This window comes from Equus caballus, chromosome 3 (genome assembly GCF_041296265.1).
Source record: "Equus caballus isolate H_3958 breed thoroughbred chromosome 3, TB-T2T, whole genome shotgun sequence".
Lineage (NCBI taxonomy): Eukaryota > Metazoa > Chordata > Mammalia > Perissodactyla > Equidae > Equus > Equus caballus.
In genome coordinates, this window is record NC_091686.1 from 46,369,483 (window position 1) to 46,441,571 (window position 72,089).

Below are 72,089 nucleotides of genomic sequence, written 5' to 3' on the forward strand. Positions count from 1 at the left end.
AGTTACAGTATCCTGTCTACCCTGTTGGGGGAGGGGGCGGTGGGGAAGAACACTTCTTCACCCACAGGGTTTACATGAAGAGGGTTTTTTCCTATGTCTCCTGGCCTTTGACCTATCTCTTTCTTCTCCCCTCAGAATGGAGTGAGTTACATGATTGATGAGTTTGGGAGAAAAATGGGCGTGTGGAGCTGAGTCCTTTCATTGTTCTCCCTTGTTTTGGGAGCCAAGGCGACTCCAGCGAAGACTTCTGCTCTGCAGCTCCAGATTGGAAAATGTAGGGGGCGGCTCCCACACGGGGAGGCTTGTGGGGGCCCAGCTTAGCGGCATGATACTGCTTGCTTCTGAGGTTTGGTATTGGAAAACCCGCAGTCGACACATATCTAAGCTGCATTCTCTGATATGAGCTTTATCAATAATAAAGATAATATTTTGAATTCCTGCTGCCATTATTTGTTTCCTATTAACCACAACATATCCTTCCAGAGATACAGACACATGTAAATTCTCCCCTCCCCTTCCTTAAAAATAGGTGGTGGTATGCTAAATGCACTGCTCTGTATCTAGCAGATTGTTTGTTACGGGCACATAGAGAATATCCTCACTTTTCTTTATGGATGCATAGAATTCCCTTGTGTGGAAGGACCATAATTTATTTAATCAATCCTCTATTAATCGACGTTTAGGTTATTTCCAATCTTTTGCTATTACTAATATGCTATAATGAACGACCTTGTACATAGGTCATTTTGCAGACATAGGAATATTATCTAATTGACAAAATCCTACAATTAGAATTGCTGGGTCAAAATTTGGATGTATATCTCGATGCATTTCTGGTCTTTGAAGTTAGTCCATTGAGCAGTCTACCTGGTCCTACATCGTTACTGAACTGTGGCTTTATAATACATTTTAATATCCAGTGTGGTATTTAAAAAAAGATTTCCTACTATTTTTGCTGTTTGTATCTTAATTAAGATCATAGTAAATTTTTGCATTTACTTAAGGAGAGTTGACATCTTAATGAAGTTATTTCTTCCTGTGAAATATTTTTCAGTTATTCAAGACTCCTTTTTGTTCCTTAGTAGAGTTTTAAAGTTTAATTCATAGAGATTTTGAATATTTCTTAATTCCCAAATATTTGTTATTCTAAATCTTTTTAATATTTTTGCTTCTTATTTTGAAGAAAATCAAACAGAGAAAAGTTGCAAAAACAGTACAGAGCTCTCATATCCCCCTTACCCAGATTCACCAACTTTTAACACTTTGCCTATTTGCTTTGTTGTTCTCTTTCTTGATATAAATACGTTTTTTCTGAACCATTTGGCAGTACGTTGCTTTTATGATGCCCCTTTCCTGCTTAATCCTTCAGTGTATGTTTCTTACAAACAAAGACATTCTCTTATATAAAAGCAATTCAGTAATCAAACACAGGAAATTTAGCATTGATACACTACTCTTATTTAATCTGAAGTCCATATGCCAATTTGTCGCTTGTCCCAATAATGTTCTTTGTAGCAATATTTTCTTTCCTGGGGCAGGAACTAGTTCTGGATCACATATTGCATTGGCTGTCATGACTCTTGGCTTACTTTCGCGAACACTTCCTCAGTCTTTCAGGAGAACGACATTTTTGAAGAGATGAATTGTTTTATAGCTTGGGCTTATCTGGTGTTTTCTTATGGTTACATTCAGGATATGAACTTTTGGCTGGAAAACAACATAAATCCTATTGTGTTCTCAGGATATCTTATTCGCAGGCCCATTTATGTTCATTTGTTTCTTATTTTGGTGATATTAATTTTAATTGTTAATCCATTTGTTTCTTTGACTATATTTTCTAATTAGTTAATATATGTGTGTATATGTGTGTGTGCGTATATATATTTTATATATATATGTATATATAATTATCATTGCTTCTAGTATTAATTTTTTACTCAACTACCTGTTGGGAGAGATGGGTTTCTGCACATCTTGGGAGCAGAGGTGCTGTCTGCCTCTATCCGCACACTCTTTTCCAGTCGTCGTAGTGAACAGCCTTGCAAGACAGAGATGGTGCCTTCCTCCCCAGCCGAGGAAAAGTTCATTCACTGACCAATATTGTGGCCTTGAAAGTAGCCTGTCTTCTGTATTTGGCCTTCTAGACCATTTGCAGTCTGATAATAGTGCACCTTTTATCACAAAAGCCACTCAACAATGGGCTAATTTTCAAGAAATTCAAGGAACCTCTCATGTTCCCTACCATCCGCGGGCATCTGGTATTGTTGAGTGTTGGAAAGACTTTCTAAAAAACTTCGACTCAAAAAGACCTCTGACTCTCCCTCCTTCCCCTGCTCTGTCCATACACCTTAGGAAGGCAGTTTGGCCACTGAAGGCAGTTGTCCCTGGAAAGAGATCATCTCCTGTCAATGTCTTCCCCGGGTCATGATCGGGGTAGGGGTTACACAGACTTATTGGGATTCTATCCTGACCATTTCCAGGCATGATGCACCTTTCTTCCCCATAACAGCAACCCTGGGCCAGCCTGGTTGGTGCACTCTCCAAGTGCTAGCCCAGCCAAAAGCCAGGACAGAAGACATAAACTTAATCCTGGTTCAGGCACCAGGACTCTCATTTTGGATTGACAAGGTCCTAGATTATGGAATAATGACCACTTAGTTGAGCGCACTGTTCACAAGTCCCTGTGTGGGCCAAAGTGGAGGGCATATGAGTCTTTGTAAATTTGTGTGTGCGTGTGTGAGGAAGACTGGCCCTGAGCTAACATCTGTTGCCAATCGTCCTCCTGTTGCTTGAGGAAGAATCGCCCTGAGCTAACACCTGTGCCAGTCTTCCTCTCTTTTTTGTATGTGGGATGCCACCATAGCATGGCTTGATGAGCAGTGTGTAGGTCAGTGCCCAGGATCCAAACCTATGAACCCCAGGCTGCCTAAGCAAAGCACATGAACTTAACCACTATGCCACCGGGCCAGCCCCGGGTCTTTGTAAATTTTATTTTAAAATGCCCTTGTCCATTTTCCATCTGACCCTTCCAGACAAAATGTCTGAGTGCAAGTAGGGTATGATTGGGAAAAAGACAAATTACAGCTAATGGACTGGGACACAGATTTTGTAGCAATGCAAAAAACCTGGCATCTGGGAAGGGACATTAGATCCCAGTGGTATGGGGGAGGGAGGGGCATTAATGATCTTTTCTTTTGGAATCACCCCTGGAGCCTTCCTCATGAAAGACAGTGCTCAAAAATGCTCTGGGGGGTGGCCTGGTAGTGTAGTGGTTAATTTCACGCCCTCTGCTTCTATGGCCCAGAGTTCACAGGCTCAGATTGCAGGCATGGACCCAGCACCACTCGTCAAGCCATGCTGTGGCGGCATCCCACATAAAGTAGAGAAATATTGGCACAGATGTTAGCTCAGGGCCAATCTTCCTCAAAAAACAAACAACAACAATAAAATTTTTTTAAAAAATGCTCTGGTATGGCTCTCCCAAATTGTCACAAGTGCCTTGAGTTTAACTCACTGCTGGGTCTGCCATCCCCCACAAGGGATGAGGAGAACCAAGGGAGTGAGACATGCTAAAAGTAAAGTGAAAAATGTGTCAAGAAATATGGAAAGGACCAAGTGAGCAAATGCTGCTGCCAGTAGGAATCAGACGAGGACTTAGACTTGGTCACTGATATGGTGACATCAGGTCATTGGTCATCTTGTATCTTGCAGTTTCAGTGATAGAGACATGACAGTAAGAAAGCGATGATAAAGTAGAGATGATTGCTTTTTTAAGTTTTTATTTTTATCAGAGAGGATGTGGGGAAGAAATGAAGGCTAAATTCTCATCTTCCACAATGGGAAGTTAATAAAGGATGGATGCATAACTCCATAACTTTGGTTAGATTGAATATTATTAGATCGATATTACAAAGTAAATATTAGATTAATATTCAGCATTTACTTTATTAAGACTGTGTAAGCCCTGTGCATAGATGAATCAAATGGTCAACTATGATTCCTTTTCCTTTGCTGTGCAGAATGCAAGAAGAGTTGGGATCTAGCAGATAACTGGAGAATGTGGCCCTAGAATTAGTTTCCTAAAATCCTTTCCACTAATTCAACTCTAAATTCTCCACCATTGTCTAAATCTCTTTTTGGAACATTCATTAAGTGTTATATACTCCCTCACATTAATGACATTGGTTCATCTGTTAAAATCAGAAGGAAGGCAGAGTGTATGCATCTAGGTGAAGGTAATTTGGCAGATTTCTTGGAGGGATGTTGAGAAAGTTACTTTCTGATTATAGCTGTTTTCTCAGTGGAATGAAAAGCATGTTCATTAGTGGGAGTGAGACAGGGCAAGGGGCTGGAAATTTAAGAACAGAGAAGAAAGGGTGAAACGGCTGTAGAGGAAACTAGGAGAGTAAATAAACAAGGAAAATGAAATAGGATTTTCCATGCATGCTGGGAGCCCTCTTGAGATTTGTGATCATAAATTTAAAGTAACGCCCCTCAGCATGTTGGGTGGTTTCTTTCCAGCCCAAACTACTGGAAACCGCTCAGATTTGGAAACAGAGTAGGCAGAGCACTAGATCAGGGCTGTAACTTAGCCAGGCAAGGACAACAGAGGCAGAAGGGCTGGGAGTGGAGGTTTTATGCAAGAGAATGATGATGATGATGATGGCTCATGACATCAAAGCTGGATAAGGAAGGAAATGAGGACGTGAAGGGGTTGCTGGACAGTCAAAAGATAGTGTGGGGCCAGTCCCGTGGTTGAGTGGTCAAAGTTCTGTGTCTTCCTCTTTGGTGGCCTGGGTTCATGAGTTTGGATCCCAGGCATGGACCTACTCCACTCATCAGCCATGCTGTGGAGGCATCCCACATACAAAATAAAGGAAGATTGGCACAGATGTTAGCTCAGAGCTGATCTTCCTCAAGCAAAAAAAAAAGAGGAAGATTCGCAACAGATGTTAGCTCAGGGAAAATCTTCGTCACCAAAAAGAAAAAAGGAAAAGAGGTAGTGGGATGGATGGAATGGATATTCTGGGACAGGCAAAGAATTGTTATAGTAGTGTTAGTTGAGGGAGTGAAATGAAATTAAAGATTTGAAGATGATATAGTTGTTGGTAATGACAGTGTCTAGATATGACCCTGAGTGAGGTTAGGATGGAAAAAGTGGCAGGATCCTGCAGTCATTTGACTTATAGAGCAAAGGATAATGATGATAAGCAAAGAACACTTCGTTGGTGGCCCTAACGAGTAAAGTTAATGAGGAATTTCATTATGGCTTAGTTGGGAGATGTAAACCAACATGGCACCCTGCTGTGGAAGAGGTAGCTGAAGGGAAAGAAAAGAAATCCACCTAAACAAACACCACTCCAAGTAGCTGAAACTATTTTTAAAAATCTTTAAATATCCACTAATGGATAAATGGATAAATAGAATGTGCTACATCTATAAAATGGAATACCATTCAGCAATAAAAACAAATGAAGTGTTGATACATACTACAATATAGCTATGCCTTGAAAACACTATGCTAAATGAAAGAGGTCAGTCACAAAAGACCTCATGTCATAGGGCTGGGGGAGGGAGGATGAGGCAAAATGTGGAGTGACTGCTAATGGGTCCGGGATTTCTTTCTTTTTGCAGGGGAAGGTTCAGCCTAAGCTAACATCTGTCGCCATTCTTCCTCCTTTTCTTTTTTTCTTCCATTCCCCCACTCCAAACCCCAGTACATAGTTGTGTATAGCTGTAAGTTCTTCTGCTTCTTTTACACGAGCCACTGACACAGCATGGCTACTGACAGACAGGTGGTGTGGTTCAGCACCCTGGAACCCAACCCCGGCCACTGAAGCAGAGCACATAGAACTTCAACTCCTAGGCCAAGCAGGCTGCCTCACAGGGTTTCTTTGTAGGGCGATGGAAAAGTTTAGAATTCTAAACTCAGTAAATATACTAGAAACGGTTGAATTGTACCCTTTCAATAGATAAACAGTATGGTATGTGAATTATATCTCAATATGGTTATTATTTAAAAAAATGAAAAATAAATCTTCAAATAATCAGTAACTGAGTAAGACATTTGAGAACACTGAGGTTCAGAGAGATTCAGTGATTTGCTTAAAGGTGGCTGCTAGAGCCAAGATTTAAATGAGCTCGTGCGCTCTGGGACCAAAAACCTCACTTCACAGTATGCTGTATAGCGACATTGCCTATTTAATGTTTGTTCTACTTTCCCTACCTCTTTTCCCTTAGTATATCATGAATAAGTCCTTTCAAGGGGAGGAGGAGGACAAATTTGTGAGGTAGAGTGACTATCCTCAGCAGGAACACAATGACAAAGGTTGAGGGGCATTGGGAGGGGGCAATTCTCTCAGCTGGGACCTGTGTCTTCTCGTGCGTGACTGTGCAGGAACGTTCCGTGCATTGAGGTCCTTTGTATTCACTATATTGTGTTCTTTCCCTTATTAACTCAATAAAAAAGTTTTGGCTGTCTACAATATGCTGGCACTTTCTCTTGTAATTTAAGAGAAATTGTGAGTGCCTACCACCTCCTTCCTCTTAGAAATTCCAAGAGAACTCAGCCTGAACCTGTTGATAACTGTGCTTGAACCAGCAATTCACGGTCTTGAGCTCTGTGTATTATGACCAGTTCTCTAAACTTGAGTGGGATGAATCTTTCTAAGTATTCTTTTAAAAAGGCTTCCAGTAAAGAGACTATTTAAAACTGTCAAATGGTAATTTTTTCTTAATTTTGGGGGATAAGGATAGATTGGTTATTTTAGCATTTGCATCACTTCTTATGGAAATGCTGTGGCTTTAGCACCATTAGCGTTGTTACATATAGTGTAGCCTGCTTGTACGTGTGTATAAAAGGGACTCAATATACAGCAGTGTCTATCTATCTGTCTAATCTATCTGTCTATCTACTTATCTATCTATCATCTATATCTATTGTCGACGAAAATAATCCGTAACCAATCTATAAATGAAAATTTGGGTGAGTTTATTCTGAGCTAAAATGTGAGGATTATAACCCGGGAGAGTCTTTCCACAAAGGAACAGAGCACTCCAAAGAAGTGGGGGTATACAGGGTGGTTATATACCCTCAAAGAGGATGTTCACATATGATTGAAATGTCCCTTTTACAATAGTCATGAGGCTGCTCTGTCGGCACAGCGATTGATGGAAACAGCAGATAGGTCTGCTGTCTCGGTGAACGCAGCAGGGTGGCAGGTCTGTTGCCTCGAGCTGAGTGGTCACAGGTGAGCGCTGCAATCAGTTCCCAGCCTACGGAAAGATGCTTAATCTTTAAGGAGATGCCAACGTTGGGAGGGGGAGTTGCACCTTTATCTTAAGGCCATTTGTTCTTGCCATAGTAAATGTTTTAAAGCAGATATACAATGCGTGCTCAATAGCCACAATCAGGCCCTTTTGGGAAAAAACAAAGTCAGGCCGAATTAGGTTTATACCAAATGGCTTCCTCATATACTCCAATATATCCTATTGTGTGCCATTTTTATTTGTCACTATCTATCATTCTTTAAAGCTTATAAACGCTTCTACCTATTAACACGGTTAATAGGATGATAAAATCATACAACCGATGGTATCTTAGAAATGCACCAGATCAGTTCTTTTGTATCACAGTCAGGGAATCTGCGGCTCAGAGTTTGCTGTGAGCATCTGCCCTCTCGGGCATTTATTGTCCCCATTCACCTTTATTTTTAAAATTGCAGCAACATGGTATTATAAAGGTGTTTGTGATGAGTGCTTCCAGATTTTCTACCAAGAGAAGCTTAGGTGAGGAAACTGGATAGATGTGGCGGATTGATGTTACATTTTTGTGTGTGTGCATTATAAGATTTCGAGAAAACATCAGTTGTGAATATCAAACAAAGGGGTGGGACTAAAACTCCCCAAACAGCCTTCTTGCTGTCTCCATTAGAATTTACTTTGTCGTAAGTTGTGTTCATTAAGAGTTGTTCTTAGTCAATCTTACTGCCATCTCCCAGATTTATTTTATTGTGTTTTCCCATTACAAAAGTAATGTACATGTTCATTACAGGAAAATTAGATAAGCAAAAAGAAAATTATATAGAACTTTGATGATCCCACACCATTATAGGCATCCACTTCTACTTCTTGTTTCATACATTTTTAGTATATGTACATATATTTTTTACAAAAATGGGATTATATTGTAAATTGTTTTTTTAATTTAAATTTTGAGAATCTTTCCATGATAATAGGTATATACATATATATATTTTTTTTAGATTGGCACCTGAACTAACATCTGTTGCCAATCTTTCTTTTTCTTCTCCCCAAGCCAGCGAGTACATAGTTGTATATTCTAGTTGTGCTATGTGGGACACTGCCTCAGCGTGGCTTGATGAACTGTGCTGGGTCTGTGCCCAGGATCCGAACTGGTGAAACTCTGGGCCGCTGAAGTGGGGTGCGCAAACTTAACCACTTGGCCATGGGGCCAGCCTGATAATAGGTATATTTATTGCCTGCTGGGTTTTTTGTCTGTTTGATTTTGTATTAGGAAAATGCCCCCAAGGGAGCTCCAACCTTCACTGGACACTGTGTGAGCAGTATTCTCTATTCAGCAGATATTGATTAAGCACCTGCTGTGTGCTGTGCCTGGCCCGAGTTGGATACAATGCTGAACAGGACAGATGTAGTCCATAGACTCTAGTGGGGAACACAAACAATGCACAAGTAAACATAAAATAACAGTTGGTTAGGTGAGGATATACGAAGTCAGTAAGAAGGCAGCTGCAGTGGGGCGTCAGAAGGCACCGGCTTTACCATGAGTGGTCAGGAGAAGCCTCTGAGGAGGTGGCGCTACACAGACAGGAGGAGGACATGAGGTTCCCAGTCGTGTGACGAGCTTCAGGCAGAAGCACTGCATTGCCAAGGCCAAGTGGTGGAGAGAACTTCGTCCCTCAAGTTCGATCAGGGAAAAAGCACATGGACTGAAAGAGTGATTTGAGGGGCTCTCCTGTGTGTTCATTTTATGGATTTTGGCAAAATCATTTTGATTATGTCAACCTTGACAATAGAGAGTGGATGGCAGGGAAGTGTCCTCCCAGGGCTGAGACGGGACAGAAGCAGTGCTAGAACTGGGAACTCAGTCCAGGCCGTTCCCACTGCTGGTTAGAAACTCAACCTTGTTCAGATGGATTCTGCCATTTGAACCCCTCATCGTGAAATAGTGCAGAAAGAGTGGGTACGGCAGAGTCTGGCCTAGGTTTGAACCTCAGCTACATACTAGTGTAATCTCGGGCAAATTATTTATCTTTTTGAATCTCAGCTTTCTCATTTATAAAGTGACGATAATGCTTCCTGCCTCCTGGGGCCGTTGTGAAGATTCAAGAAGACAAGGTGGGTAAGCAGCTTGCCCAGTGCTGGCACAGAGCAGGCGCTCCAGAAATTCTCACCAAATCCATCACAGCATTTAGCTTGAGATTAAGTCTGTTTATGATCTATTAAATAGGCTTTATATGCATTTTGCTCCTGAGGTTATTGAGGTTATAGGAAGAAAGTTAACACTCTTACATGAATATGCTTGGAGATAGAGGGTATTTTTAATTTTCATGGTATTTTAAAGCTGAACAGTTGTATGTTTTAGAAGCCAAGACCCTCCCTCACAGAGAGCTCGCAAAGAGCTCCCGTCCACGTTTCTGCTTGGCTCAAAAGCACTCCTGCACTGCTTTTGCAGCTTCGGTCCTATCGAATGTTCCCTCCTGAATCTAGTCTCTTTTTTCTAAACAGTATACTTTTGAGTCAAGAAAAACCATGGTAATGCAGAGCACATCTGAAAGCACAGGAGAGCTTGCCAAAGGTGCTGAGCGCCCTCAGCGGCCGGACACTCTCACCCTCCGGGGTCTCGATCCCTGGTGGCCTCCGCCAGCACACGGAGCAGGAGAGCCCACGGGCAAGGTGTGCTGTGCCTCCAGGCTCACGTCGTCACCTCGTGAAAAGCATAGGTACTTTTCTTCTGGAAAGTGAGAGAGCATATATAGTACATTCATTTGTTGTTCATTCTTGTCCTTTTTTACATTTTAATCAGAGATTCAAGCTATGAATCTTCCCCCTTAAAAAAATCATCCTCCCCTTTAAAACAATTGATTTAGTTATAGGAAATATAGAATAATCCCTGTTCACAGGAAATAACTGTGGCTTGAACAAATAATGTAAACAAAGGAGATTCCCCTTTTCTGGTACTGGTACTTCAGTAAGAACACCTTGCACTCCTTTCCTCATTCACCCAAAGCCCCTCTGCTCTATTTTAGGGAGGGGGGGGACTACCATTTAAGGGACATTTGTTGCTCCCAGCCGACCAGAGTCACTAGCACCTACTTCTGCGCTTCTCTCCTCATATACAGACACACATGGAGAACACGAAGCATAGAGAACATCAACATTTTGAGAGATGAGGAGAGGAAGGAGAGCCTCGAGGAGAAGGGGATGGAAATGGGATGCAGGGGAGGAGACAGTGAGGTCTCAATATTTTTGAGAGTCAAAGAGAGAGGGTCTGGAGAAAGACAGCATGGTGGGAGAGGCAGTCCTGGCAAACAGGGAGAAAGTCCAGAGAGGGGAAGACAGCAGGAAAGGAGGAGAAATAAAACACAGGAAAGCGAGTTAGACATGCACTTGGTTTGATGTTGAGTAATGGACACGGCTTGCACCGGGCTGTCCCTTGTCTGAGGAGTCTCGTAGCTTCAACGCAGGTTATCTGCGGTGCTGAAATGAAATGCTGCCTGTGTGGTTAACCATTATTCATATTTCTCCAATTGCTCTAATCCTTAACTCTTTAAAGGTTTGATTCTGAGCAGCTCCCTACAGCAGAAATTATCTTCAAGATGCCTCATTAGGTCAGTACTATCTTGATCTTGTCCCTTGAGTTCAAAGTTTCTTGCTCCTTCAATACAAGATAGAGTTCAGATTCCTTAGCCTGGAATCTAAGGGCTTCCCAGATCCATCTCTGCTCATCGCCCATGTCACCCCAGCAGAAGTCAGCTGCTCCCACAAGGCCAGGCTGCTCTTTCTCCTGCGACTTTGGTGCTGTCCCCTCCTTTCTGGGATCTGCTTCTTCTCTACGTTCCTTCTTTGGGGTCTTGCCCAAAACTCACCTCTTTCATGTTCTCTGATCTTTCCAGCCTATGGCAATCTTTTTCTCCACTGAAATCTTACAACATCCATGGTTTGTACCATTAATTTGGCACTTACCCACATATGACATTGCCCTTTTTTTGCTAGTGCCAACTGAATTGTGGCTCCTTGAGGGCAAAGTCAGGTCTTAGCTGTCTTATAAGATAGTACTCAGCAAAGTATCCTGTCAGATGTCGAGAATCCAAAGGGGGACCTCGGGCACATCTGTAAATGATCTCAGCCTCAAATCGTTCATCCGTAAAATGGAAATAATGCTAGTTCCCTACTAGGGTGAGAGTTAAGGGAGATTATGAATACAAAAGAAATTTGCGCAGTACCAGCACAGAGAAATGGATTCTAAAATGCTAATTTTTCCAGTAATAATAGTTGTTAGTTATTAATTTAACAATAGATTAACATTTTATTTGCCATCATTATAATTATAATCCCTATTATTTGATCAATTCAGAAAAGAGAAAGTAATTTAAGAGCTTGTTTTTTCTTTTGAATTCCAGAATTTAACTTCTTTGTCCTTTCTTTAGATTTCATGTGCATTCTCTAGCTGGTCAATTGATGGTCATTTGGCAGGCTTTGACAAAGTCTATTTTGTATGCTGGAGATGCCTATACCAAATCACCTGTCAGAAATTTTAGCAAAAGTTGTGATCCAATTTATCTACTGTATTGATAAGCTCTTTTACTTCATCAAAGTGGAAAAATAACCTAATCCAGTTATTAGGTAACAGCCAGATTACCTAATAGATCACTGATAGGCTCCTGTAATTTGGGATATCTAAGGTAACTTCAGGTACAGCTCGATCAAGAGTCGAATGACGTTGTGGCTCTCTTTTTCTCTTTGCAGTTGGCCTCATCTCTTTCCTTTGCAGATGGGCTTCTCCATTCAGCCAGGGAAGACATCTCCTGCAGCTCCAATTTTACTGCTTCAGCCGAAGTCCTATGACCTCACTGCTGTAGCTTGGGCATTGTGGACTAATCACTATGCTCTCACTGGCCGCATCTGAGTCACATGCCCATTCTTGTTATTTTGTGGGCTGGGGACGGCTCCACCTGAACCACAAGGACCAAGAATGAGGAAGTGGTGATATCTCAAAGGAAAATCAGGATGCTTTTACCAGTTGAAGGCGGATTGGATACCCAACAGGCCTAAACTCCAGGTGTTCACACATCCACCTTGCTACCCAGGTAGCCATTTATATTTCTACTCAGTAGCAACTTCTCTTCACTGTTTGGAATATGGGAAGAGTCTTATTCAGAGTTCTTGGCCTAGCCAGGTTCTGGTTAGTGTTTGGCATTTTGTCAATGAAACCAGGTACAAAAAGACCTTTTCCTGAGTCTCTGTTTCCCACTCTGCCTCTTCACAGAGGCCGGGTGGGGAGGAGTCCAGGGATTATTATAGCCAGGGTGGAAGAGAAGATGACCCTGACGTGGGCTTTAGAAGCAAGAGCGTCTGAGCTCTGCTTTCCCCCACGCAGACTGCTGGGCCTGTCTCTTCCCATTGTTCTGAGAAAGCAAGAGTTCTATGGTTTCCATGGCAACCACCAGCTTGGGCCATTTAACCAGCAGTGACTTCATTTCCCAGGTCAGGGCTGGCTGGGTCCTTGTCTCATATTCTGTTACACAGCCGGGGCCATCGCCACAGCTCCGTCAGGGAGTTTCCGCCTCAGTTGAATGCTGGTCAGACTTTCCCACCATTGCCCACTCCACGAGCCTTCTCTGGCCTGGACCTCATACCATTTCTTCTTCCCAAAGACCACGATTGCCTGAGGTGAGGCTCTCTCCCCTCCTGTACCTGTGAATACAGGTCAGACATATTACAATCTCTTGATGTGCTGTGAGAGGGTCTTCATGCTGACACCCTGTGCATTCTCGTCATTACTTTCTTACATATCTTTTGTGTTCTGCTCCTCTTTCTAACTATAGTGTTTTCCTCAAGATTGGGAAATCAGGTAGCCTTCTTTCTCTCCCCAGTTAAAAAAACTCACCCTGAAGCGTTGCTTCTTCATATTTGGCAAAAAACACAAAAAGCATCACTTGTCGTAGGTCTTTATTACTTAAATCTGGCTTCTGATGTCGTGTTCCATTTGCCCATGGAAACGCAGGCTACTCCATGTAGCCGTAGAAATGGTGAGCACAGAGTAGATCTAATATTTTTGCTGTGTTAACAGCCAGTTCTGATACAAGTAATCATACTAATCCTGCAGTTTTCTAAATCAGTGGTCAAAGTCAACCCAGCTTCCACTAGTTGTTTTATTTTATTAGATATGTCTCTGTGTTTAACCTGAACTCCGCCTCGATGAAGAGAATGTTCTTTGCCCTTTCTTGCTTTACCTTCTGTAGGGACATGAATTGTATTGGCCCTACCTAAAGCAGGTGCCCAGCAATTGCTGATCAAGTTGATGGCAGCTCGGCTGTTCACATGGCGCCTTAGTTTCTCTATAAATAGCATATCTCTCTCACACACACACACGCACACATAGCACATATTTCTTTGGAAGAAAATGGTGAGGACAGTTCATAGTATGGCTTGAATCTTATTTTTCTTATTTTATTAATTTTAAGTGTACAACTCAGTAGATTTTAGTATATTCACAAAGTTGGCCACTATGGAATTTCAGAAAATTTCCATTACCCTCCAAAGAAACTTTGCAACCACTATCAGTCGTTCCCATTTCTCAGTCCCCTTACCCTCTGGAATCACTAATTTACTTTCTGTCTCTATGGCTTTGTCTATTCTGGACAGTTCATAGAAACGGAATCATACAATATGCAGCTTTTGTGTCTGGCTTCTTTCACTTAGCATAATGTTTTCAAGGTTTGTCCATGCATTAGCACGTATCAATACTTCAGTCCTTTTATAGCTGAATAATATTCCACTGTACGGATGTACTAGATTTTACTTATCCATTCATCAGTTGATAGATATTTGGATTGATTCAACTGTTCGGCTATTATGAATAATGCTGCCATGAATGTTCATGTACAAGTTTGTATGTGAACATATATTTTTAATTCTCTTGGGCATATACCTAGGAGTGGAATTGCCGGGTCATATGGTAGCTCTATGTTTAACTTTTTGAGGAATTGCCAATTTGTTTTCCAATATGCTGCATGATTTTCACTTCCAATCTATGAGGGTTCCAATTTCTTTGAATCCTTGCCAACACTTGTTATTATGTATCTTTTGATTATCATCATCCTAGTAGGCGTGAAGTGATATCTCATTGTGATTTTGATTTGCCTTTTCCTATAGATTAATGGCATTGAACATCTTTTCATGTGCTTATTGGCCATTTGCTTATCTTCTTTGGCTAAATGTCTATTCAAATATTTGCCCATTTTTAAATTGGGTTATTTGTTTTTTTTAACTTTGTTCATTGTGTCTTTTTAAAAATAAACTTTACTTTTTAGAACAGTTTTAGATCTCTAGAAAAATTGTGAAGACGGTTCAAAGAGTTTCTATATACACCATACCGAGTTTCCTCTATTATCAACATCTTCACTAGGATGGTATATTTGTCACAACTAATGATAACACATTAGATTTAGTTGTCACGTCTCCTTAGGGTCCTCTTGTCTGTGACAGTTTCTCAGACATTCCTTGCTTTTGATGATCTTGACAGTTTTGAGGAATATTGGTCAAGTATTTTGCAGAATGTCCTTCTATTGGGATTTTCTGACATTTTTCTCATGGTTGGACTGGCATTACGTGTCTTGGAGTGGAAGGCCACAGAGGTAAAGCGCCATTTTCAGCACACACCATTGACAAGGCTTATCACTGTTGATGATGACCTTGATCACCTGGCTGAGGCAGTGTTTGTGCCGTTCCTTTCATCTCCCTTTCTGTACTGTACTTTTTGCAAGAAAGTCACAATGCACAGCCCACATCTAAGAAGTAAGGAGTTATGTGCTTCCTCTTGAAGGCAGAATATATACATAAATTATTTGGAATTTTTCTGCATGCAACATTTGTCTCTTCTTCCTCATTTATTTATCTATTCATATTCTTATGGACTCATGGATATTTATTTCATATTTTGGTTTATAATCCAATACGACTTTATTTGTCTTCTTGCTCAAACTGTTCCAGCTTAGACCATTGGGAGCTCTTTCATGCTTCTAAGTCCCTCTGATTTATCTCCATTACTGTGTGTGTACTTCTGAGCACTTCCTTACTTTCTGCCACTATAAGGTGCTCCAGGCTCATCTTGTGTGTTTCTCGCATCAGTCCTAGAATCAGCCATTTCTCTGAGGAGCCCTGTTCCTTTTACTGATACCACTGAAGAATCATATTAGAAACAAAGATCCGGGTTCCTGGGTTATGTTTATCTTATTGCTGAATTGTAAGACTTCTTTATATATTCAATATACTATTCCATAAGCATATATATGATTTACAAATATTTGATCCCACTCGTGTTGTCTTTTCATTTTCTTTATAGTGTCCTTTGAAACACAAAACCTTGAATTTTCGATGAAGTCTAATCTATTTTTTATTTTGTCAGTTGTGCTTTTTGGTGTTATATCTAAGAAACAATTGCCTAATTGAAGATGATGAAGATTTATGCCCATGTTTTCTTCTAAGAGTTTTATAGCTTTAGAGCTTTTACATTTAGGTCTTTGATTCATTTTGTGTTAATTTCTGTATTTTGTATTTTGTGAGGCAATAGTCCAGTTTTATTATTTTGCATATGGGTATCCAGTTGTCCCAGCAGCATTTGTTGAAAAAATTATTCTTTTCCCACTAAATTTCATGACATGCTTGTTGAAAATACAGGGTTTATTTCTGGATGTGCAATTCTATTCCATTGATCTATATGCCTGTCATGCAGCCAGTACCCCACTGTCTTGATTACGTTAGTTTTGTCATGGCTTGAATCTTGCAGTCATATAATTAACACAATGCATTTAGTAGTCCTTTCAGTGAGCTGCACGGGGCTGTCCAGGTGACCGCACTCAGAGCTGTCCAGATTTTTACTGTGCTTCAAATTGGACTGGAACCTTTACTCATTTGGCACAGTAGGAAGGTACACTGGGACTGTGAAATTCCTTTAGGGTATAATGACACGGTGTGACGTTGGCCGGAGCTGTAAACTGAGCAGCTCTAAGTAGATACAGACAAGGCCACCAGCAGGATAAAGGGAGGGTGCTTTGGTTAGAAGGTGTAGAATTCATGCTTAGTTTGCTGTTTCGGAGAAGCTCTTAGAGATGCTCTCCCCAGAAGCATAGCCCAAGGGGCTGCAGGAAAGGCCACCTTTTTTTAAGCCACTCTGCCTTCCAAGTCACTCCTGCTTGGCTCTCTGCTCCCAGGATCTCCCAGCCAACTCCGTGAGGTCTTCCATGGGTCTAAAGTGGCTGGATGCTTTTGGTGTCCATAGACACAAGTCCATTTTAAAGGGATGCTTCACAGACACTCTTTAGACAGAATGCTTATGCCATGTTGTGTATCCGAAAACAAACGGTCTTTCAGATGTGATGAATCATTGTCTCCTTGGCCCAAATTTTCATTGACATTGAATTGTACACTTAATAGGTACTTTTGAATCAATTTCCAGAGGCTGAGTGTGGGACTAGCATAAGTGAGAAACTCCTGGGGGGCCATAGTTTTTGGGGGAGTCCCCACTTTATTTATTTAATTTTTTTGGTGAGGAAGATTCGCCCTGAGCTAACATTCATTGGCAATCTTCCCTTTTTTTTTTTTGGGCTTGAGAGAGATTAGCCTTGAGCTAACATCTGTGCCAACCTTCCTCTGCTTTGTATGTGGGATGCCTCCACAGCATGGCTGATGAGCAGAGTAGGTCTGCACCCGGGATCTGAACTGGTGAACCTGGGCCACCAAAGCAGAGCACACAGAACTTTAACCACTAAGCCACACGGCTGGCTCTGGGAGTCCCCACATTTTTGTGGTTTTTACCTCTGGGAACCCTCCCAGGTTTTCATGGTGAAGGCCTGAATGTGAATGGTCTAAATACACCAAATAAAGACAGATTGTCAGTGTGGATTAAAAAAATAAGACCTAACTATAAGAACCTATTTTATATATATTAAGATTATGATAGTTAACAACCTTGTGAAATTACAGTTGTACATTATTATTAGTCATGTTGTAGGTATACCACTTCACCCTTAGTGCCCTCCCCTCACCCCCCCCTTTCCCCTGGTAACCACCGATCAGTTCTCTTTGTCTATATGTTAACTACCACCCATGAGTGGAGTCATACAGAGTTTGTCTCTCTCTGTCTGGCTTATTTCACTCAACATAATACCCTCAAGGTCTATCCATGTTGTCATGAATGGGACGACTTTGTCCTTTTTTATGGCTGAGTAGTATTCCATTGTGTATATATATATATATATATATATACCATATCTTCTTTATCCAATCATCTGTTGCTGGGCACTTAGGTTGGTTCCATGTCTTGGCTATTGTGAATAATGCTGCGATGAACACAGGGGTGCATGGGACTTTTGGAATTGCTGATTTCAAGAACCTATTTTACATATAAAGACCCAGATTATAAGTAAAGGAATGGAGAAAGTTATACCATGCTAACATTAATCAAAGAAAGCTGGAGTATTACATCAATTTCAGACAAAGCCAACCTCTGAACAAGGAATATTATCAGGGATAAAATAAGGTGTTATATCAATATAATATATCATATGATATCAATATAATCAGGCGTTATCATAAATGGTTCAGTTCTCCAAGAAGACATAACAACCCTAAACACATAAGCACCTAACAACGAGCATCAAAATACAGGAGTCAGGAGGCTGGCCCAGTCGCGTAGCAGTTAAGTTCACGTGCTCTGCTTCAGCGGCCTGGGGTTCGCAGGTTCGGATCCCCGGCATGGACTTAGCACTGCTTGTCAAGGCACACTGTGGCACCCCACATAAAACAGAGGAAGATTGCCTAGCTCAGTGACAATCTTCCTCAGCAAAAAGAGGAGGATTGGCAACAGATGTTAGCTTAGGGCCAATCTTCCTCACAAAAATAAAAATAAAAATCCAGGAATCAAAAACTGATAGGACTGAAAGGAATAATAGACAAATCTGCTACTGTGGTTGGAGACTTCAACACCCCTCTGTCGGTAACTGATAGTTCAAGCGGGCAGTAAATCAGGAAGGAGATGGATAACCTAAGCAGCGCTGTCAATCATCTGGATCTAACTGGCATGTATAGAACACTCCAGCCAACAACAGCAGAATGCACATTCTTCTCAAGCTCACGTGGAACACGCACCATGCTTGACCACATTCCAGGCCATAAAACACATCTTAACAAATTTAAAACTATAGAAATAATACAAAGAATGTTCTCAGACCACAATGGAATCAAACTAGAAATCAATAACAGAAAGATAGCTGGATCATTCCCCAAATATTTGGAAATTAAACAACATACTCCTAAATAACCCATAAGTCAAAGAAGTCTCGAAGAAATCCAAAAATATTTCGAATTCTCCTTGAAAGCAATTACAAAGGAAAAGGTTAAAAAAATTGACCACACAAACAATAAAAGCTTTGACTGTCAAAAACCACCACAAAGAAAATGGAAAAGAAACAATAGGGGCTGGCCTGGTGGCCAAGTGGTTAAGTTCTGGCGCTCTGCTTCCATGGCCTGGGTTTCACCAGTTTGGATCCTGGGTGTGGACCAAGCACCGCTCATCAGGCCACGCTGAGGCGGTGTCCCACATAGCACAACCAGAAGGACCTACAACTAGAATATACAACTATGTACTGGGGGGCTTTGAGGAGAAGAAGAAGAAAAAAAAAGAGGAAGATTGGCAAAAGATATTAGCTCAGGGCCAATCTTCCTCACCAAAAAAGCATTAAAAAATAAAGGAAACAACAAGCTGGGAAAGATGTTTACAGCAAATATGGCAATATAAATAAAACATACAGATTTTTAAAAACCACTTAGACTTCAATAAGTAAATGGCATGAGCTAGCAGTTCACAAAAGAGCAAGGTCAAGAGTCATAAGCATTAGAAAACAGTTAACTCTACTAGAAAGAAAAGAAACATAGATTTGTCCCTATTAAGTTATTAAATATTAAAAAATGATACTATTCCAGTGAGCTAACAGTTCAGATTAGTGCACTTTACTGAATATATTCTAAAATTCATTTTTAAAAATTCTGTGCAATGTTGGTAGGAGTTTAGTAGGAAAGGCACTTTCAAATTTTGCTAGTGATAATTTAAATTGTTGTGACCTTTCAAGAAAGCAATATGGCTAGTTATCAAGAACAGTGATAATGCTCATATACCTTAACCCAGGATTTCCACTTCTAAAATACAACAACAATTTATACACAAAGACATCTTTTATATGAATGAAAACTTGGAGCATAAAAATCCACAATAGATTAATGTTTACATATATTATGAGAAATCTGGTGAGATTTTAAGAAGCTATCAAATATTGGTTTACCAAGTTTTTTAATGACAGAATATGTTTTGAGAATAAACAATATACAAAGTTATAAATACATTATAAACACAATTTTATATTTAAAATGCATAAAAAAAGAAAACAAGGAATTATAGCAAAATAATTATTGCTGCCATATTCCCTCTAGATAGTGGAGGTCATTTTTTTTTGTCATTGTTTTTGACTTCTTTATAATTTTTTGGTACATTCCATATTTTTCTAAGTGAATATTCAGAACTTTAATAATCAATAATAAAACCAATAAGTAAATAAAAAAATAAACCCCATGTTCCTGGAATCCTCTGTTTCTTGTCACTCCTCTTGCTGGACTCTTAAGCATCTTCCAAGAAGCAGGTCAAAGGTCCCCTCCTCTGTGAAACCCTCCTAGATTCTCACACAGAGTTAGTCACTCCCTCCTTTGTGTTTGTCAACTTTTTGCATGCAGCTCTGTCACTCAAGTGTCGCAGTGACTTATTTATTTGTCGCTCCCACTAGACTGAGGAGCAGGGGCCATGTCTTGTCATTTTGCCTCCCTACTTCCCAGAACAGCATCTGATACAAATTGATATTGAATTCATCATTATGACGATTATTGACTGGCTCAGTTCATTATCCCCCTGATTCTCTTGCTTGAGGTACATATCCTTCCATAGCTGGTGTTCCTGAGAGATCAGAGAACTGGGCCCTGAGAGCAAAGACACTTCTCAGCCCTGTCGAGGACTGACTTTCATTTTCCTGGTTATGGCAACATGATCCAAGATGCGAGTGTCATTTCTGTCTCTGGCAGAAGATACAGCATCATCTTCTGAAACAGAGTGAGTAGCTGGTGGGCTATAGTTCTGCCACGGCTGAACTCTGCTCTTTCTTTTCCGTGGTGAATGGATTAGACTGCCCTAAACAAAATCAGTTGAGAACTTCTAGGTGAAAACATCCTCACATCTTAGGTCTCTTTTCTAGCTCCTATAAGATCTGGTCCTGAGAGTGATGTTTCTCGAGTCAGGTCCGTAAGAGCAGAGGGGCCTAGATTTCTCCCTCCGTGAATGCCTAGTAAGGAACTTTCCCCCATGCCTTTATGCTAATGAGGTGGTTACACAACGCATTAGCCATGCTGGCAAAACGAGCCCCAAACTTTGATGATGCTCAAGGCTGCTTTTCCTCCTGAAAATGGAAACCAGGTAAAAAAACACGAGATAAAAGTATACACATCGCCGAACGACATGCGACAAAAGTGAAGGACCTTGAATACAAAAAGATGCTCTCTTATTCTACACAGACGTCCAGCCCAATGACAGTGGGTTCTTTCTTCCCTATGTGATGGTTAACTTTTGTGTCACCTTGGCCGGGCCACAGTCCTCAGATATCTGGTCAGACATTATTCTGGATGTTTCTGCGAAGGTATTTTTTAGTAAGATTACCATTTAAGTCAGTAGAGTTTAAATCAGCAAATTAACTCCTTAGTGTGGGTGGACCTCATCCAGTCAGATGAAGGCCTTAATAGAAAAAGACTGACTTCTCCAAGCAAGAAAGAATTCTGCCAGCAGGCTGCCTTTGGACTCAAGCTGCAGCTCCTCCGTGAGCGTCCTGCCTACAGGGTTTGGACTTGCCAAGCCTCCAAATCATGTGAGCCGATTCCTTAAAATAAATCTCTCTCTCTCTATATACACATCTTGTTGCTTCTGTTCCTCTGGAGAACCTGACTAACAGACGCTGCTACAGCTGAATTGTTAGATCAGGCGGTGCCTCTGTGGCATCCTACTGTGGGGAAAGAAATGTAATAAAGCTGCGTACAACCCTTTCGAGCTGTGGGTGGGAGCACAATCCTCAGTTATTCACAAGGACATCTAGCTCTTCAGGAATATTGAGTATTTTACCGTTAGCCTTCTTTCTGAAGATGAAGCCACTTTAACAGTATATTAGATCTGTGATTTTCCTCAGAGCCTCAAGCATGATGGCACGGGAAATGTTGACTATCCCCACTCTGGCTCCAGTTCATCGGTGACAGCCAGATATGCAATAGCCATTTCTTGGTAAGTCACCAGCACCATTGTGGTGACAAAGCATTAGAGAATGATTCTGTCTTACTTTCCAAGGCTTGTTTTAACAAATTACCATAAACTGTCTAAAACAACAGAAATCTTTTCTCTCATAGTTCTCAAGGCCAGAGGTCCAAACCAGCTTCACTGAGCCTAAATCAAGGTGTCAGCAGGGCCTGCTGCCTCCAGAGGCTGTGGGGGACAGCCTTATCTCTTCCAGCTTCTGGAGCTGCCGGCATTCCTCGACTTGTGACTGCATCCCTCTCATCTCTGCCTCCCTGACCACAGTAGCTGTCATTCCTCTTTAGTTGCCTTTAATTTGGAACAGTTTTTAAGTCTTCTCTTGACTATCATGACCTTGAGACTTTTGAAGATTGCAGGCTAGTCATAACATAGAATACCCCTCACTGTGGGTTTGTCTGATGCCGCCTCATGAGTAGACTCTGGCTGTGTTTCTCTGGCAGGGATATCACTGAGTGGTAGTGTGTGGCTCCCTGCAGTCTGTCAGTGCACACGTTTCACTTTGTCCCCTACGAGTGATGCTAACTGTGATCACCTGGTTAAGATTGCCAGGCTTATCCAATGTAAATTTACCTGTTTTCCTTAATAATCAGGAAGTATTTTGGGGGGTGGTACTTTGAGATTATGTAAATATTCCGTTCCTCATCAAACTTTCAATTTCCCCATTTACGTAAATTTTTATGTATTTATGTAACAAATTCCTGTGTTGTTTCATGGGTTTTAATTCACTACTCTCATTATTTATTTTGATGCTCTGATTGTCTCATATTTAGCCAGTGAGAGCCTCTTCACACTGGCTTCTGTTTCCTTTTAACATGTGCCCATCATTTTTCTGAGCACTTCCTTAGTTGTGGCAGAACATGATGTTCCAGGATCATCTTTTACTTTTCCCGTCTGAGCTCTGCAATCAGCTATTTTCCCAAGGATCCCTGATTCCTTTGGTGGGGACGGTATTTAGAAACCAAGACCTGGCATTAGGTGTGGTCATTTCCATCAGGTTGCTACTCCCAGGCCCTTTCAGGAGCCAGAGCTGGGGAATTTATATACTTGTACTTGTACAATTATATTTATTTGTTTATCCACATATATTGAAAACCATGTGTGCACATGCAGCAATATTTCCCATTCCAATCCAACAAAATAGGGTTCATGATAATTTTCTCCTTTTCCATATTCGTAAGTCCCTTCTCTGATAGTGAAAAACTCGGACCCCACTAGCTATAATGTATATACTTATTTGATCAAGTCTCCTCACCCTGCTTAGGCTCTGACACCCTGCTCTGGGCCACCACAGCTCCTCTTTACACCTTCACCAAGCACCTACCTTCCTTGGCCCCTCATAATGACTTTTGGACTGAATTGGTCTGAAATAAAAGGGAAAGGAAATAAAAAAGGAGAGAAATTCTATTTAGCTAATTTTTTGGGTGTTTTTGGTGAGGAAGATTAGCCCTAAGCTAACATCTGCCACAAATCCTCCCCTTTTGGATGAGGAAGATTGGCGCTGAGCTAACATCTATGCCCATCTTCCTCTACTTTATATGTAGGATGCTGCCACAACATGGCTTGATACGTGGTGTGTACGTCTGCACCCAGGATCCAACCCTGCAAACTCCAGGCTGCTGAAGTGGAGCGCGTGAACTCAACCACTACACCACCAGGCCGGCCTCTCTATTCAGCTAATTTTTATTTAATGTGTAATACGGGCAAAGGGTTAGGCTAAGTGCTGTTTGGATACAAAGGAAAATAAGATGCAATGGAACTTATAGAGCCAGCAAATGGCTGGGCTAGGCTATACTGCAGTCACAGACGACTCCCCAGTCTCAGGGGCTTAAGACCACAAAGGCTTATCTCTCACTCACATTTTATGTCCTTCATGTCTCTGCTCTATGTCATCTTTATTCCAGGACACAGGCTAAAGGAACAGACTATTTCTTGGATGTGCTAATCTGGGGATGCTTTTCCAGTAGAGGAAAGAACAAGATGGTGGAACCACATCATGGGTCTTAAAGCTTCTGATTTGAAGTGGCCTATGTCATTTCTGCTTACATTTCACTGAACAAGCGCAAGTTAGAAGACCAAACTTGACATGATTGGGACAAAGAGGTAAAATCTTCCCACAATGAAAGGAAGCGAATATTTAGGAAAAATAATGCAACCACATAGGTCTGTGGAGGAAACAGACATGTATAGATTATGTACACACTTAACTACCAGGCAAGGTACGATAGAGGAAAATGCAAACTCTATTTAATCCCACTTTGCAGTAAAATGGGTAGGAAAAATATGACAAACTGAAGGGTGTGGTCCTTACGCCGCCAAGAAATTTTGTGATCTTGAAGAGAGAGATTTCAGGTGAAGTGAGAAATAGATAAACACGACAATAGAGACTCTTGCCTGGGTAAGACAAACAGAGGAATAAGGAAAGCAGCACATTCTTGAAGACTTGGAGAAGGAACATAATATAACACGTGACATTCCTGAGGAGGTAGACGGTCAGGTGAATAATTAAGGTTTGCACTCTCCTTTTGCTCACAGCCCTAAAGGATTTTGTAAAGCCTTATCAGATTCATTTTCCAACAGTGGCATCCCACAGGGGCATTTCTTGGACTAATAATCCATTTGTAACAGGAGAAGAAGGAACCCACTATCAGCGGACTGGATATGTGGACAGACACAAAATTATATTTCAGATTTTTCTCAACTAATGGTTGAAAAATGGTATCTCAGTGTAATTTTAATTCATATTTCACTTATTATGAGTGAGGATGAGTATCTCTTATGTTTCCATGTCTCCATTTCCATTTCAGGGGGCTGTTTTTATTTATACCCTATGCCTATTTTTCTACTGGGTTTTGGGTCCCTCCCTCCCTTTCTTCCTTCCTTCCTTCTTTTCTTTCTTTTGCTGAGGAAGACTTGCTCTGAGCTGACATCCATGCCAATCTTCCTCTATTATTTGCTTTAGTATGTGGGCCGCCAGCACAGCACGGCCACTAATAGAACAGTGTAGGTCCACACCCAGGAACCAAACCAAGACCACCAAAGTGGAACGTGCTGAACTTAACCGCTAGGCCACCAGGGCTGATCTTGGGTCTTTTTCTAATTGGTTTCTAGGGAAGGTTAAGAAGGATTTTGTTGGTCAGGGCTGGGATGAGGAATTCTGCCAGAACTGTGCCAGGTACCAGGGACAGACGGACACAGTCCTTGGACCACGTAGCTCCCATTCTGTGGGAATGGCACTAGCCTACAACAAGCAAAAAGATTCCTCTTTTTCAAGTATTTGGGAAATAGCAACAGTTCAAGTCATGGGGCTTAGGGTTCATGGCGGACCTTGGCAGGACCACGGTCCCATCCTGGGCAAAGACAAATTCTTAGTGTCTTAGGTCAGGCTCCCTAGAAGCGGCCTCTGAGATGGTGATTCTTTTTCAAGTGATTTTTTTCAGAGTCACCTCAGGAGATGATGAGCAAGAGAACCAGGACAGGTCAAAGGAGGAAAATTAAACAAGAATGTGGACTCCATGGGAGACTAGCTTCAGTCTGGCCCCCTGGGGAAGCTCTGGAGCATGAACTGCACCACAGAGCTGTCATCCCTCCACTGAGAGAGGCAACTTGCCCTTTGTACGTCAAGTCAGCAAGTCATTGGCTGAGGTCTGGGGAGGAATGGGGAGGGCAGCACTTCTAGGTCAAGATGTCCTTGGTTTGGCTGAGGGCAGTTCTCTGGAGAAGGGGGCAGCTGTGAACCATTAGCAGCCACCACTCACAGCAGCTGAGGGACAGGGGCACCAAGCCCTAAAGGGAATTTGTGTGGGACACCAACAGCTTCCATTATGTATCGTGGGATCCAGGGTTCCCCCAAGAATCCAGCAGTATCTGCCAGTGTATAAGTCCAACTATGTACTTGAATGTCCCTTAAAAATGTCCCCAAATAGCAAGCAAAAAGGTTTTCAACAAAAGCTAATGGATACAGCCCAGAAACATAATTGTGAAACTCATGAATCAGGGTTTGACTTGTGGTTCTGTCGTCTAGGATAATCACGTCATCCTGAGCGAGACACCCTGCTGGGAGCCAAGTGTTAGTTTATGAACATTTTGATTATTTTTGAGTCCCAGCTGCAAAATGCCAGAAGCTTGACTCGTCAAATACATCACTTACTTATGGGCAGTAATGGCTCCAATGATGGTGGCAGAGTTTAGCTCAAGCAAATATTTATAATTGACAATGAATGTGTGAGCAGGATGCTAATGAATGGATGTGCCAGTTATTTTCCCCTGCTACAAACATTAGCGCTTGTTTGGTTTCACTGTCAAACTGACACTATAGATTAGAAATGACAGAATGCTGGCAAAGAGCCACAGTGAAGAAGAATATCAAGAAAATTTGCAAATTATGTAACATTTGATACTTCTATTTCCAAATATAAATTGTCTGTGGGTGTTAATAGGAGGTTGTGGCTTAATTATAGGCCTAAATGGAAAATACTGAGATTTACAAAAACATTCATTTTAGAAGAGGAAGCCAAGCTGACGCCATCTTGGATTCAGGTGGGTAAAGTGGACTTTGAGACTAGATGTGTGCGTAAAACAAATCTTGTTCTTTCTAGTTATAAACATTAGTAGTCCGTTTTTGGCTGTAACATAGGATATGTCTTTGTATATACTTGCATATATTTGTTTGGCTTGTCGGTCACATTGGTCTTTGTACTCATGGTAGTCTTGGCTTGCGGTATTACCATCCATGAAGGTGGCCACTCTTTCCTTCAGAGTTGTGTTGGTGGCTTTATGTTGTAACGACTTTGTGTCTGAACCTATCAGCTGCTGAGTCTGTCTTGCCTGCAATGTCATGTGTTAGCTCTTAACGACAAGGCCCCAGTTGCCCAAGGATGCAGGTGTGCCCTCTGAGCAGGAGCGTCTCTCACAGCCGTGATGTGACAGACAGACCCAGAGCTTAGCCCGCGCCTTGCGGGGTACTTTGTCCTCCCAACATCTTGACCTGCTTCTTCTGTGGGTTGTCTCTTTGTACATCAGTGAGTCACAAAGCAGACAGTGAATGCCAGGGAAGCAGATGTGGTGACAGAGTGTGCATGGGGTGGCTTGGAAGAGTGACGCTCCGTGGAGTATTGTTTCTCCAACGAATCTGCCCTGTCCCCACTGGGCTGCCTTCATCTCCACAGCAGGACTTACCTTTAAGGCATTTTTAAACTCCCTTATCGAGGGTGAGGAGAGGGCAGAGGGGCCCAGCAGCCGTGTTCCCTGATGGGGTGAAGCAGCCTGTGTTCACAGCTTCTCCTAGAAGCGGAGCTGTGCAGGGCTGTGCGTGCCTCCCTGCGTCGGCTCTCTGACAGCAGTGCCGCTTTGCTTTGAGATAAGGGCACAGCCTCCTCCTTAGTCAGCTTGTGCGTTTCTCCAGGGACTCAGCACAACAGTGGGAGGTGACGCACATCACAGCAGCTCAAGGTCATTCACTGTGAACCTACTATGTGCCAGGCACGGTGCTAAGGGAAACACATGCACTATCCCATCAAATCCCTCCGGCCACCCAGAGTGGTACTAAGAGTAAGTGCTTTCATTACTCTTATTTTGCAGTCAGGAAAACGGAAGCTTGAAGAATTTAAATAAGTTTGCTGAGGTCACACAGTTAGCAACAGAGGACCTAGAATTTCTCCCCCAACTTTCTTGACATCAAAACCCAGGGTCTTAACCACTGGGCTAAGCTGCCTCAGGGCCTTGCTTGCATGTCCCGCAGCAGCCTGGCTCCGTGTCCTGGGTGTGCACAGCTCCGCTGACTTCCTGAATTTACAATTCCCTGGTGGCCTGTCCTGGGTAAGAGCACTTAAGAGTACGGCTTTTTAATAATTTGTAACCCTACCACTTGGAGTGACGTATTTATTCAGGTGAGTTTCTCTGATTACTTCAACTAAACAGAGGTGTCCTTGACCTTTCACACTGTCTTTTGCTCTGTAAATTCAGGCTGATGCCACATCCTGTCGGTTTCTCTTTCCCAGCTCCTCCAGTCAGCTCCTCAGCCCTCCGTATAGTCCTAGATGAGGCTCAGGTCAGGCTGATTCCTCAGCCTGCTCATCCCACACCTTTCACAGGTGCCAATGTCCGCGTGCGCCTAGAGTGATTCTCTCCACCCGTCCCGCAAATGTGCCATTCCACAGGGGACTCGATGGTCATTCTCCACGGAGGGGAAACCAGGGCCACCGGCTTTTGTTTTCTCCTCCGGTCACAAAGAGCATGCTGCTTTCCTTGCTCCTTTGTCTGTCCTGCCCAGGCCCACTTCTCAGCACTTGCCATGACTACCCTGCTCTAAGTCATTGCCTTGACTACTGTGATGACCTTTAACTGGTCGTTCTAGTTCTGTCTTATTCCCCTGTGTGAGTTATCTGTTGCTGTGTCACAAATTATCCCAAACATGATGACTTAACACAACAGACACACATCGTTATGCAGCTTCTGTGGGTCAGGAAACCGAGGGCAGCCGAGCTGACTGCTCTGGCTCAAATCCTGTATGAAGCTGCAGGCCGCCTGTCAGTCAGGGCTGCGGCTACCTTGAGCTCTGACTAGGCAGGAGGATCCACCTCCACCATCACTCACGTGGCTGCACAGGCTCCGGCTCCTCTTGGGCTTTGGACTGTGGGGCTCGGTTCCTTATCACATTGCGTGGACCCTCTCCAGAAGGCAGCGCACAATATGGCAGCTGGCTTCCCCCAGAAGGGGGGTGATCTGATAGAGAGAGAGGGAGGGGGAGAGAGAATGCCCAAGACAGAAGCCACACTCTTTTTGTAGCCTAGTCTCAGAAGTGACATCCCGTTACTTTGGTCATATTCTGTTCGCTGTAAGTGAGTCAATCAGTGCAGCCTATCCTCAAAGACAGGCACTGAAGCAGGGCAGGAATGCCAGAGGTGGGGATCATGGGGGTCATCCCAGAGCCTGCCCAACACACCCCCTATGGTCCACTCTCCACCCAGCTGCTAGAATTATAGATTCCAAAGACGTCATTTGAAAACATAAATCAGATCATGTGGCTCATCTGCTCAAAACCTCTCAACCGCTTCCCAGTGTCCAAACGCCTTACCATGAACCACAGGGCCCTTCAGGGCTCCGCCGTTTTTCTGACCTCTTTTCTTCTGCTCTCCCCTTTGCTTCCTCCACCCCTCCTCTACAGGCCTCCACTATTTCTGCCAAACCCACTCCCGTCTCCGGGCCTTGCACTGGCTGTTCCCTCGGCACTGGACTCTCCCCAGGATAACTCAGCCTTCCTTCGGAGACTCATTCCCTGGCCACCCTAACAAAAATGTTCCCCTGGTTACTTTCTATCCCCTCCTTTGCTTTAATGTTTTTCCGTGTCACGCATCGCTCACCTGGCCTGTTATCTGTAGTTACTGGTATATTTTCGGTATCATCCAGTAGGATATAAACCCCTTGAGGGCAGAGACTCGGTCTGTATCTGCCTGCGTCCTCAGTGCCTAGGACAATGCCTTACCATGCACAGCTGATGATATCGTGCGTCCCACTGGATTGAATCGTGTGCAAGCAATAAACAAAATCCTCATCCACCAAAATCCAAAGGAAAAACAAAATAATTTTCCAGCATCCTTACCCTGCGCTCCGTGCTCCATCTTCCGCCCTTGGAGCAGCAGTCCAGTCACCGCGGTTCACCCGCATCCGCACGGACTCTTCATCGTCGGGAGTAGCCTCGCAGCTCACTGAAACCCGCAGAGCCTCAGGGCACGCGTGCGGGAGGACTGCCTCAGTCTCCTTCGGTTCAGGGAGAGTGCAGCAGCCCTTTCCTCGGGCGCTCCCCGGCGAGGGGGGCCGGGCCCAGGGCCCGGAGCGGAGGCTGGGACCGCGGGCTGATGAAGACGTCCGCTGGGGCAGCGGGAACCGAGGTCAGTTTCGTAAGCGTTTCTCGCAAGCAGCATAACTTCAGTTCAAGCCTCCTGCACAGGGAGGCGGAAACCCAAGGCTGAGTGGTTGATGTTGTTGTCTTTACTTCAGTAATAAAATATCACCTGTATTTTAGTGGGAGGTTTCTGACACAACTTTTAGTACGTGAGGCTCTTATCCTGGACTCCGTAACTCGTGAGGAAATGCTGGAGGCTAGTGCAGCAGCGGTGAAGGGGTGTGCTGTGTGATTTCTGTCACAGCGAGGCGAGAAAAGGATTTGTCCTCGTTGCGTACAGAAGGGCACTTGCTTCGTGCACACTGCCGCTGAGAAGTCCACAGACCGGAGGGGCGTCTCTACTGCTCTAGTTTCATGGGATTTTTCCTCCTTTAGAACATTAGAATCTCTTACATAATCCATGCACTATTTTTATTGAGCAGTGAGTGCATATAGAAGAGACCTTTAGAACAATCTCTGTGGAATATTCGTGTCAGCATCTTTATCTTCTGTGTGGCATGGTGGATTTTTAACGCCTTTTTTTTTAAACTTCTCTTTCCTCTTGAAGTCATACACATTAGAAAACAGTTGCTTCGGGGCTGGCTCTGTGGCCGAGTGGTTAAGTTTGCGCGCTCCGCTGCAGTGGCCCAGGGTTTGGATCCTGGGCGCAGAGATGGCACCGCTCATCAGGCCACGTTGAGGCGGCGCCCCACATCCCACAACTAGAAGGACCTGCAACTACGATATACAACTATGGGGGGGGGGGGCGGTTTGGAGGTAGGGCTTTGGAAAGATAAAGCAAAGCAGAGGAAAAAAAAAAAAAAAGATTGGCAACAGTTGTTAGCTCAGGTGCCAATCTTTGGGAAAAAAAAAGAAAACAGTTGCTTCTACTACCTGGAAATCAATTAAAACAGAGAATACGAACTTGTCAGTCTCTATTTTCTCACCTTTAGAAGGGGGCTGATGTTCCCACTCTAGATGGTCACCATGAAGGTTAAACGAGGTAACACAGCTGCTGTAAGCTCAGAGTTTTACAAAGAGCAGCCCTTCCATAAACTGTTCTCATCATTGTTGTAATTTTATTGTTATAAGGAGAAGGAAGAAAATGAAGAGCTCAACTCAGCCTTAACTACAATTTAAGGGAGAAGTAGTTCCAAAGACATGAATAGCCAAAGAGAAAGCTAGCTGGTGGTGATTTTGTATCAATTTGTACAATTTTCAGATTCAACCCAGTAAGGTATCATTGCTCTCCTTATATTATTCAGTAGTTAAATATGGTATTCTTAAGGGCAATTAATTTTTGTTTTACTTTTAAAAAATAGGTTATGCATTTCCATGGCTCAAAATTCAAAGGGCACAAAGGGTGTACACTGATAAGTCTGCCATCCTCCACCCCCCAGGTCCCTGCTCCGAGACAACCGGCACTACTAATTTCTTAGTAGCCTAGTTAAATACAAAGACTTCAAGCACGTAGCACTTTTGCCTCTTCCTTTTTTTAGTTAGCAAATTATATCAACAGCAATGCTCATTTTTTTTTTGTGATTGTATAGAATTCTTTGTATGGATGGCCATAATTTATGTTTTCCGTCTATGAACATCGGGTTGTTTCAGTCCTTTGCTATCGTGGACAATGTTGCAGTGAATAATCTTGTGCGTATGTCATTTCTCACAAATGCTAGTGTACCTGAAGGAGAAAATCACAGAAGGGTAATTTTGATAGGAATTGCCAAAGTGCCCTCCAGAGCAGTTGCGTCCATCTCTACTCTTGCCAGCAATGTATGAGCAAGCCTGTTTCCCCACACCCTCACAACACAGGCTGAGACTAAATGATCTTCAGCTCTCCTGCTTTCATAGGTGAAAGTTTCACTTATATTTACATTTCTCTTATTATGAGTATAATTGAACATCTGAAAAAATATTTTTAAGAACATTTTCTGTGAACTCTCAGACCTCCCCTTTGCCCATTTTTCTATCAGGCTGTTGGTAAATTGAGATATTAAAGGTTAGAATGTATTGGATAGTGAAAAGAAATAGATCTCGAAGTTGGTGGACCCGTATTCAAATTCCAGTTCAATCTTTTATTGGTTATGTAAATACTTCTGTGCTTCAGTTTCCTCATCTCTAAACTGATGAATACAAAACCTGCACAGGGCTCTAGGGAGGGTTAAAGGAGATAACTTAGGGGGCTGGCCCTGTGGCTGAGTGGTTAAATTCCACGGGCGCCACTTCAGCGGCCCATGTTCGTGGGTTCAGATCCTGGGCATGGACCTGCTCCACTCATCAGCCACGCTGTGGAGGCACCCCACATACAAAGTGGAGGAAGACTGACACAGATGTTAGCTCAGGGAGAACCTTCCTCAACAAAAAAAAGAGAGAACTTATGTAACACACTTAGTACAACATGTAGCCCCTAGGAGGGTCTCAATAAATTAAAAAGTGTTTTCTCTCTCCTCCTATGATTTTATAAAGGTTACAGCAAACATTTTCCATATTCCAAAGGAATCATATATAATTTCTCAAAAAGAGAAAGAAAGAAGGGAAAAAAGACTTGGAGAGGAAGGAATGAAGGTGAGACAGAAGAGCCAGGTTTTCTTGGCTTGGGTATCTTCATCCTTTTTTATCTTGTTGCCCAGCCTGCTTCTAAAGCCACTTCTTCCTCTGAAGATGATTAGGGAATACTGGCGAATTTTAATATTAGCAAAAGCAAAACGTAATTAGGGGAGTAAATTTGCTGTGCCCACGTGCACATTGTGTGATACAAAGTCAATAGGTAATATGGCTTTTTACAAAGCCATTTGCTGCTTGGCATTATTTGGGGGTTACCAGGGCCTTCACAGGACCTTAAGGTCAGCCCTCCATGTGTTCGCTGAGCTGCCTTCGTGCACTGTTTCTTTCTGCTAGCAAAATAGCAAAATGTCATCTTCTAGACTCTTCTCTGGGCAGGTGTGTGTTGTTCCTCTGTCCAACAGTGCCTAGCTCAGTGCCAAGCACACCGGAGAGGCCGAATCACACTGAAGCGTGGACTGACACGTGCTTCTGAAGTTCGATACGAATGAAGGTTTAAACCCCAAACAAAGAAGCAGAAACACCTCTGACTTTCAAACAGGACGTTGATGCACTCTTCTGCTCTGTACCCGTTGAATATGCCAGAGTTATCTATAGAGCCAGGATTTTCAACTTTTTTTTAGTTCACAACATCCTATTTTTATTTTATTTCACATTTCCTCTCTCTGATTCACCAAATGTGATATACTATATATTCATTTGAAATAAAATTAATTTCCAAACTGCTTTGTGAATTCCTTTGTATCTCGTGGGATAAATGGAGAGATTGTAAGTTGTTGTGAAACCATGGTGAAAATTTGCCCGCTGGAGATTCCAGGATGTGGTCTTTTAATACCTTTGTGGATGAGTGAAAGCTGAGGATGACTTTCTCTTATTTTCTCTTTCCAAGTGTATAAAACTCAGTTGCTTTGTTCCCTATAGGCCTAGGTTGCAGTTTAAATGTGAGTAAATATTGTATGTGCTTCAGCATGATGTTCTGCAAGCTAAGAATGAGAAATTCTCATGAGCCCCACCTTTGCTGGCTGACATTGGAGAGTATGAGCTCAGTAGTTCACTTCAGAGAAGCACACAAACTACGGCAACAGTCTCCATCTCGGCTTCTGGCAACTTGTCGCCTCACCTATGGAGAACACCTCCTCTCCCTTTGTGCTTAAAAAGCCATTGAAGACCCCTCCCCCTGCATTCGGTGCCCCCATCCCCACCCCACTCTGAGTGGCTGGCACACTCAGCTCTCTGACGTCTGGGAAGGCTGCAGGAAGGAACACCCCAACACCTTCCTAGGTTTTAACACACTTTAGCCTTAGAAATATTTGTCAGACATGGCAGGAAGGTCAAATACGTATAAAACATTACAAGGGCTCTGAGCCCTTTAGAGAGGTGGACCCTAAAGGACCAAGTGGGATTACAGACCGTCCTCGTTGCCTCAGAGATTTGCTGTTCACTCATGGGACCCTTTCCCCCTCCTTATTCCCTTCCCCATTTTTTATCCCTTTTCCTTATCATTGATGTCTTCAGGGAATGTGCAAAGAGTGAGCAAAGTCAACGCATCTTGATTAAGTCTATCACTTGCTAGTTGATTTGGGAAGGAGGGTAAATTTCATAGGCAGAATCTAATTTGAGGTTCAGCATCAAGATCCACCTATTCCTGAGAGCTGCGACATGGGTGGCTGAGAGTTAACAGCATGCAATCTTACAGATTTCAGCTTCCAGAAGAAGCCTAGTTAGGCTTCTGGGCTTGAACAGACCCTTCAGGATAGAAACCGGTTAACTTAGAATCTCTCACAAGTCAGAGCTTGCTGGGAGTGGGAGAGTGACTCAGCAGTGGCTCAGGAAGCAAGATGCTAAGCAGTGAAGACCTGGTTTGTTAGTCTCAGAGGAGATTATCTGAAGGAGTATGAGAAACTACGGGGATTCAGGTAAGGAATGAGGTAGGACAGGGCGACAAGCTGCCTCAATCGCCATATGCTCCTTTATTTCCCTCCTGTTCACTGTAGTTTCAAAATCAGCAACAAATCCCCCTTGAATAATTAGAGACTAAAAGTGCACGTGCACACATTTGAGAGTTACATATGAGATATTCAAGTGTTATACAGCTAAAATTATGTGTATTTGTGTAACTTGTTTGTTGACTGAGGTGAACTCAATGGGATACACTCTAGAGGCAGCTCCAGATCCTTCCTGCCGCTGCCTATGAACACGCCTGGTCAGTGCTCTCTTCAAAGCTTCTGGAATACATCTAGGGTAGAGACATAGTTCTTCGGTCTCTTGTCACTTTACTGAATTCTCTCAACATTTATAATAGCTTTTCACTAGTTTCTCTTGTGTTTTCCAAATATTCATCATATCAAATAAAAATAGTGGAGGCTTAAATTTTTCCTCTCTAACTTTTATACTTTGAATTTCCTTTTCTTTTCTAAATGTGCGTACTCCAGTACAATGTTAAATGAGAATAAGGATAGTGGATATTCTTGTCTTGTGATTTTTAAAAGCGTGGCTGAAGCTGTAGTAAAATGCATACTCATGTACAATGTGGCTGGAAACATACATTGTTCATAATTTCACTTCTAAGAATTTAGTCTAAACGTGTGCTTAGAGATTCAGACAATTTATTATGTATCAAGTTCTTCATAGTAGTATTATTTGTAATGATGAAGAATTAGAAGCAATCTAAATGTTCAACACTGAAGCATGGTTAAATAAATTATATTATATCCATAGAATTAAATAATGATGTATTATTTATTATTACATAGCAAATTACCCCAGAACTTAGAGGCTTAAAACAATAGATATTTATCATCTCACACAATTCCTGTGAGTCAAGAACTCAGGAGCAGCTTAGCTGGATGGTTCTGCCCCAGGATGTATCATGAGGTTTTGGTCAAGATGTTGGCCAGGGCTGTGGTCATCTGAAGGCTTGACTGGGGCTGGAGGCTCTGCTTTCACGGTGGCTTACTCACATGCTTGCTATGTTAGTGCTGGTTGTTGGCAGGGGGTCTCAATTCCTCACCATGTGGACCTCTCCACAGAGCTGGAGTGTTCTCTCATGACATGGCAGCTGGTGTCTCTCATAGTGAGTGATCCAAGAGAGAGCAAAGTAGAAACTGCAATGTCTTTTATGAAGTCACACTTTGTTATTTTCACAATATTCTATGCATTGCATGGGTCAGATCTATTCATTGTGATATGGGTCTAAATAGGGACATGAATCCCAGGAGGGAAGTGTTACTGGGGGTCATCAGAGAAGCTGGTTAATACAGTCTATGCTCTGCCCCCATCCCCAGTGATTCATGTGCCACATGTGTGCAAAATACACTCATACTTTCACAAGGCCCCCCAAATTTTATCCTGAGTACAGCATCAGTTCCAAATCCACAATCTCACCATCTCAATCAGGTCCTGGGGTAGAGGAAGCTCTTCAGGTATAGTTCCTTCACTAAATAGTTCCGAGTATAGTTCAAGTGTAGTTTCTCTTGATCTGAAGACCTGTGAATTAAAGAGACAACTGAACTGCCCCCTCCCATGCCTGATGTAGACTGGTGGGGCAGGCATAGGATGACTGCTGTAGATATTCATTTCCAAAATGGGGGAGAAGGGGTGGCACACAGAGGTCACTGCTTTGCAGCAGTTCTGAAATCCAGCCAGGCACATGTTGAAAGTTCCTCAATTAGGACTCAGACCTACTCTTTCCTGGGAATGATTCTCCATGGCGCTTGGCTCTACCCTCTGAGCTCCTGGTTCCACCTTCTTAATCTTCCTTCCTGTTCCATTAAAGGTAACCCATGTTTCACAGCTGAGATAGTCTCAGCCTGCTTCCTGCCTATCAAAGTTCAAGAGTCTAAGTTCCTCTTGTCATTTTGTATGGTTTCTGTCTACTCAGTCTGACCTGATAGTGTTTCTAGCGATATTAATTTTTAACAAAAACTTTGTAGGTCACCTGCAACAGGGTTGTAGGTGGGGTTGATTCTATTAGACAAAGCCAAGCCATTACATTTCTTCAAGATAAGCCATGTTCTACCTTGGGCTTTTGTTGATACTGTTGAGGGACAATGCCGTTAAGCTTCTTAGGAGCCTAGAGTTCTCCAAGTACTCCCTTAGATTTTTCTTAATTATTCAAATAGGATTTTACAGTCACAGCCTCAATTTCCTCTTTAGACCACGTTTTCTTGGAAAAGCCCTGGATTTGATTTGTGCCATTTTACAATTTTAGCATTTTCCGTCATCTGGAAAATTTCAGAAGCAGAAAGTCTTGACTCCTTTTTGTTTAACAGTTTTTCCTTCAGCTTATCTCTCCTCTCACATGTTCTCCTCTCACACGTTGCTATAAACAGCAAGAAGAAATCAAGCTCACTTTCAACACTCTGCCTGGAAATCTCCTTGGGTAGGTCACTTAATTTATTAGATGTATGTTCTTTTTTTTCCATATTTTTTGCATGCGACAGTGTTGCTAAATTTTCTGTCATATCTAACAAGAATCTACCTTCTAGTTTCTGATGCGGGCTCGGTGAGCTGAGGAGTCGAAAGAAAGATTTCTTGGACTCTCAAGATCTGGCAGTAGTGCTCTTTTATTTAGAGAATAGTGTGGAATAGCGTGGGGACAGGACCCATGGGCAGTCAGAGCTTCTGCTGCATGGGGACAGGGCCCATGGACAGGAGGAGCCGCTGCTGCTGACCCCGCTTCTGCTGCAAACATGAGTGGAGAGTAAGGCTAAATTTAAGGCATAGGTATGTGAGCCATCTCTTTACAAGACAAAGGAAAGAACATGTAAAAAGTTAAAATGGTATCAGTGCCGGTGGGGTCTGGCCATTGGGTGGTCCCACAACTTTTAGATAAGAATCAAATCGGATTAAGTAAAGGCCAGAAGCCACCACCCTAAATCAGTTACATGAGGTTGCCAGACAGTAACCAACTTAAGTTCTTGCCTTCCCCATTAAGAGTTTCCAGAGATAAGGCCAACCCCCCTTCCTTCACAAAAGCCAATATCTCTCATCAAAGAGCAAGCAAATTCCAGTCCTCGGAGCCTGCTTCTCCTCTGCAGTTTTAAAATTAACTAGCCTAAAATCCTCATCAGTTTCCAATAATATTTTCCAGATTTTCCTCCAAGCCCTCGCCAAGAGTGTCCTTGAAGGTCACCAGGCTGTTGCTAACAATTTCTTCAACACGCTTTATGCTTTCACGTCTCAAAGTCTTTCCATGTTCATGCTGTTGTGAAACCACTCCACCTTTCAGGGTTTTTGTTATGGGAGTGCCCCACTTCTGGCACCGAAATCATTATTCTTGATCTGTGTGCAACAAGTTACTCCAAAATTTAGAGGATTAAAACAATAAACACTTATGAATTCACACAATTGCTGTGGGTCAGGAAGCCAGTTTGGTGGTTCTGTCTCAGAGCCTCTCATGACATTACCCTCAAGTTATTGGCCAGGATTGCAATCAGCCCGAGTGGGAGGACCCATGTCTGTGGTGACAGACTCAAATACCTGCAAATTCATGCTGGTTATTGGTAGGAGGCCTCAAATCCTCACCCTGTGGACCTCTCCATAGGGATGCTATAGGGGGTCCTCATGACGCATCAGCTGGCTTCTCCTGACGTGAGTAATAAAAAAAAAAAAAAAAAGCAATGTACAAGCTGCAATGGCCTATATGACATAGCCTTGGAAGTCCCACTCTATTATTTATGAGTTATCTTATTTGTTACACAGGTTGCCTCTACTCCGTGTGGGATGGTACAGCACAGGGTCAGGAATACCGGGAGGCAATAACCATCGGGAGCCATTTTGGAGGCTGGCTACCACAATGACAGATACCTAAAATAATGTTTTTGGAAGATCTTTAACAATAATTTAAATGAAAGAAAAGATTTAAAACTTTTAATTCAGTATAATCTAAAAGTTATTCAAGATAAATTTTATGTTATTGTCTGGGTGTGCCTATTCACGTAGAAAAGATAGACCAGAAGGAAAACAAAAATGTTAGCAATGCATATTTCTAGGTGGGAGGATTGTGAGTTTTAAAGTTTTCTTAATTTTTTGCATGTTTTCAAAACACAGCATTATAGTGTACATGAATAATTTTATAATTAACAAGTGCTTGAATTTTGAGGGCAAACTTAGAAAAATCATTTAAAATTTTTACTTTCTTTAAGATATAAACAGTGTCATTTCCCCTTAGCTTAAACATTAAAATTTCTACCTGCTTCTAAAAAACCTAATGATACTTTTAAATGGCAGGAGCTGTTAACTCTCAATTTGGCAATTGATGACTTATCTCATTAAAAGATAATCGTGCTGCCAAATTTTAAGTTACTATTTGTACTAGCACAGATGGAATATGTGTGCATGCATGCATGAGTGTGCTCAATGAGAAAGATGGGAAAAGACTCCTGTACAGACCATTCCTGAAGTTTTTGTTTAGTAAAATATTCTTTGGGCTATTTAATACCAATTAACAAGCACAAACATTTATATTTCCTCTTTTATTCCAACACCTGCCTCCACAATTTCTCCTAAAGAGATGAATTTTAAAGATGAAATATAAAACATTCCCATAAGATAGATTGAAACCAAGACAAAGCAAAGTTTAATCAAGCTGGATGCACAACCTCCAAAAAATGTACCAGGCTTGAGATCCTTTGAAGCTCTTTCTGAAAGTGAGTGCAGGAGTTCTTTTCTTTCCTTTGGTTGTGAGGACACTACATGTTTATAAAGTTATTTAATGCATAGCTCAGGATCCTGGAAGTTGTCTTCATCTACTCAGATCAGAGCTACTGTGGATGCACAGCAGTTGCCCACTGACGGCTGGTGGGGCTGAAATTCCAGCTCCCACGTACTTGTCCTGGCATCAACTACGAAGGGAAACCTGGTTTTCTTCCCAATTCACAAAACATCTCCAGATGGGCTAGGAGTGAGTTCTATCATGCCTTTGTATTATGAACCCTAGGAAAACTTAGGCATTTTGTCTATTCTTGTAATTTTCCACTCATTACTTTGTAGTTATTACTAAGGTATTTCACTGTTGTGTATTTTGCTTTCTCATCTCCTTGTAAGTTCCTCGAGGTCAAGGGCCGTGTCTTTTATTTCTTTTGGTTGTCTGATGGGCTACTAAAATAGCAAATGGCAAACTTTAGGCATGGCACATAGGCATTTAATTCAAAGAAATGTTAGATGCCAGAAATTGAAGTCTCTAAAATGTTTATTCTCCTGTACTTTGTGTTATTGTTGTCATACATTTTACATCTACACAAATTATAAACCATAAATACCGTTTTTTTACTTTAAACAGTCATTTATCTTTTAATGTAATTAATAAAAGAGAAAAATGATGGCCTTTTATATATACCAATATATTTACATTTCTGGTGCTCTTCACTACTTTGTAGATCTGAGTTTCCATCTGCTATCCTTTCTGTTTAGCCTGAGGAATTCCCTCTAAGGTTTCTTGTGGTGGTTTGCTGGCAGTGACTTCTCTCAGTTTTCATTTACTTGACAATGTCTATTTCACCTTCATTTTTGGAGTGTATTTTAGCTGTATATATAATTCGAAATTGACTTTTGTTTTTCACCTTTAGCACCTTAAAGAGGTCTTTTCATTATCTTCTGGCCATGATTATTTCAGATGAGAAGTTAGATATCATTATTAGAGTTATTCCTGTGTAACATCATTTTAAAATTTTCACAGCTGACGAAGATTTTATTTTTAATTTTCAGGCGGTTTGACTATTGTGTGCTTACATGTGGTTTTCTTTGTACTTATTCAACTTGTGATGTGCTGAGCTTCTTTGATTTGTAAGTTTATGGTTTTTTACAAAATGTGGGAAATGTTTGGCCATTATTTCTTCTAATATTTTTCTATTGTATTCTCTTTCTCCTCTTCATTTGAGGCTCCAACTACACGTATGTTAGACCATGTGATATTGTCTTATAAGTCGTTGAGTTGCTCTTTATTCTTTAAAATTTTCTTGATTTTTATTCACTTGAGATAATTTCTATTGATTTATCTTCAAGGTCATTGACCCTTTCTTCTGTAGCACCTTACCTGCTGTTAAACACATCCTGTGAATTTTTCATTTCAGATGTTTTAAGTTCTAGAATTCCCACTTGTTGCCTTTTTTGTAGTTTCATTTCTCTGCCAAGACTCCCACCTGTTTACTTATTATGTATATTTCTTCATTTAATTCTTAAACATATTCATGATAGTTGTTTTGAAGTCCTCCTCAGATAATTCCAACATCTGGGTCCTCTTGAGTTTCCTTTTCTCTAGATTATGGTTATATTTTCTTCCTTTTTTGCATGTATAAAATTTTTATATTGTGTGCTGAACACTGTGGATGTTACTTTGTAGGGAGTTTAAATTATGGTTTGTTTTTGAAAAGATATGAATTTTGTTCTGGTTGGTGTGTGCATTACTGGAAGATCCTTTAAACCCTTTCAAGTTTGATTTTAGGTTTTGTTAGGGTGTGTCTATTTTGATATTTTCCTTATTCCTAAGGTGTGGCCCTTCCTCTAGTGCATGGTCACTATTCCTGAGTGTGGTCTTTGCACTGTCTTTGGAATACCCAACGTGCTAGTATGAGCCTCTCCACTTTGGCTGAAACAGAACTCCAACATCTTCCAGGACTGTACAACCCCTGGTAACTCTGTTTAGCTCTTAGTTCCCAAAAGCCACTCACTGCTGGGCCTCAAGAAGTCTCTTGCTGCCCATGCGCAATTAAGAACAGAAGGCAAACGCCCATCCCAACTTCCACGGCCCCCTTTCTGTGCAGCTCCCTCCTCCCTGTTATCTTGCCTGGCAAAGTCCAGCCACATTGGCAGCCCTGCACTCTTATCTTTGCCTCCTCAGCTCAGCAAGGCCATTTCTCTTCTCTTGGTCTCCATCATCTTGCACTTTGGTTTAGAAAGTACCCCTAAGCAGGAAGCAGAGGTGAACATAGTGCTTACTTTTTATGTGCTCCCTTATTTCACAGATCTCAGTCCTTTGCTGCCTCCCCATGCCCTGATCAAGCCTCTCATATATTTTGTCCAGTTCACAGTTGATTACAGTGGGAAGATAAGTTCAATATCAGTTATTCTATCATGGTCAAAAGCAGAAGTCATCCAAGTCTAGAATAAAAGCTGTGTGAACATTATTGTTATCATTTATTGGATGAATGAATGAATGATGTAGGCCTGTATTCATTATTAAAAACAATATATATGGTTCTCTGGAGGAAACAAGAAATTATGCAGTAGGAATAGATGATTCCTTTAGGTGTATCAAACCTCTTTCTGACAAATTTTGAACAAAATGGAGGAAGAAGGCAGGAGAAACTTTCCAGTTATCCCTACCAAGGTGCACTTTACTGTGAAAAAAATACCCTTCTCGAGGAAAAATAATCATGCATCCTGATATTCTTGTATTTCCTCTGTCCCAAATAACCTCCTACAAACTTATTCTACTCTGAAAACTAGAATGTGTGGTGGAGGGAGCACTAGAATTTATATTAGAAAATCCTGGTTCAAGTTACTGTTTTGCCACTTGCTGTTACTGTGACTTTCAGCTATTCTCTATGACTTTGTTTTCATCTGTAAGGTGGAGAAAATAATATCTTCCCTGTCTATGGCAGGTGATATTTGTGATGCTTAAACGTATGTGAAAAATCATTTTGAAAATTTATATTTCAGATTCAATATGCTGAATTTAAAAGTTGAGTTTATAATGGTACTATCAGATTTGGTACAAAGATCAAATGATTTATGAAAGAAGCTTAGTAGAGTGCCTGGCATATAGTGAATACACAATAAATTATTACTGTTATTTGTATCAGTTAGTTATTGCTATGTAACAAATCACCCCACACACTAATTATGGCTTAAAACACCACTTGTTTCTCACAAGTCTCTAGGTTGTCTGGCAGCTCTTCTGATCAGGCTGAGCTCGTCTGGGCTCAGTCACATGTGTGGGGATCATCTGACTGTCATCTAATCTTTGACGGCCTCGGCTATCGTGATAGATCGTGATTGGGTCTACCACATGAGTTTCACCCACCAGCAGACTAGTTCTCATCGTGATGACAGAGCACAAGACAGGAATTGGAAACATAAGGATTTTTTGAAGTCCTTACTCGCATGAGCATTGCTACAATCTCACTGACCAAAGCAAGTTATATGACAGAAAGTCAGTGTGTGGAGGGCAATACCAAAGAGCATGGATATAGGAAGGCATGAAAGATTGGTTCATTAGTGTAATCAGTATACAGCATTACCCTTGATTATCGCTATTATTTTCATTTAATTCTGCAAATAACTCATCAGTGTTACACTAACAACCTTCTTCGACATCTACTTACTTTTAGGGCATATCAGTCATCTTAGAGCAAAATAATCTAGGAAAGGCAGAGAACAGACTGTTAACTCTATATTTTTCTCGAAAAAATTGAGTCTCATAATAAGGGACATACACAGTAGATTAGCAAAGGGTGAAGAAAGTGTGTTTCACCCTCTCTCCACCTTCCTTCTCCACCTAACTCTTATTAGCAAGAGACTACAGATAGGAATTTAGTGTTGTTGGGATATTTTGGAGGATGTTTTCCCTTTTTGTCTATCTATAGCATTTCCTTGATCATTGTGCTGTATACTTTTGTTGCAGGTAATAAGGAGATTGAGAAAATTTCTAAGGCAAGAGAGATGGTAGGAAAATTACAAAAAACAGATAGTAAAATTTAGGGAGTAAGTAGAGATCGGAGGGAGATAAAAATGCTAAGGATTTGGTAGCCAGTTCTAAAAGGTTTGTGAACTCATATGGAACATGAAAAATGATGTTCAAGTTTTTCAGTATCGCTTTATTTGGTTTTATTTTTCTGCATTGCCTACCTTTTGAATAGAATGTGCTGGTAGGACAGGAGGGGATAATTTCTTTTTCTTTCAGCTGCTGCTTGCCTTTCCATTTTCATGCCGCCAAAGCAGAGTTCAGCACAACAGAAACAGATGGAAGGAGAGTTTCAGAAGAGATGGGATTTTAAAGCCCCAGTCTGTTAGGAAGCAGCCCTGTTTTCTCATTCCCATGGAAACAAAAAGTCCTGGGGACCTGCAGACATGACAGGAATCCACGACTTCTCTGCTACTGCTGCCCTCTGTCTGAGTCCAAGGAAATGGATTCCAGGTCCTGCTTCTGTTTGATCAAGGGGACATACCCAGCCACTTCTTCCCCATGCCTTTCTGCCCGCCATTCATTTATTGATCTTGATATTATACCACATCATGTTAATTTCCTTTTTGGTTCTCCTTGGAGCCGGAGAGCTTTATAACTGGAAGGTCCACAGAAATCATCTAGCCCAAACAAACTACATAGCGCATGAGAAAATGGAAGCCTGGAGACGTGATGTTGAGGTAGAGACAGGTTGGAGCTCAGGGTTGCAGCTCCCAGCCCAGACTGTTTTGTATCAACTTTGCTTTCTCCTTGTAGCATGCGCATTTCACCAGATGACAGGGGTCCTCTGAGCTCCTGACATGTCACCAGCTGGAAGGGCCCTGACATCACGCTGGCCCTCCATTGCTACTCTGCACCCCCAGGCACATGTGCCCCACCCCTGTTCATGGCTTCAACTGTAAACAACTCAAGATTCTCATGTAAATTGTTAACTCCAAGACATGCTTACTACACAACAGTTAAATTCAGATGTGTCTGAATCCAATTTGGACTGTAAGTCAGACATCAACGATAACTCTAATAGTACATAGTATTTTATCTGTTTGAAGCACTCATTACAAGAATACTGAGCCTTCTCAACAACCTTTTATCTCACTTTAACTAAACTTTAGTGTGTTTCTATTTATGTGAAAATCTCCCCAGTTGCATTCAGTAAAGGTGTTTTCTCCCCCAGTTAAAAGTGTAACATAAAAAAAATTGGAGTTTCTCAGTTTTCCTGGGTCTCTCTCGCATATACAGGAGGTACATACGTTTTTAATTTTAATTTGTTTTTCTTTTGTTAAAAGAAAATGTGACATTAATTATTATAATTCAATTGATACTTTTGGAGTTATTCAAAGGTTGTGATTAGTTTTTTAAGGTGGTCTTAAGAAACTTAAACTCATGTTTTAGGATATTTCCTATTATTCTCAGGAAAAAACACACATAACATCTGATTTGATAATGAGAACGTGCCAAGTAACTTCGAGTTTCTCTAGATTAGCGGTTTAGAAGATTGGTGGGCTTCTGACCCTATTTTGTTTAGGAAGAAACAGATTTCTTGACAGAATGAACTCAGGAAACTCAGGGATAGAGTAAAAGTGAATTTTTCATTTAGACTCTTTGTTTACAGAAATATAAGCCCATATTCCAATGTTTGGGAAGTACAGGAATCTAAACATGATTGAATCTAGGATGATTTGGGGTCTTATAGAGCTGAGAGACATCATTACTGGAATCAGTGATCTTTCTAGAGTCTTTTGGATATGAATGTAGACAAGGCTGAATGTTTATTGATCCTGGGATGTAGCCAGTTGATTGTTTTCTCTTAAAATATAAATCCTTGATATCAGATCATTTACCTGATTTACCTTGTTCTCCTAAACATTCAAGCCCAAGCCAGCCGTTTTGGGTGGAGATGCCTGCCTATGGTTGCAATGGCCTTCAGGGCCTTCCTCCACGTGCGGGGGCCCTGGGTAGGTTCTCAGGTAACAGGAGGCCTGTGTGCTCTGCTGTCAGCTCTTCACCTTAAATAAAGACCTACCAAAGGATTGGGGGAGAGCCATAGCAGGACTGTCCCGTAAGGCAGATTCTACCTCGACCACCTTCCACACAAGCAATCCAATTGGATTTATTCCTTTCAATTTCCCAGATTTCTAGAAAGCATGAAATTCTGTACTACCCCTTAATGGAGATCAGATTCTATGCAATATGACAGTCTCCTTTGGCCAATGGAAAGCTAGTAGCAGATGCACAACCTACAAATGCCATTTGATGGTTAAGACAACGGAAAGAACCAGACTCTTGTAACCAGCTTGTGCACCGAATATTGACCAACATTATTCTTTCATTTATTTATTCTATTGTTCTTTATTTTATTGTTCAATTAATGAATCATTCATTCAGTAAGCACTCAGTGAATGCCTCCTTCAGTGATCCTCAATCAAAGGACCTCAGCTCTCTGTGCTGCAAACTTTTCACAGATGAGCTGCCAAATTTTCGTTAATACATAAATTTTGTTTTGATACAGAAGAGGGCATCTTATGATTACAGTGACGTCTGGTGCCTAAAGTTGGGCAGGTCCTACAGGGTAGTGTAGAGTGGGACACAACTTGCTGCAAGGACCATCAGCTAAGATGGATAAAGTCAGTGTCTAAGATAGACCGTCTCCTGGTCATGGGAGATCTTTGACTTTGGGAGTGTATGAAAGAGTGTGATGAGGGTCATAAACAATCTTTCTTCAATATTAATACTGCTCTGAAAGGGGACCAAGTGAAGACTGCGATAACTGGGAGGTGTATAGACACTGTGAATATCGTTATATTTCAGGAGTGATTTCAGTAAGTTATTGCTGGCTGCATCTTCAGCTCACAGTCTAAGTTGTACACAGGTAATTATAACAGAGAGGCATTAACAAAATGCTGGGATTGGAGAACAGAGAAAACTTGTTTTTAGCTAAGTCACAAAAAGGCAGGAAGGAAAGTTCGAAGAAGTGATCAAGGTGAGCAAAGGCCTTTCCAGGACAAGAAAATAGCAGAGAGATGGCAGAAACTTCGAATCGTCCCCCTTTCATGAAAGAATGCCATGTGTTTGGGTAGAGCACAGGACCATCAGGTAGAGGCTATACTTTCCAGCCTCCCTTGCAGCTGGGCATGACCATGCAACTAGGTCAGGCCAAGAGGATGTGAGCAAATGCTATGTGTGCACCTTCTGAGTCCTCTCCTTAGAGACAAAGCCACTTACCCAGGGCTCTCTCTTTGCCAGAAATGAAGGTAAGCCCACTGCAACTCTGTGGATGATGGCAATACCCCAGGAGATGGTGAAGGAGCAAGATGTTAGGAGCTGGATCCCTGAATGACTGTGTGGAGCACTGCTACTCTGCCGGCTCTGTGCCTCTCACCTCTGGACTGCTTTAGGAGAAAAACTCTAATTTAAGGCAATCTGTTTTATTTGCTAATAAATAAACAGGTTTTTTGTTGTTGTTGTTTTTGCTCTTTGTTACGGCAACTTATCTCAAAGTCTAATACACTGCTCAAAGACACAGTGACTGAAACAGAATGATCCGTTTGAGGAAATCCTTGTGACTAGAGCACGGAGGAGTGAGTGGGGAGTGGTGGCAGGTGGGGCTGGAAAGCTTGGAATGGCAGGAATCAGTGTGCTTTTGTGCGCAGGAAGTCATGGCTGGGTTTGATTTCTCACAACAGAGGCAGTGATGGGCTGTGTAGAGACAGCCTCTGTCTTAATAAGACAGCAGCGGGGTCTGCTTCCCACAGGAGTCCTGCCCCCAAACCAAAAGTTGACGACACCTCCACACTGGCCTCTCACAGCCGTGGTGCTGAATCACTGGCTGTGCGTTGTCACACACCACACCTCTGCTCTTCCTCTAGGCCTCCCAGCTTCTCATCTTGTGATTCACCTGCCAGTTGATAGCTTCGCCTTGCCCCTTGAATTTCCCTTGTGAACCAGCTGTCCTGTCGACGCCCTGCCCTGTCCCTCCGGCCCTCCGCAGAGACCCCTACTGAATCCACCGCAGACCCTGGACCACACTTGGTGCACTCCAGAAATTTACCACCTTTTTGTCAAATCTGACAGGCAATTCTGCTTCCAGGAAAAATTAATGGGAGAATTTCTCTGTCCACATTGAATTTTACCGCTCTGTTTATTAACCAGCTCTTCTATATTTACCTTCTTACTGGCTGTGTTGACAATTTGGAAAACAGCTTATTCAGAAAAAATAAAGACTTTTAAAAATCCTATTTCCAATAATCAGGAAAGCCGTACTTCTTTTTTTTTTTAATTTTCCTACCAAACTTTTTAACTACTCTCTTTCCAAGAATCTTCCATATACAATCAGAACTCTTTTGCTTGGTGACATTGAATGTCAGTCAGCTCTCTGTGCTTCCACAAAGTTAAACATTCACTGCAGCCCCCATTACTGATTGCTGAATCGTCTCCCTTTCCGGATTCCCTTTCCACCCTTCTCCACCCTGCTCTGTGCCCTGGGAGACTGACCTGTGTAGACGACCATAGGCATGCTCTCTGGCTTCCAGGTGAACTCGGCCAATGGGAGAGCCTGGCAGAAGACCAGGGGGTGCAAGGCAAATACCCTCAGGGTGTTTGTGCCCCACAGCTCCCTCCCTGCTGAGCTGCTGAGGGTTGGCTGCAGAGTCAGGCGCATCCGTCTACCAAAGACCATAGCTCCTGTGAGGTGGTCAGACCAGGTCTCCACACAGCTCTTCTCTGGGCTTCAGGTTCTGCTAACTGTTTCTTCCCTTACTTTTTCTGACAGCACTGGCTCCCCACTGCTACTTTTCATGGGGAGCTGTACCATGTCTTGTTGGTTTCTCTAATTCTGCCCCTACCTCTGTAAATAGTCCTTTTATTAAACTAGCTTCAATTATCTAGATTCAGTGTGCCATCAGTTTCCTACTGGAAGACTGGCTGGTACAGTGATGAAGCTGGAAGTGTATAGAATGCACCACGTGGACATCGAAAGGAGGCTGAGGCTAGCGCCTTAGGTGTATTCCCTTGGTCTGAACAACCTGATCCAACCAGTCCCCCAACTTCACCTCATATACTTTTAGTCATTTCTTCAGGCCAGAGGACTCGTTCAACCAGCCATAATGTGGGCACGGCCCTAGAAAGTATGTTGCTACAGACACAGGGAACAGATGTCTCTCTTCCCCACAGAGCACTCTTTTTCCCCAAGGAACTTGTTCTCTCTCTGTCTCTGTCACTGTCTATTATCTTTCTATCTATCTACCAACTTACCTACCTATCTATTTATCTCTATCTATCTATCTATCTATCTATCTATATCTATCTGTCTATCTATCTATCTGTCTATCATCTATCTATATCTATCATCCATCTGTGTGTATACAGGCACATACATCTATGTGTATAAATACAGAATTATTTTTTCTGAACCAATTGAAGGTAAGTTACATGAAGGCACTTTACCTTTAAATACTCCAGTGTGTATTCCCTAAGAATAGAAATATCCTCTTGCATAAGCACAGTACAGATCTCAGGTCCACACAGTTACATTGGTATAATGCTTTTATCTAATCTGGCAGCCATATTCTGGTTTTGTCAGTTGATTTAATAATGTTCTTTTTAGCACTTCATTCTTCTCCAGGACAGGATTCTAGGGTCGGGAATTGCATTTAGTTGTCATGCTCTTTTAGTCTCCTTTCGTCCAAAACATTTCCACAGCCTTTCATTGTCTTTTATAACATTGACATATCTGAAAAATAGAGCCCACCCCCCACATGTGCGTCCTTCTTTTTAGAAACAGAACAGTCCTCATTTTGTGTTCGTCTTCTGCTTCCTCACAGTGAGATTGGGGTTGTGCATTTCTGGCTGTCCAGCTGCACAGGTGGAGCTGTGTCCGTCACAAGGTACCATGGCAGGAGAACACGACGTTCCCAGGTGCAGGTGACTCTCATCTCTGTGGAATACATATTAGGCTTTTTCCTCCCTTAAACTGCTAAGCAGGCTGTGGGGAGATGCCTCAGACATGCAGGTGTCCCGCTCCTTACCCACATATCCCCTGGACGTAGCATCCATCGCTGTTTCCTGCTTACCTGATCTTTACTCTGTGGCTATCAAATGAAGATTTTTCCCTCTCCAGCATTCTCTACACCATTCTCCACATGACCATTCAGCCCTCAGCATTCTGCTGTAAGAGAGCCCTCCCTTCTCACCATTTATTTATGTATCTTTTAAAATCATCCATATGGATTGACACATTCCCGCTTTTCAATAGTTTATTACTGTACTGAAGATTTCGGTGCTCCACCTGTACCCGATTCAGCCCATGGGAGGCCTTTGAGCCGTCTCCCAAGTCCTGGTAACGTGCTCCACTATTTTTCATCTGCACGCCTTTACTTTCTGGCTTCACGAGATGTTCCAGGCTTGTCTTGCCCTCCCTGCCCTAGCCTTGGAATCAGCCTTTTTCCAGAGTAGTCTGATCCCTCTTTGTGGGAAATATGAGCGACCACTCCCTGGGCACTAGGTGTACTTATTGCTGCTGGGGGGGCTTTGCTGTGTGTTGTTCTCAGCAGGCAGAACTAGGAAACATAAGCACGCATATACACTTATACATACGCACACACACAAATGTGCACACAGAAGCACAGAAACCCCTATAGACACATACAGATCACACTTTAGAAATCCTGAGTTTGCACAATACCTCCAATTCCTGTCTACTCCCGGAGGCCTTTCTTGCCTTGCCCATTCCACTTTTGTCTGCCCTTTCTCCACAGCGAGAACCCAACAACATCAACATATTTATTCTTTGGTTCAATTCTGTCCTACATCTAAGATATTTTCCAAATTGCTTCACCCATACCACTAAATTTAACAAGCTACTGTGTTAATCGGTGTTCTCCAGAGAAACAGAACAAATAGGGTGTGAATAAAGAGGGCGAGTGAGTGAGAGATTGATTTTAAGGAATTGGCACACGAGATTGTGGAAGCTGGCAAGTCCCAAGACCCAAGGAAGAGTTGATGTTGCACCTCGAGTCAGAAGACAGTCTGGAGTCAGAATTCCTTCCTTGGGGGACCTCAGACTTTTCTTTTAAGGTCTTCAACTGATTGGAGGAGGCCCACCTCCATTAAGGAGAGTAATCTGCTTTACTCAAAGCTGATTTAAATGCTAATCTCATCCAAAAACACCTCACGTGACATCTAGGATGGGGTTTGACCAAATATGATGGTACTGTGGCTTAGCTAAGTTGACACATAAAATTAACCATTATACCTACTAAGAAGAAGAAAACTTTTTTCAAAAGAAATCTCCAGGCGAAGCCTGATATGGGCCATGGAGGAATTGGGGGCACCCCTTGCGAGAGGTGGGGGAAGGAGTAGAACGCCGCTCTCCTGCCCTTGCCTGCCCTGGAAGCCCCAGCGCTCCCTGCAGCGCAGACTGAGAAGTGCTGCTCTAGCCCAAAGGAGTATCACTGGGAAGGGATTCCTTTGGGAGGAGGGCACAGGGAAGTGGCCTTTTAGGGCCCTCGAGTCACCCCTCGTCTATGCCTCCCCACTGTGAGACAGTCCCCACCCACATCTCTCTTAGCTTCTCCTTTCCCTGCTGAGGGCGGGCACCGGGACGCATGCTGGACAAGCTCTTTCCACATCATCCTCTCCCCCACACTCATACCCCTCCTCTTAGCCATATAAGGCAAAGAAATTTGTTTGATTTTTCAAAGTGATTTGGATTTTCTTTCTTTTTAAGTTCAGCGGATGGAGACGTGCTGCTGATATGAGGGATTCCCTAGGAAATTTCGTAATCTGGAAGTCCAAGGTTACAGCACTCCTCTGACAAATGCTTCCCTCTCGGGGAAGGAAAAGTGTTCCCAGTAACCGTGACTCCCACAGCCCAGATCTCACGCTTATCGGTTTTGGGCGATGGTGTCAGTCTCGCTTCAGCGGAAGCATCTTATTCCCCTGAGACAGTGGGAGCAGTGCTTGATCCCCCACTAGAGATAACCGTGGAGAGGTGCTGTCGGACATGCCGGGAATTCTAAGTGAAACAGCCATGCACAGAACCCTCAAGAGAGAGGAGGCCTCAGTTCCAACCTAAAGAACGTGATGGATGATCCGCGCAAAGGTGTCCTCACCAGGCAAGATTCTTAATTGCACGCGTGTGAGGGGCGTGGTTGGGCTGGTGCAGAGGGACACGGGCGCTTCACTCCACGCACACTTTGAAAGGGCTCACGGTCACAGCCCAGCCTTCAGCTGTTCGTATCTTTAAGGCATCAGTGTGACTCAGGGTGAGCAGTCTGTGCCAAGGCATTCCTCAGGGGCCTGGAGCACTGCAGGCATGGCCTGCCTTTGTCACAGGCAGTGACATGCGTGGAAAAAAAGAGCTGCAGAAATGGGAGAGAGAAGAGAGCCAAGGAAAGTCCGCCCAGCTGTGGAGAAAGTGAGAGGGAGGCTAACAGTAAAACGCGTGTCCCAGTGCTGGCACTGTTGCTCTTCCCATGTGCAGGCCTGTCTCCTCACTGAGTAGGACCAGGTAGCTCGATGTCTGCATCCCAGAGCAAGCTCCTCTCTCCCCAGATCACAATTCTTTGGGATACAGCCCAAACTTGCTTCTAATCCACATTCTGCGTCCTCACTCTGGGTACCTTTCCAGGCGCTTCTCATACCATAAGCAATGCGTGTCTGCCCCACAAACATACCTATCCCTGGTGACACCTGGGCCCTGCAGTGTGCTTCCTTTTCCTGTAATGTCCTTCCGTACCCTCCTCTGGCCAGTGCCTCTTCTTCGAGACCTCACCTCCTCCGCGACGCCTGCCCCGACTCTCCTGGTTCCTCCTCTGTGTCCCATGGGCTCCGCGGGATGCTCCCGGGCTACAATCACTCATCACTACGACGGCCTCCCCACGGAAGCGCGCCTTTGTTACGCGGGTCCCCTCGGCCAGACCCTGCGCCCACTGTTCCCGGCGGGCCCTAAAGCCCTTCCCGCCTGCGGTTCACGCTGACGCCACGGCCCGGGTCCTGACTTCCCACCCCAACCCCCTCCACGGCCTGGGCCTCATCCTAGACCTGGGGCTGGGTATCTTTCCTCCAGGATTAAGCACAAATTTTCGTTCCTGTTGGTGTCCCCCTTTGGTTGTAATTACCCTGGGCTTCTCCAGGTGACAACTGTGTTCGCTGCAATCTGGCTCCAGCGCTGCCTCCTCTTCCTCCCGGCGGCCTGACCCCAGGCAGAAGCGGGCTCCACCGCATGCCGGCCCTAAGGGTGGAAATAGCGCCGTATCTTTGTGCGCGACCCGCACAATGCCTGGCACGCGGGTGGGAGTCAGTGTTCACTGGATAGTGAATAAATAAACCCCGATGCTCGCGCGCGATGATTTAATACAAACTCTGTTAACAGGACGTACCTCAGGGGAGTGATTACAGAGGGCTGAGGGGAGAAAAGAGAGATGAAAATGTTCATTTTCTACCCTTTTCCACTATTAGAACTTTTTTTTCTCACCATGTATATGTTTTAATTAGCAATAATAGTAATAAGACGACGTTCAGACGGCTGCATCATCGAGGTGGTGCCTGCGCTTCCGGAGGAGTCTGCTCGCCGCCTTAACAGAGCGCCGGGCAGGTCGCTGCAACAACAGAAATTACTTCCCCATAGTTCTGGAACCCGAGAACAAGGCGTCCGCAGGGTTGGTCCCTTCCGAGGCCTCTCTCCCTAGCTTGCGGATGGCCGTCTTCCCGCTGTGTCCTCACATGGCCTTCCCTCTCACGTTTCAGTGTCCTAATCCCCTATTCGCGTAATCACAAGAACCACCTTGGACGAGGGCTCACCCTGATCATCTCTGTGAAGGCCTCTTCTCCAACTACAGCCACATCCTGAGGTCCTCGGCGTTAGGGCTTCAACACGAATTTTGGGGACGCAATTCAGCCCATAACCCTTCCCAATAGGTATTGGTTACCCCCCCCCCCCCCCCCCCCCCCCCCAGTGTGGAGGTGACTACAGCCTTCCTCTTGCCTCTAGTCTGCCCGTCTCCGCGTCAGTGCGCCGCGGCCCCTCCCTCCCTGCTCCCCTAAAAGCACACCCGTGCTCTGCTCTGACGCAGCTAAGCTGGCTGGTGTTCACGCAGATCCTGATTCTCCATCCTGGCTGCACCCAGGTTCACCCAGGAAGCTTTACAAATTCCAATGCCAGGGTCCCGCCCTCAGAGGTCCTGGTGTGACTGATCTGGGAAGCAGCCGGGGCGGTAGAGCGTTTAGAGCTCCGCGGGCGAATCTACGGTGCAGCCAAGTTGATGGAGAGTCATGGATGTAGACCCTCTCTGCCGGGTCTGTGAGTCTGGGGAGAAACTCAAGACAAATGCAGGTGCTGCCAAGCTCTCTCTGTTGCAGGTGATGATTTGAGGCTGTTGGAAGCCAAGACCCAGTGCGGGCTTTCGAGGCAGAGCTTTAAAACCGTCTCTGGAGTTGGTCCAGTCTGTGTCTACAGAGTAAATAGTGAAACCCAGAAATTCATCTTTATGTTGCTAACATTTAGTAATAAAATCGTGGGTGGTTGATAAAACTGTTGAATAAATGAACAAGGAGGTGAGCGAACCCATGAATGAGTGAATGATCACTGCCCAACCAGCAATACTCGTTAATCTGTGTCTGCTAGGCGTGGAGTCCTGGCGCGATTCTGGATAAACATTTCTTCTTGGCATCTCTCCTTCTCTGTACATTTAAAGACCAGCACTTAAAGCATCGTTACTTTAGACAGGTTCAAAGGCCATCGATCGCATAACAGCTTTCCTTAATTTTACAATTTTCCTGCAGCCGTCGCCGTGGGAGTTGGGCAATTTCCTTGGGTCCAGAAGCGGGGTCTCTGCAGTTGTTACCCCACCTCCTTGCGGTTTCTTGAGACTAAACTTTCCTCTGGTTTTTGTCTACTTTGGGATGCCTTTCAGATGTCTTAAATTTTGTCTGTACCTGCTAGGGATTTGCATGACCCCTTTGCTCCTCCTCTACTGGGGAAGCAGCAAATATCCAAACTTTCTGACAAATGATCACTAAACTTTTAATGAGCATGTGCTCCAGATCAGACACTGTACTGAACTCTTTATACGGATTATCTCATTTTATTCTCAGAATAACCCTATTCTGTGAGTCCTACTACTATGCCCATTGTACAAATGAGAAGACTGAGGTTCAGGGTTCAGGGTTTACCCAAGGCCACACATAATAGTCGTCAGAGCCAGGATTCAAACCCGAGCCCTAGCCTGTGCTCTTGGTGACCACAGGACACCCTTTTTAAAGTAAAAAAAAAAAATCCTAGAACACACGTAAAGTTATAGTTTTATTTATTTAGTTTACGAATAATAGATGCACAAATTATTACAGATACAGTTGACAGATAGTGGATTCACAAAGCCCTCGGAATAGTCAATCACAGCCGTGTTGGAAACTGCGTTATGACTGACTTTGGGCTGAGCTTCTGTTATGCAAGTTGATTTATCTACCAATTTGCAAACAGCTTGGTGTGGCTCACCCTACATTGGTTGATTTGTGTGTCTTTGTGTGCGGAGGATTGGCCTTGAGCTAACATCTGTGGCCAATCTTCCTGTTTTTTATTTTTCCTCCCCAAAGCCCCAGCACATAGTTATATATCCTAGTTGTAAGTCCTTCTAGTTCTTCTATGTGGGACGCTGCCTCAGCATGGCTTGATGAGTGGTGTGTAGGTCCATGCCCAGGATCCAAACCAGCAAACCCTGGGCTGCCCAAGCAAAGTGTGCAAACTTAACCAGTTGGCCATAGGGCTGGTTGATTTTTGTCAGTTTTACTTCCAGCAGGAACTACAGAGCTTGTAATTTTATAAATGACGAAATATCACCTCATACCCGGTAGAATGGCTAAAATGAAGTATACTGAGAATAATACCAAGTGTGGACGAGGACGTGGAGCAAGGAGAATTCTCATGTATTGCTGGCGGGCATGCAACCGTTATGCTGGCAGAGCTATTTGACTCTTTAAACCATGTTCATGTGGAATTTTGACAAATATCTGTTGCTCTAATTCTCCACAGGAACAATTTGATAAGAGAGAAACCATATCATCATCTCAAAATCTAACCTAAAAGGCATTAGATAAAATTGAACACGTCTTCCTGACAAAAATGGTTTAGAAAACTTGTAACAGAAGAAGTTTGCTTAAACTGATAAAGGTTTTCTACCAATACTCACCAATAATCTCATATATGTAATCACAAAAAGTAAAAAACATTTCATTACAAATCAGGAACAAGACAAAATACCCACTCTCACTATATCTATTTTGTAATTTACTAGAAATCCTGTGAGTATAGTAAGTTAAAAAAATAATAAACAAAAAAGCAAGTGAAAGGTATATAGATTGCCAAGGAAGATGCAAAACTGCCATTGCTCACAAATTATATGAAAGTCCATGAAGAAGGTCCTGGGGACCCTATGTCTAATTATAGAACCAATCAATGAGTTTGCCGAGATTGCTGGATGTGAATGCATTAAAAATCAGGTGCATTCCTACGTGCTAGCAACAAATGTAAAAAATATAGTTAAGAAAGATATTGTTTTATATAACAACAAATATACCACAGTACTTAAGAATCTATCTTTTGGGCCAGCCCTGGTGGCCTAATGGATAAGTTTGTTGTGCTCTGCTTTGGGGGCCCAGGTTCACTTCCCAGGTGCAGACCTACACCGCTCGTCTGTCAGTGGCCATGCTGTGGTGGTGGCTCAAGTACATAAAGAGAAAGATTGTGGCAGTGAGTGTTAGTTCAGGGTGAATCTCCCTCAGCAAAAAAAAAAAAAAAAAAAAGAATCAGTCATTCAAAAAATGTCTGCGACTGCTTTGGAGATAAATATAAAGTGTAAAAATTAAAGCCAATCTAAATAGAAGCGTATATCGTGATTTGGGATGGGAACGCTCAATATCTTAAAGCTACCAAATGTCCCCAAATTCGTAGACTAAATCAATGCAACTCAAATCAAAACTCAACAGGCGTTTGTTTCCTTTTATTGAAAAGTTAATTTTAAAATGTATATGGATGCCTAAAGGACCAATAAGAGCCAAGAAAATTCTGGAAAAATAAAAGGTCAGGGGCTCACTTTACTGCATGCTGTGTTAAAAATCTATAGTAAGGCAGACAGGGCAGTATTGATGACAAGGTAACTATGCCAGTGGAACAGAATAGAGAGCCCAGCAAGAGATCTGAACATGTAGAAATTAGACATATGACAAAGGTGACCGTAAACCAGGGTTCAGAGTGCTCTCATGTTTAGCTTTTTTCTGTCTATAACTTTAATTTTAAGTGCAGTTTGTGTGCAAGATAACCATGAGCCCCAATGATGCTGTGTAAAGGAAAAATTCTTCTTCTCTACTTCCACACTCAATTCTTCTGGCCATCACACGTGTGTGGGGTTTTTCTCACATAAAGTAATTGGGTGTGTCAACGAAAATAATCTATAACCAATTTATAAATGAAAATTTTGGAGAGTTTATTCTGAGGTAAAATCTGAGGACCATGGCCCGGGGCCTTTCTTCCCGAAGGAAGAAAGGGCACCTAAGAAGTGAGGTATACAGAGTGGTTATATACCCCAAACAGGATATTTCACATATGATTGAAATGTCCCTTTTACAATAGTCACAAGGTTGCCCTGTCGGCACAGCGCTTGATGGACACAGCAGGTAGTGGGTCTGCTATCTTGGTGGGCGCAGCAGGAAGCAAGTCTATTGTCTCAAGCTGGGTGGTCACAGGTGAGCGCAGCAATCAGTTCCTAGCCTAAGGAAAGATGCTTAATCCTTAAGGAGATGCCAACGTTGGGAGGGGGAGGGAAGTTGAACCTTTATCTCAAGGGCCTTTGTTCTTGCCATAGGGAGTATCTAAAGCAGATACACAAATCATGCTCAACGGCCATGGTCAGGACCTTTTGGAAAGACAAGGTCAGGCGGAATTAGGTTTACACCAAATGGCTTCCTCATATACTCCAATATATCCTATTGCTTTCCATTTTTATTTGTCAGGTGTGCTACAAATTTCACTCAATTCTGACATTACCTCAAGAACATCAGATCCCATAGTTAACGACTCAGTCCCGCAAGACTGCACCCCAACTTCAGACACCAATCACAAGTCCAGGTTGTCACCTAGCTTCTGACCGGCCCAGATTACCATTTTGTTACAAACAATATGACTCAGCACAGCCAGATGGAAGAGAAGCATTGGACAAGGAGTGGGGGAAGGGGCATGGAGCTTCCATGCCCTCTCCAGACACCTTCCCAGCACCTCCACACTCTCACCAGCCCGGAAGTCCTCAGTCTTCAGAGATTTCTGTGGAGGCTTCGTTACTTAGGCGCTATTGGCCATTGGAGATGGAACTCAATCTCCAGCCCCTCTCCCTTCCTTGGAGGCAGGGAGGTGGCACTGGAAGTTCTAACCCTCTAATCACAGAGTTGGTTCTCTTGAGAACCAGCCCCATCCTTAGGGGCTTTGCAAAAGTCACCTTATTAGCATAAACTCAGGTATGGTTCAAAGGGGCTTGTTATGAGTAACAGCTTTATCGCTCCTATCACTCAGGAAATTCCAAGGTTTTGGGAGCTCTGTGCTGGGAATGGGACAAAGATCAAACGTACATTTCTTATTATAAATCACAATGTCACACACTGCTTCCTTGAAAGTAATCACCTGACTCCCTAGCAGCTTCCAAAAATGCCCTCCTCCATCAACCAACCCCCACTAGCAAGGCTTGTCCTGCCACTGCATTGTATATACGAGCTCAATTTACTTAGTTTCAAAATGTTGCTTGTTATTTTTATAAACTTTCGTTCCTTGTCCAGTGAGATATTTTTCTGTCAAACTGATTTCGGTACCCTCAGTTACCCATGTATCATACCTTTTCACATTAGTGGTGGAAGTATTTGGTTCCTCTCACAGCACTTCCCTGAGCAGCAGGGCTGCCAGGAGCGACCTCGCCTGTCTGGAGCACAGCAGAGAAGCATCTGGCAGCCCCGGTCTTTTTCTCTATGGGGTAAGGAAGTCCTGTCACGTTTGGAAGGCAGGAAGCAAGATAAACAGAGTGGAGGAGAAAAACAGGAAGAATGGGAGAGTCTGGAACAAGAACAAAAGAGGACTAACACCTTAAAACAATGAAGAGAAAGCATGTTTTCGTTATAGTTCTATGATCGGAGGACCGCTGTGCTGATCAAGTCCTCTGCCTGAGTATTTAGGGAACAGCGTTGGCGTTTTGGCATCACAGCGCTCAGGAATTGGGCTGACTCCATCAGCAGGGGCTAGAGCAAAGCATCTATAGGGAATTAGCTGAATCTTGCTTAGTTTGGTGACAAGTGTTTGCAGGAGAGTCCAACCAGATGACCCCCCACCCTCCAACCTAATATAAAAGATGCAGCTTTTCAAAGATATTTTTGGTATTAGAGGTATCTGCCTTACATAAAACAACTACTCAACAGGTCAAACTAGATAACAGCTAGTATTAATAATAAGAGGTAGCTGTACCACTGAGTTCTCGCCACATGCTAAATACTCCAGCTGTGTTATCTTGTTGAGTCTTCACCCCACCACCATCAGCCTGGTGCTGTTATTACCCCATTTTATAACTGAGGCCACTGAGGCCACATTAAGTGATGTTCCCCCCTCACAGAGTTAGAACATGGCGCAGACTCAAACCAGGCTTCAGATTCTACTATACCTTAGAGCTGGTTCTTGGGAATCTTCCTGACTATGGCAGCTGGCACAAGCGGAAGACAAGGGGCGGAAGAAGCAGGAGATGGCTGCAGAAGCAGACCTGCTGTGGTGGCAGCCGTTTCCTCTGGGGACACAGGGCCAGTGCCAGGCAACATGGTGACTCAGGTGTGGAACTCTGACTGCACTCCTCTCGGGAATGGCCCCTACTGTCCTACCAGAACTTAGGTCAGGAGTCAGTTGGCCCAGGATCTGACCCCCATGGCCACTGCCCGGGGAAGCAGTAACTGTAGGTGAGCCGTTTCACCTCTCGGAGCCTCAGTTGCCTCCTTAGTGAAATGAGGACACTGGACTAGGTAAATTTGAGAGTTTCTAACATCTGAGTCTTCCCTCGGAACTTTATTATTTCCATACATCTATCAGTGGATTTTAGTAGCAATTTTCAAACAATGTTCCATGGAAGTGATTCAGAAGTTCTGCAGAGAATAAAATATTTTCCAACAAGTAAGGAACTCATTGAAAATATCTATATATATACTATTATTTGCAATGAGATTTTACTTGAAAAAAGAGTTCATTGCTGTTCAACTCGAAAATCATACAATAAAAAACTATCAAAGACAAGATGAGTTTTTAAGACCCAAAGGAATGACTTTAGAAGGTGGGCATTTCAGGCTGAACAGGGTACATGGGAGGTCCCCACCTTAAGGGCCCACAGTTGCGCCACTAAAGGCACTTCTCCCACCCACCCAGAGGTCAGACCTCCCGGACCACTCAGCCCAGTGGGCACTATTCCCGGGGGACAGGTTTTCTGTAAGCAAAGGCTACAGCAGTCTCTCGTTGCAGAGGTCCCTGGGTAACCAGCAAGTTTGCCACCCCTGAGGGGGTGGATCTGTCCTTGCCTTTTCTAGCACGTCAGTTGACACACATCTATTTAAGAACATCTTTAGAAAAAAATACCACATTAAATGTTACACATCAGTTGTGAGATGCATCCCAATTTCAGAAAATTAAAATGTGAAAAAAGATGAGTCATAGAAATCAAAAGTTGTCAAACAGCTTTCTTTGCTGGAGTCCCTGCTGTGCTGTAAGAGAGACAAGGGACCATTTTCTGCGGCATGGTTTCTGTGTATCTAATCATGAATCTGAGCCTGTGTCAGGAGCTCACAGCCTCTCACTAAGTTTCTCATGTTTGCGTGGGAGTGGAGCTGTCTTGCTGGTAGGATGCTTCAAATTAGCTATGCCACCCAATTAAGTTTCCCTTTGCTCACAATGGCCCTTTGTGACATTTTCCTCCCACTCTTTGGGATGAAATTGGCCCTTCTTTAAGATGATGACTCTTCTTCTGCACCCCGTACAAATAACAGGTGCTCACAGGACTCCTCTGAGCAGCCAGGAGTGACATGCCCACTCCTGCAATCAGTCAGTCAAACACCCCAGGGTGGGAGGCAGAGTCAGTTAACGTTTCTGCCCTTTTCCCCATCGCTCTGCTTCTGTCTGCAGAGCAGGCTCCAGAACAGGTGATTGATTCACATTAGTCAGTGAGGAGAAGGAGAAGAAAAGGGAGGGTGAGCTTGAAGAGATGTAGTGAATATAGAAGAATATTTCCCTCCTGCTCCTAAGCCTTCCATTTATTTTCTCCTCTCCAAAAGGAGTTCTGAATGGTTAGAGGATTTTGTCTGGCACAAAGAAGAGAAGATACAACTCACAATGGCTAAAACCATGGAGAAACTCAGCTCATATAACAGGATTTTCCATGGTTAATTCAGAGGCTCGCAGATGATACCAAGCACGGGGATTCTTTTCATCTTTCTCCTCAGTCGCCCTCAGCATTCCCTCTTTATTCCAAGAAAGCTGTAGGGTCAACAGGCATCACATCTTGATAGAAGCAGCAAAAGGGGACAATCTTTTCCTTGTGTCTCTTTCAAAAAGCTAGGCAATTTTTCCTAAAATCCCATCCTTCCGCAAGCTCCTCTCCCATCTCCTTTGCCAGAATTGGGTCACTGGTGTTATTAGTAAAGCAGTCACTGTGAGGGGAAATGATACCACTGTCATTAGCTTGGATCAGTCAGGATTGATCTGATCACACAAGGAAAAGGGGGCACCAGAACAAAACAGAGGCCTGAGAAGGAGGTCCTCTGGTTCCCAGCCTACAGGGTCTGCTACGAAGATCTACAGCCAACGTGACATCCTGAAACCTAAAAACCTGGACTGGTTCTAAAAGGATCTGTTGAAAGTATTTTGTTACAGAAGTCTTGGCCGGCCCTTGTTCTGGCCAAGTCTCCTGGGACGGAAGGAATTCCTGTGGAGATCCACAGGTGCTGTGGGATGACAGATGTGCTGTCCTGAAGGGGCTTGTAGGGTGGCATCTCCTGTACTCCAAATCTATTCTTCACCCTATTTTCATTTTTCTAAAATACAGACCTGAGCATGTCACTCCCCAGCTCAAAAGGCCAAGTGACATTCCAACCTGTTCCCAAGCCACCTTTCTCTTCACACTTCATTTCCTCTATATTGGGATACACAAGAATATGTCTTTTTCTTTTCGGTTTCCTTTGTCTTTGCTGCGTCTTCAACGCCCTTTCCTATTTGCCTGCTTGGTAAACTCCTACTTGTCCTTAAAGACCCAAATCGAATGTCAAAATTCACTCCCATTCTCTAATTTCCCCTTCATTTGCTTTTCCATTATCATTGCTATCATTACACTTAGATCATCCCCTTGCTATTACAGCCTCTTCACAAGTCTCTTTGCCTCTTGCCTCTTTGTAATTCATTTTCCACACTACAGAAAACGTCTAGACCTCTAGTCTAATCGTGTCCCGCTCTTGCTAATATTTTTCATTGGCTGTCCATAGTGCCCAGGGTGAAGCTCCGTAACACAGCTCAGAAAACCCATATTCATCAGGACATCCACTCCCCACCCCCGTTACATGCTCTGCTGTGCCAACCGATCTTCAGGTTGTGAGTACGGTACACACTTTCTCACCTCCCAGGTTTGTGCAAATTGTGTTGCATGTGTGTTGCATCTCCACCCCTTCAGCCTTCAGGGCTCACTGCCGGAGGTGACTTGCCTAAGTCCTGGTTGGTGCTCTCCTGTATGTTTTGAGAGCCTCTGGAGTTCTCTCTAACATAATGCTTAAACCTCTGAGGTGTCACAGGTTCTCTGAAGTTCCTCGAGGACAAGGTCTGCTTTTCCTACGTAGTTGTAACTCTGGCCCATAGAGAGGATTCAGATGTACGTAAAAGATGATACCTGAGTGGATCTGGCAAGGTAAGTTGGAGCAATGTAGACCTTAGAGATACCCATTCCCTTAACCCTTTGCAAACTTGGTTACGGTGTAGGCACCGTGGTTAAAGCTGCAAGCCTTAACTGTGGCATGGAACCATTACTTTAAAAAAGTTTCTAAAACTTTCAGCATTTGTGGATCATTTGCTTCATGTATGAGTCATACAAATCACCAACAAATGTAAACATTTTCACAAGATTCATCATAATTTAAAGAATGAAACTAAAACATAATATGATAACACGTTGTTATCATTATTACTAGTCCTTTCATGTCAGTAAGAAGGATGATACTTCTTTACCGTCTTTTACGAAGGGGGCAAGGGGGCTACAGATACATTGAGCCACTTGGCCAGATTTCACATCCAGTTTGTGTTTCTCTTCGTTCTATTAAATTACAACATTCTAACTCACGATGAAACATTTGGGAGATAATCAGCAAGTGTTTGGTGAATCTTTCAAGTGCTTCCGGGGAAATGATGGAGAGACTTCTCACCAGGGCTCTCTCCACTCCAGCAGCAATAAACTAGAAACTCAATGTTGGATGTTTCACCCTGAGAAATAGTGCTGGATGGATTATTAAATGCAATCCGGGTGAGTTCAGCTTCAGAAAGTATTTTGTTATTTTTTTTTAGCATGTTCTTAAAATTTTTAAATATTTTTATTATGTAGGATCAGTTTATTTCTCCAATGATTGAAGGAAATCCTCTAGGCCTGGAAAAAATTGAAACACTTAGCAATCAAATCATTTATGTCATAATTCAGTCTTTTAGAGAAATCTTTTTTGTCCTATTGATTTTTTAGTCTCTATTTCATTTATTTCTGCTCTGATTTTTATTATTTCCTTCATTCTGCTGATTTGGATTTTGTTCTTCTTTTTCCAGTACCTTTAAGTGCACTGTTAGATTGTTTTTCTACCTCTGTTGAGGTAGGCCTGAATTGCTATAAACTTCCCTCTTAGAACCACTTTTGCTGTATCCCATAGATTTTGGCATGTCGTATTTTCATTTTCATTTGTCTCCAGGTAATTTTTCATATCTCCTTTGATTTCTTAATTGACCCAATCATTGTTCAGTAGCATTTTGTTTAATCTCCAGATTTTTGTGGCTTTTCTGATTTTCTTCCTGTAGTTAAGATCTAGTTTCATACCTTTGTGGTCAGAAAAGATGCTTGGTATTATTTCCATCTTCTTAAATTTATTGAGACTTACTTTGTGGCCTAATATGTGATCAGTTCTGGAGAATGTTCCATGTGCATTTGAAAAGAATATGTATTCTGTGGTTTTTGGGTGGAATGTTCTATATATCTCTGCTAAGTCCATCTGGTCTAATGTGTCATTTAAGGCTAATGTTTCCTTATTGATCTTCGGTTTGGATGATCTATCCACTGGTGTAATTGGGCTGTTAAAGTCCCCTACTATTATTGTGTTACTGTCTATTTCTCCTTTTATGTCTGTTAATAATTGCTTTATATATTTAGGTGTTCCTATGTTGGGTGCATAGAAACAAGTGTTTTATCCACTTGCTGGATTGTTCCCTTTATCATTATGTAGTGCACGTCTTTGTCTCTTGTTACAGTTTCTGTTTTAAAGTCTATCTTGTCTGGTATAAGTGTTGCTACCCCTGCTTTCTTTTCTTTGCCACTTGCACAGAGTATCTTTTTCCATCCTTTCACTTTCAGTTTGTGAGTGTCTTTGGGTGTGAAGCGTGTCTCTTGTATGCAGCATATGTGTGGGTCTTGTTTTTTTATCCAATCAGTCACTCTATGCCTTTTGATTGGAGCAGTTAGTCCATTGACATTTAAAGTAGCTATTGGTAAATATGTATTTATTGTCATTTTGTTACTTTTCTTTTTCCTGGGCATTTTAGTAGTTCTTTTCTGTTCCTTTCTTCTTCTCTTGCTCTCTTCTCTTGTGGTTTGATGGCTTTCTTTAGTAATATGTTTGATTTCTTTCTTCTTACTTATTTGTTTATTTATTATAGGTTTCTGGTTTGTGATTACCATGAGGTTCCTATGTAATATATATATAATATATATATTATATAGCAATCTATAGTGAGTTGATAGTCTCTTTAGCTTGACCTCTTTCTAAGAGATCTACTCTTTTACTCCCCTCCTCCCACATTTCTCACTTAAATAATTCCCTTCAGCATGTCTTGTAGAACGGGCTTCTTGGTGATAATCTCCTTCAATTTTTGCTTGTCTAGGAAGCTCTTTATCTTTCTGTCCATTCTGAATGATAACCTTGCTGGATAGAGTATTCTTGGCTGTAGGTTTTTTCCTTTCAGAACTTTAAATATGTCTTGCCACTGTCTTCTAGCCTATAAGGTTTCATCTGCCGATAGCCTTATGGGCTTTCCTTTGTATGTAACTTGTTGCCTTTCTCTTGCTACTTTTAGGATTCTCTCTTTAGCTTTAATTTTGGACATTTTAACTATAATATGTCTTGGTGTGGGCCTTTTTGGGTTTATCTTGTTTGGTGCTCTCTGTGCTTCCTGTACCTGGATGTCTGTCTCCTTCCTTAGGTTAGGAAAGTTTCCAGCTATTATTTCTTCAAATAGATTCTCTGCCCCTTTGTCTCTCTCTTCTCCTTCTGGGACCTATAATATGAATGTTAGTGTGCTTGATATTGTCCCATAGTTCCCTTGGGCTGTTCTTGCTCTTTTTAATTCTTTTTTCTTTTATCTGTTCAGCTTGGGTGATTTCCTCTAGTCTTTTGTCCAGCTCACTGTTCCATTCTTCTGTATCGTCTACTCTGCTATTGAGTCCCTCTAGTGAATTTTTCATTTCCAGTATTGTATTCTTCATTTCTGATTGGTTCTTTTTTATATTTTCCAATTTGTGGACATTCTCACTGTGTTCATCTAGTCTTCTCCCAATATCAGTGAGCATCCTTTTTGTTTGAACTCTTTGTCAGGTAGATTGCTTACTTCTGTTTCATTTAGGTCTTACTCTGGGGTTTTGTCCTGTTCCCTTGCTTGGAATGTATTCCTTTGCCTCCTCATTATGCCTCTTTCTCTGTGCTTATATCTATGTATTAGGTGAGTTGGCTATGTATCCTGATTTTGGAGAAGTGGGCTTATGTAAGAGATGCCTTTTGAGGCCCAGCAGTGTGCTTCCCTCTCATCACCAGTTCAGATGTTCCAAGAGTGACCTCTGTGTGGGCTACTTGTGTCTTTCTGCTGTGGCAGGGTTGCTCTTACTGCAGGTACCCAGGAGTCTAGTCTTTCCCTCCCTGGCTGGCTGTTTGTAAACTGGGTTTGGGGAGCACCAGCACCATTGGCTGCAAGGTCTAATAGCACACTCCTGTTGCAGTTTTCCTCTTAATTGGGTAGGTACCTAGTGTAGCTGGTTGCTAGGCTCAGGGGCTTACAGTTGCTGTAGGCCTCAGGCCTGCAAGGCTGTTGTCAACTCTCTTAGGATTGCAGCTGAGTGGCACTGGCCCCAGGCACAGGAGCACCCAACTGTTTCAGGCTTTGGAAGGTGGGGCTGATCCTCTTTGTGGCTATTTGTGAAGCACAGGTCTTCTGCCACAGATAAGCCCCTCCCCCCCACAGGTCTACACACATCATCAACACACTTCTGGTCTGTGTACACTTCCAAACCCCCTGGAATGTGCCCAGTTGCCCCACTGCAGAGGCCCTCACCTCTCCACCAACGCCCTCCACACTTCACCTGATCCTCCCACAGGCCCTTCCCCACAGAGGTGGACACACTCACCTGCCTGTAGAGGATCAAGGCACCCAGTCTATGGAGGCCAACAAGTAGTCTGAGGGCTTGCTGTTTAGTGGGGCTAGTTCCTAGGGTGGGCTGCCTGCCCTGGCTGAACTGGATTAAATCTGTTCTCTAGTGGATGTGGCAGACCCCTGGGCTAACAGGCCAGAGGAAGAACTCCAATGACGTCTCACAGTGTCTGTGTCAGCATGCCTGTACTAGGTCACAACAATGGCCACCACCAATGGCTCAGTCTCCAGAGAGGTCTCACTTCTCACTGAGATGCACCCAGAGCCTTCCAGGTGAGTCTCTTCTCACCAAAGGACTGTGCTGCTTTCTTTCTGGTGATTTTAGGTTGCTCTCTGAGATGGGTGAATTTGTGTGTGGGCCCTTCAAGAGTCGGGTTTTTTTCAGCTTTTGTCCAATAGCTTTTCTGGGGGTATTCCCCCATTGCAGTTAATAGCCAGCAAAGCCAGATAGTAAGACCTTCGTCTCAGTTGTGCTGAGTCTGAAGGATGCTTATAGCAGTAAACGGCTGGCTGTGAAGCTCCATGTCTTGTGAAGGTGGCTTTCTTTTTCCCCAGAAGGAATTTATGCCTCTTCTTTCTCAGTCAGGACTGTCCCTTGTTGTGAGGGTTCTTTTTATCCAGTTTTCAGTTTTCTATCCAGGGTAATTTTTCCAGGAATAGTTGTTACAACTGTTACAACCTGATTGTGTTTGTGGGATGAGGTGAGTTCAGAGTCTGCCTCTGCTGCTATCTTGACGAGATCTCTCTAGAGAAATCTTGACAGCTTATCCTCAACATTAAAAAGCATGCTTTTTCAGTCCCGAAGTGGTAGTTTTATGCTAGCTGTTTCATATGTTGATAATATTATACATATGATATTTGAACAAATCACTTGAAATCATAGAAGTAATTTTTGCTGGGGTAACCATACATCCCTGTGGCAGTCTCAGATTGTGTCTGTTATCCCAATAAAATTATTGAAAGTGCCTCCCAGGAGGCCTGGTGACATAGTGGTTGAGTTCATGCCCTCCACTTCAGCGACCCGGGGTTGCAGGTTCAGATCCTGGGTATGGACACTGTTCATCAAGTCATGCCATGGTGGTGTCCCATATACAAAATAGAGGAAGATTGGCATAGTTGTTAGCTCAGGGACAGTCTTCATCACCAAAAAAAAAGTGCCTCCTTTCACTCTTAAAAATGCCCATAATCAGACAATCAATGAGAGAGTCTCTCTAGTCTTTCCTGGCATTAATGGTGTTATTTAATGTAGAAATATTTCTATAGATGGTCTCATGTGACTGTTTTTTCCTATGACAATGTGGAAAAGTGGAAGTTTTTAGTTACTGCCCATTTTTTCCCCACATAACATGCTAAATAGTTTTATCATTAGTAGCTATGATTTGATCATATTTATACTTGCCATTATTTCCTTCAACCCAAAATCAAGATCATGAGTCATGCAGCATTGAATGGCAATGAGTGAATGTAGTAATGTGGGGTCTGGGATCCAGGAGCATATTGTTTTTTTTTTAAAGATTGACACCTGAGCTAACAACTGTTGCCAATCTTCTTTGGTTTTCTGCTAGACCATTTGTTAGACCATTTAGCATGCCAGTCCTTTTCTCCCCAATACCCCCAGTATATAATTGTATATTTTGTCAGTTGTGGGTCCTTCTAGTTGTGGCATGTGGGACGCCGCCTCAGCATGGCCTGATGAGTGGTAACATGTCCACACCCAGGATCTGAATCTGTGAAACCCTGGGCCATCAAAGCAGAGCGCACGAACTTAACCACTCAGCCACAGGGCCGACCCCCAGAGCATATTCTTTTACTCTCATAAAAAACTTGCTTCCTAGAAGTCCGAACCTGCCAACACTGACCCAAACACACTTTTCCCAGTCCACGTCACTTCTCACGGAGGAGTTTGCAGTTAATGAAAATCTCGTCTCTGTAGTGGTGTGGGATTTCAGCACTGAGTGGAACAGATCCCACCCAGACTTCTCCCTGCACGTTTCAGTGTGGATTCAGGCTCAGCATATCTGTAGTTCCATCCACACCCACCCACCCCAGCCATGAATGTGTGACAGTGCTTCCACGTCATATGTATTTGTCATTACATGACAGCCAGTAGTTCCACTTGGTAAAGGAATTATGTCTAACAGCTCATTCTGTTTCCTCTCAAGCACCATATTTTTGTGTCTACGTAGGTTTCATAAACTTAGCAATAGTTTGGCCTATGTCTAATTTTGCAATAAGGAGTAAAATTATGAATGTTGTCTTACTAATTCTGGTCTCTGCTTTTAGTGACAAAATACATCAGTTCCCTCCTGAAATGTATTATTTAGGGCTTGTGCTGGAAAATGTTCATTAGTTTACAATGAAGGTCATTCTTTATTTGAAAATTATAGGAAAGTTCTGCTGGCTTCATACCACTCTTTGACAAAATTTCAAAACAGTGTATCAAGAAATAGGGATAAATGGATTATTGGTTCAATAAAATGAATTTAATATTTTCATCACTTATTCTTCCTTTTTGCATTTTCTTTTTAGGCTGCATGTAGGAAATTGCTCATTTTTAGATTGCCTTGAACCAAAGCAAATAAATTCACATTCTATATTTGCACCAAGTTTCTGATCTCCATTTACAATTATAACATTTTTATGAGTTCTTATATTTATGATACATTTTTATCATTATTTTCACTTCAGAAAGCCATTTTGAGCCTCTGGTCCATTTTTATCAATTAGAGAAATAAAACTAATAGTAACGTTAATATGAGCTGACTCTTCTGATAAAGCATAGTGCAAGCTTTGAGAATGAATTGGCTGTTAAGACTATAACAGCATTTCTGTGAAAACCACTATTAATCTTTTATTTCAAATGTGTGCAATGTACATTGAACCAAAATCTCTTTGCTTTTCCCTGTGAGCCTACCAGGGGACTCACAGTGTTCTGCACATGTTTTTAGAACAATGCCTTGAAGGGTGGAAGCAGTGGTTTGGAACAGCTTCCCTACATATGGACCTCTGCTGGCCAGAAAGGCATAACCCACAGGACTGAAAGTTATCCTCCCAGGTGTCATGCCTTACACCACGCTAGCACAGAGAAAACCACACTCTCAAATGCGGAAACTTGAGAGATCAGGAAAGAGATTGTCTGAGTTTCCTTGGTTACAACAGTGGTGTTTGACAGTCCTCACAGCCTGGAAGCTCTGTCTGGAAGCAAGAACAGAGAGCACTCTGCCCGACGGACAGTGACGTCAGTCACCAAGAGCACCCGGGAACATACAAAGCATAGAGCTTTATGAGGCTTGACTACAAAACAGTGATCCCAGTTTTGCAAAGCTTTATGTACATGAAAACCAATCTTGTTAAGTTAATCTATTAATTTATTCATTCATGTATTGATCCTTTAATGTACATTTATTTGAGTGACCATTTCTCTCTATTCAAACTTACTACAATCTCGCCTTTACCTTCTCCACCCTACTCTATTTACACCATAAATCATTTTCACCAGGTTCTGAGTCTCAGCTTATATATATAATACATATATATAATAAATATATATGTATTTTATATATACACTTTAGATTGGCACATGAGCTAACATCTGTTGCCAATTTTTTTTCCCCTCTTCTTCTTCTCCCCAAAGCCCCCCAGTACATAGTTGTGTATTCTGGCTGTAGGTCCTTCCGGTTGTGCTATGTGGATGCTGCCTCAGCATGGCCTGACGAATGATGCCATGTCCACGTCCAGGATCCAAACCAGCAAAATCCTGGGTGCCAAAGCAGAGTGCGTGAACTCAACCACTTGGCCACAGGGCTGGCCCCTATATATGTATACATATTTTTTAATTGAGATATAACTTACTTACAGTTTATGTACAGATTTTAAATGTATTGTTCGAGTAGTTTTGACAAATTGATATCAAGAAGCAGAACATTTCTATAAATTAAGATTTGAAATTACAATCATTATATTTTAGTCTGATTAACACCTATCTGGTCATATTTTAGGTCTTTTAAATAGTATATCAGACATAACTAAAGAGAGAATTACTGAACTAGATGATAAATTTGAAAAAATTATCTAGTGTGTAGCATATACACACAAAGAAATGGACAGTAAAAGAGAGAATAGGAGATATTGAGGCTGTGTATCCAGAGTATACAAAATTCTCTTAAAAGTCTAAAAATGAGCAAAAGGTTGGGATAGACATTTCCCCAAAGAAGATATACAAATGGCCCATAAGCCACATGAAAATGTGCTGAACATCATTAGTCATTAGGGAAAAGCAAACTAAATCACAGCAGCTTCCTGCACACTAGGATGGCTATAATAAGAATGATGGAGATGACAAATATTGGGAAGGATGTGGAGACATTGGAACGTTCATGCATTGGGTGCAACGAAAATGGCATAGCCACCATGAAAAAAAGTTTGGCTGTTCCCCAAAAAGTTAAACATGGAGGTGCCATATGTCCCATCACATATACTCCCAGGAATACACCCAAGATAAATGAAAATATAAGTCTTCACAAAAACTTGTACACAAATGTCTATAGCAGCATTATTCACAATAACCCGAAAGTGGAAACAATCCACAAGTCCATCACTGATGAATGGATAAACAAAATGTAGTATGGCCATGCGCTGCATAACAACATTTTGTTCAACAACGAACTGCATATATGACAGTGGTCCCAACAGATTAGTACCATATAGGCTAGATGTGTAGCAGGCTGTACCATCTAGGTTGTATAGGCACACTCTATGATGTCTTCTCAATGACAAAATTTCCCATCAACACATTCCTCAGAATGTACCCCATCATTAAGCAATGCATGACTGTACATCACTACAGTGAAATATTGTTCAGCCATAAAGAGGCGTGCAGTGCTGACACATGCTACAACATGATAAACCCGAAATTATTCTGCTAAGTGAAAGAAGCCAGTCACAGAAGACCACATGTTGTATGATTCCATTTATATAAAATATCCAGAATAGGCAAAACTATTGAAAAAGTAGATTAGTGATTGCCCAGGGCTGCACTGGAAGTGGGGAATAAGGAAGAGTGGGGAGTGACTGCTAATGAGTACAAGATTTCTTTTTGGGGTGATAGAAATGATCTAAAATTAGATAGTGGTGATAGTTGTACAACTCTGTGACTATACTAAAAATCACTGAATTGTAAAGGTTAGATGGGTGGATCTTATATATCTCAATAAAATTGTTTTAAAAATATGATGGGCAAAACATTAGAAGAAATCTAGGAAAGCTCTTTTTTTTCCTCAAGGTAAGAAAGGACATCTTAAATAAGATCCCAAAAGTGCAAACCATAAAGGAAATGAGTGATAAAATTAACTACATTGATAAACCTAACTGCCTTGAATTACAAACTTCTGTTTTTCAAAAGATACCATCAAGAAAGTGAAGAGACAGGCCACAATCTGGGAGAAGGTATTTTCAACGTATGTTCTCTATACCAAGTCTGTGGCAGTATTAAAATGTGGAACTGGTTTTGAAAGGAATTTGGTATTTAGGGTAAATCTGATGGTGCGTTTTTGCACCATCCTTCCTAAGCCTGGGATGGATTTTGCTTGTCCACAGCCTGGTCACTGCTGCCACATTGCATTGTGACTGTGCAGGTGCATGGCGAGAAGGCGCGGGGGGTGTGGTAGGAAATACGACCTGGAATCCAGATGCTAGATCTGGGTGACTGGCCTTGCCAAACGAAGTTTTTCTCAACAAGGAGGCTCACCTGGCCTCAGGGACCTTACTGTAGACAAGCCAAAGGCCACTGCTGCCAGCCTGATTGTGCCTCTTGTCTAACAGAATGCTCACTGAATGGTCCCAGCTCCACGTGCTCTGGAATTTCTTATTAACAATTTATCCTTTCAGCTTGCAGCAGTAAAATGCTGTTTGCATAAGATTTACGTACTAGAGCGCTCATTCCTCACCAAGCCTATGCCATTTGGGAAAGTTATCTTATTCTCCTCCTAGTTCTATAAAAGTCTTCTGGTTGCTTCACATTCTTGCCAAGACTTGCCATTGTCGGAGCCTGACATTTCTGCCAGTAGGTGAGAGTACTTAATAAACCTGTAACATGTTGATCCACCTTTGCTCTATGTCCTTGATATAGCCCCTTGGTATATGTCTAAGAAGCTTTTGGACATGCGAACCAGGAGACAAGAATATTCATAGCAGCATTGTTTGTAAAAGTAAAAGGCTGCAAGCCACCAAAATCACCAAAGGACGGAGAAAAGAAGAATGCCTTTTCATCTAGTCACACAGTGGAATACCATGCAGAAGCGAAGACAATTGAACGCCAGCTACAAATTTCAATGTGGATTTCTTTTATAAATATAATGTTAATGAAAAAAGCATGTCACGGAGAAATAACTATAGCTCAATTACCTATGCATAAAGGTTAAAAGCTTGCAAACTTAAACTAACTATAATTTATAGACACATATGTGATAAAAATAAAGGTCAGCAAGGGAACATGGAAGACCAGTTTCAGGACTGCAGGATCATAGGCACCTTTCGGAGGAGAGAAGGCAGTTTGATCACGAAGGGGCATACCGGGAGCATCAAAGGCATTCGTTTTGTT

The 72,089-nt window shown here is 42.6% G+C and overlaps 1 long non-coding RNA gene across 1 annotated transcript; it reads left to right on the plus strand.

Annotated features, from left to right (window-relative positions):
* The first annotated feature begins 12,746 nt into the window (after window positions 1-12,746).
* On the plus strand, window positions 12,747-46,243 carry LOC138923437 (uncharacterized). The gene is made up of 2 exons (XR_011437038.1): window positions 12,747-12,933; window positions 46,030-46,243. It is a non-coding gene; the product is annotated as an uncharacterized lncRNA (long non-coding RNA).
* Window positions 46,244-72,089: the final 25,846 nt, after the last annotated feature.